This window comes from Phalangium opilio, unplaced genomic scaffold, assembly GCF_054372755.1.
Source record: "Phalangium opilio isolate 3A_F unplaced genomic scaffold, DU_Popi_V2 ptg000082l_1, whole genome shotgun sequence".
NCBI lineage: Eukaryota > Metazoa > Arthropoda > Arachnida > Opiliones > Phalangiidae > Phalangium > Phalangium opilio.
In genome coordinates this window covers 14,398,453-14,470,541 of record NW_028324189.1, presented here as the reverse complement: position 1 = coordinate 14,470,541, position 72,089 = coordinate 14,398,453, and the positions used below count along the sequence as shown (strand labels likewise).

Genomic DNA, 72,089 nt, shown 5'->3' with positions numbered 1-72,089 from the left:
AATTTGAACAGTTTTTTGAATGAATATCGTTACATTTGCTTGAATTAAAGCAAAAAATTCAAAAATAATGGTTTCAGTGGTTATATTTGAAAATAGTGAAAAAATTCTCAAAATGTGCTTCTCTGGCCGAGAAACGTCGATTTTGAAAATGTTATTAAAAATCGAGGTACATTTTTATTTATTGATCAATCGAGATGAAATCACTTTTAATGAGTATTTTATAGGTGATTAAGCTGAATTCGGTCAAAAATTTGTCCAGAAAAAAATGCATTCAAAAGTGTACCGAAAAAATCGCATGTTTTTTTCTTCAAGATACAAAATCCGTGACAACGATTTCTTATTGAAAATTGAATTTGAACAGTTTTTTGAATGAATATCGTTACATTTGCTTGAATTAAAGCAAAAAATACAAAAATAATGGTTTCAGTGGTTATATTTGAAAATAGTGAAAAAAAAAATCCAAATGTGCTTCTCTGGCCGAGAAACGTCGATTTTAAAAATGTTATTAAAAATCGAAGTACATTTTTATTTATTGATGAATCGAGATGAAATCACTATTAATGAGTATTTTATAGGTAATAAAGCTGAATTCGGTCAAAAATTTGTCCAAAAAAAAAATGCATTCAAAAGTGTACCGAAAAAATCGCATGTTTTTTTTCTTCAAGATACAAAATCCGTGACAACGATTTTTTATTGAAAATTGAATTTGAACAGTTTTTTGAATGAATATCGTTACATTTGCTTGAATTAAAGCAAAAAATTCAAAAATAATGGTTTCAGTGGTTATATTTGAAAATAGTGAAAAAATTCTCAAAATGTGCTTCTCTGGCCGAGAAACGTCGATTTTGAAAATGTTATTAAAAATCGAGGTACATTTTTATTTATTGATCAATCGAGATGAAATCACTTTTAATGAGTATTTTATAGGTAATTAAGCTGAATTCGGTCAAAAATTTGTCCAGAAAAAATGCATTCAAAAGTGTACCGAAAAAATCGCAAGTTTTTTCTTCAAGATACAAAATCCGTGACAACGATTTCTTATTGAAAATTGAATTTGAACAGTTTTTTGAATGAATATCGTTACATTTGCTTGAATTAAAGCAAAAAATACAAAAATAATGGTTTCAGTGGTTATATTTGAAAATAGTGAAGAAATACTCAAAATATGCTTCTCTGGCCGTGAAACATCGATTTTGAAAATGTTATTAAAAATCGAGGTACATTTTTATTTATTGATCAATCGAGATGAAATCACTATTAATGAGTATTTTATATATAATAAAGCTGAATTCGGTCAAAAATTTGTCCAAAAAAAAAATGCATTCAAAAGTGTACCGAAAAAATCGCATGTTTTTTTTCTTCAAGATACAAAATCCGTGACAACGATTTCTTATTGAAAATTGAATTTGAACAGTTTTTTGAATGAATATCGTTACATTTGCTTGAATTAAAGCAAAAAATACAAAAATAATGGTTTCAGTGGCTATATTTGAAAATAGTGAAAAAAAAATCAAAATGTGCTTCTCTGGCCGAGAAACGTCGATTTTAAAAATGTTATTAAAAATCGAAGTACATTTTTATTTATTGATGAATCGAGATGAAATCACTATTAATGAGTATTTTATAGGTAATAAAGCTGAATTCGGTCAAAAATTTGTCCAAAAAAAAATGCATTCAAAAGTGTACCGAAAAAATCGCATGTTTTTTTCTTCAAGATACAAAATCCGTGACAACGATTTCTTATTGAAAATTGAATTTGAACAGTTTTTTGAATGAATATCGTTACATTTGCTTGAATTAAAGCAAAAAATTCAAAAATTATGGTTTCAGTGGTTATATTTGAAAATAGTGAAAAAATTCTCAAAATGTGCTTCTCTGGCCGAGAAACGTCGATTTTGAAAATGTTATTAAAAATCGAGGTACATTTTTATTTATTGATCAATCGAGATGAAATCACTTTTAATGAGTATTTTATAGGTAATTAAGCTGAATTCGGTCAAAAATTTGTCCAGAAAAAATGCATTCAAAAGTGTACCGAAAAAATCGCAAGTTTTTTCTTCAAGATACAAAATCCGTGACAACGATTTCTTATTGAAAATTGAATTTGAACAGTTTTTTGAATGAATATCGTTACATTTGCTTGAATTAAAGCAAAAAATACAAAAATAATGGTTTCAGTGGTTATATTTGAAAATAGTGAAGAAATACTCAAAATATGCTTCTCTGGCCGTGAAACATCGATTTTGAAAATGTTATTAAAAATCGAGGTACATTTTTATTTATTGATCAATCGAGATGAAATCACTATTAATGAGTATTTTATATATAATAAAGCTGAATTCGGTCAAAAATTTGTCCAAAAAAAAAATGCATTCAAAAGTGTACCGAAAAAATCGCATGTTTTTTTTCTTCAAGATACAAAATCCGTGACAACGATTTCTTATTGAAAATTGAATTTGAACAGTTTTTTGAATGAATATCGTTACATTTGCTTGAATTAAAGCAAAAAATACAAAAATAATGGTTTCAGTGGTTATATTTGAAAATAGTGAAAAAAAAATCAAAATGTGCTTCTCTGGCCGAGAAACGTCGATTTTAAAAATGTTATTAAAAATCGAAGTACATTTTTATTTATTGATGAATCGAGATGAAATCACTATTAATGAGTATTTTATAGGTAATAAAGCTGAATTCGGTCAAAAATTTGTCCAAAAAAAAATGCATTCAAAAGTGTACCGAAAAAATCGCATGTTTTTTTTCTTCAAGATACAAAATCCGTGACAACGATTTCTTATTGAAAATTGAATTTGAACAGTTTTTTGAATGAATATCGTTACATTTGCTTGAATTAAAGCAAAAAATTCAAAAATTATGGTTTCAGTGGTTATATTTGAAAATAGTGAAAAAATTCTCAAAATGTGCTTCTCTGGCCGAGAAACGTCGATTTTGAAAATGTTATTAAAAATCGAGGTACATTTTTATTTATTGATCAATCGAGATGAAATCACTTTTAATGAGTATTTTATAGGTAATTAAGCTGAATTCGGTCAAAAATTTGTCCAGAAAAAATGCATTCAAAAGTGTACCGAAAAAATCGCAAGTTTTTTCTTCAAGATACAAAATCCGTGACAACGATTTCTTATTGAAAATTGAATTTGAACAGTTTTTTGAATGAATATCGTTACATTTGCTTGAATTAAAGCAAAAAATACAAAAATAATGGTTTCAGTGGTTATATTTGAAAATAGTGAAGAAATACTCAAAATATGCTTCTCTGGCCGTGAAACATCGATTTTGAAAATGTTATTAAAAATCGAGGTACATTTTTATTTATTGATCAATCGAGATGAAATCACTATTAATGAGTATTTTATAGGTAATAAAGCTGAATTCGGTCAAAAATTTGTCCAAAAAAAAATGCATTCAAAAGTGTACCGAAAAAATCGCATGTTTTTTTTCTTCAAGATACAAAATCCGTGACAACGATTTCTTATTGAAAATTGAATTTGAACAGTTTTTTGAATGAATATCGTTACATTTGCTTGAATTAAAGCAAAAAATTCAAAAATTATGGTTTCAGTGGTTATATTTGAAAATAGTGAAAAAATTCTCAAAATGTGCTTCTCTGGCCGAGAAACGTCGATTTTGAAAATGTTATTAAAAATCGAGGTACATTTTTATTTATTGATCAATCGAGATGAAATCACTTTTAATGATTATTTTATAGGTAATTAAGCTGAATTCGGTCAAAAATTTGTCCAGAAAAAAATGCATTCAAAAGTGTACCGAAAAAATTGCATGTTTTTTTCTTCAAGATACAAAATCCGTGACAACGATTTCTTATTGAAAATTGAATTTGAACAGTTTTTTGAATGAATATCGTTACATTTGCTTGAATTAAAGCAAAAAATACAAAAATAATGGTTTCAGTGGTTATATTTGAAAATAGTGAAAAAATTCTCAAAATGTGCTTCTCTGGCCGAGAAACGTCGATTTTGAAAATGTTATTAAAAATCGAGGTACATTTTTATTTATTGATCAATCGAGATGAAATCACTTTTAATGATTATTTTATAGGTAATTAAGCTGAATTCGGTCAAAAATTTGTCCAGAAAAAAATGCATTCAAAAGTGTACCGAAAAAATTGCATGTTTTTTTCTTCAAGATACAAAATCCGTGACAACGATTTCTTATTGAAAATTGAATTTGAACAGTTTTTTGAATGAATATCGTTACATTTGCTTGAATTAAAGCAAAAAATACAAAAATAATGGTTTCAGTGGTTATATTTGAAAATAGTGAAAAAAAAAATCCAAATGTGCTTCTCTGGCCGAGAAACGTCGATTTTAAAAATGTTATTAAAAATCGAAGTACATTTTTATTTATTGATGAATCGAGATGAAATCACTATTAATGAGTATTTTATAGGTAATAAAGCTGAATTCGGTCAAAAATTTGTCCAAAAAAAAATGCATTCAAAAGTGTACCGAAAAAATCGCATGTTTTTTTTCTTCAAGATACAAAATCCGTGACAACGATTTCTTATTGAAAATTGAATTTGAACCGTTTTTTGAATGAATATCGTTACATTTGCTTGAATTAAAGCAAAAAATTCAAAAATAATGGTTTCAGTGGTTATATTTGAAAATAGTGAAAAAATTCTCAAAATGTGCTTCTCTGGCCGAGAAACGTCGATTTTGAAAATGTTATTAAAAATCGAGGTACATTTTTATTTATTGATCAATCGAGATGAAATCACTTTTAATGAGTATTTTATAGGTAATTAAGCTGAATTCGGACAAAAATTTGTCCAGAAAAAAATGCATTCAAAAGTGTACCGAAAAAATCGCAAGTTTTTTTCTTCAAGATACAAAATCCGTGACAACGATTTCTTATTGAAAATTGAATTTGAACAGTTTTTTGAATAAATATCGTTACATTTGCTTGAATTAAAGCAAAAAATACAAAAATAATGGTTTCAGTGGTTATATTTGAAAATAGTGAAGAAATACTCAAAATATGCTTCTCTGGCCGTGAAACATCGATTTTGAAAATGTTATTAAAAATCGAAGTACATTTTTATTTATTGATGAATCGAGATGAGATCACTTTCAATGAGTATTTTATAGGTAATTAAGCTGAATTCGGTCAAAAATTTGTCCAGAAAAAAATGCATTCAAAAGTGTACCGAAAAAATCGCATGTTTTTTTTTCTTCAAGATACAAAATCCGTGACAACGATTTCTTATTGAAAATTGAATTTGACCAGTTTTTTGAACGAATATTGTTACATTTGCTTGAATTAAAGCAAAAAGTACAAAAATAATGGTTTCAGTGGTTATATTTGAAAATAGTGAAAAAAAAAATCCAAATGTGCTTCTCTGGCCGAGAAACGTCGATTTTAAAAATGTTATTAAAAATCGAAGTACATTTTTATTTATTGATGAATCAAGATGAAATCACTATTAATGAGTATTTTATAGGTAATAAAGCTGAATTCGGTCAAAAATTTGTCCAAAAAAAATGCATTCAAAAGTGTACCGAAAAAATCGCATGTTTTTATTCTTCAAGATACAAAATCCGTGACAACGATTTCTTATTGAAAATTGAATTTGAACAGTTTTTTGAATGAATATCGTTACATTTGCTCTAATTAAAGCAAAAAATTCAAAAATAATGGTTTCAGTGGTTATATTTGAAAATAGTGAAAAAATTCTCAAAATGTGCTTCTCTGGCCGAGAAACGTCGATTTTGAAAATGTTATTAAAAATCGAGGTACATTTTTATTTATTGATCAATCGAGATGAAATCACTTTTAATGAGTATTTTATAGGTAATTAAGCTGAATTCGGTCAAAAATTTGTTCAGAAAAAAATGCATTCAAAAGTGTACCGAAAAAATCGCAAGTTTTTTTCTTCAAGATACAAAATCCGTGACAACGATTTCTTATTGAAAATTGAATTTGAACAGTTTTTTGAATAAATATCGTTACATTTGCTTGAATTAAAGCAAAAAATACAAAAATAATGGTTTCAGTGGTTATATTTGAAAATAGTGAAGAAATACTCAAAATATGCTTCTCTGGCCGTGAAACATCGATTTTGAAAATGTTATTAAAAATCGAAGTACATTTTTATTTATTGATGAATCGAGATGAGATCACTTTCAATGAGTATTTTATAGGTAATTAAGCTGAATTCGGTCAAAAATTTGTCCAGAAAAAAATGCATTCAAAAGTGTACCGAAAAAATCGCATGTTTTTTTTCTTCAAGATACAAAATCCGTGACAACAATTTCTTATTGAAAATTGAATTTGACCAGTTTTTTGAACGAATATTGTTACATTTGCTTGAATTAAAGCAAAAAGTACAAAAATAATGGTTTCAGTGGTTATATTTGAAAATAGTGAAAAAATTCTCAGAATGTGCTTCTCTGGCCGAGAAACGTCGATTTTGGAAATGTTATTAAAAATCGAGGTACATTTTTATTTATTGATCAATCGAGATGAAATCACTATTAATGAGTATTTTATAGGTAATAAAGCTGAATTCGGTCAAAAATTTGTCCAAAAAAAAAATGCATTCAAAAGTGTACCGAAAAAATCGCATGTTTTTTTTCTTCAAGATACAAAATCCGTGACAACGATTTCTTATTGAAAATTGAATTTGAACAGTTTTTTGAATGAATATCGTTACATTTGCTTGAATTAAAGCAAAAAATACAAAAATAATGGTTTCAGTGGTTATATTTGAAAACAGTGAAAAAAAAAATCCAAATGTGCTTCTCTGGCCGAGAAACGTCGATTTTAAAAATGTTATTAAAAATCGAAGTACATTTTTATTTATTGATGAATCGAGATGAAATCACTATTAATGAGTATTTTATAGGTAATAAAGCTGAATTCGGTCAAAAATTTGTCCAAAAAAAAATGCATTCAAAAGTGTACCGAAAAAATCGCATGTTTTTTTTCTTCAAGATACAAAATCCGTGACAACGATTTCTTATTGAAAATTGAATTTGAACAGCTTTTTGAATGAATATCGTTACATTTGCTTGAATTAAAGCAAAAAATTCAAAAATTATGGTTTCAGTGGTTATATTTGAAAATAGTGAAAAAATTCTCAAAATGTGCTTCTCTGGCCGAGAAACGTCGATTTTGAAAATGTTATTAAAAATCGAGGTACATTTTTATTTATTGATCAATCGAGATGAAATCACTTTTAATGAGTATTTTATAGGTAATTAAGCTGAATTCGGTCAAAAATTTGTCCAGAAAAAAATGCATTCAAAAGTGTACCGAAAAAATCGCATGTTTTTTTTCTTCAAGATACAAAATCCGTGACAACAATTTCTTATTGAAAATTGAATTTGACCAGTTTTTTGAACGAATATTGTTACATTTGCTTGAATTAAAGCAAAAAGTACAAAAATAATGGTTTCAGTGGTTATATTTGAAAATAGTGAAAAAATTCTCAGAATGTGCTTCTCTGGCCGAGAAACGTCGATTTTGGAAATGTTATTAAAAATCGAGGTACATTTTTATTTATTGATCAATCGAGATGAAATCACTATTAATGAGTATTTTATAGGTAATAAAGCTGAATTCGGTCAAAAATTTGTCCAAAAAAAAAATGCATTCAAAAGTGTACCGAAAAAATCGCATGTTTTTTTTCTTCAAGATACAAAATCCGTGACAACGATTTCTTATTGAAAATTGAATTTGAACAGTTTTTTGAATGAATATCGTTACATTTGCTTGAATTAAAGCAAAAAATACAAAAATAATGGTTTCAGTGGTTATATTTGAAAACAGTGAAAAAAAAAATCCAAATGTGCTTCTCTGGCCGAGAAACGTCGATTTTAAAAATGTTATTAAAAATCGAAGTACATTTTTATTTATTGATGAATCGAGATGAAATCACTATTAATGAGTATTTTATAGGTAATAAAGCTGAATTCGGTCAAAAATTTGTCCAAAAAAAAATGCATTCAAAAGTGTACCGAAAAAATCGCATGTTTTTTTTCTTCAAGATACAAAATCCGTGACAACGATTTCTTATTGAAAATTGAATTTGAACAGTTTTTTGAATGAATATCGTTACATTTGCTTGAATTAAAGCAAAAAATTCAAAAATTATGGTTTCAGTGGTTATATTTGAAAATAGTGAAAAAATTCTCAAAATGTGCTTCTCTGGCCGAGAAACGTCGATTTTGAAAATGTTATTAAAAATCGAGGTACATTTTTATTTATTGATCAATCGAGATGAAATCACTTTTAATGATTATTTTATAGGTAATTAAGCTGAATTCGGTCAAAAATTTGTCCAGAAAAAAATGCATTCAAAAGTGTACCGAAAAAATTGCATGTTTTTTTCTTCAAGATACAAAATCCGTGACAACGATTTCTTATTGAAAATTGAATTTGAACAGTTTTTTGAATGAATATCGTTACATTTGCTCTAATTAAAGCAAAAAATTCAAAAATAATGGTTTCAGTGGTTATATTTGAAAATAGTGAAAAAATTCTCAAAATGTGCTTCTCTGGCCGAGAAACGTCGATTTTGAAAATGTTATTAAAAATCGAGGTACATTTTTATTTATTGATCAATCGAGATGAAATCACTTTTAATGAGTATTTTATAGGTAATTAAGCTGAATTCGGTCAAAAATTTGTCCAGAAAAAAATGCATTCAAAAGTGTACCGAAAAAATCGCAAGTTTTTTTCTTCAAGATACAAAATCCGTGACAACGATTTCTTATTGAAAATTGAATTTGAACAGTTTTTTGAATAAATATCGTTACATTTGCTTGAATTAAAGCAAAAAATACAAAAATAATGGTTTCAGTGGTTATATTTGAAAATAGTGAAGAAATACTCAAAATATGCTTCTCTGGCCGTGAAACATCGATTTTGAAAATGTTATTAAAAATCGAAGTACATTTTTATTTATTGATGAATCGAGATGAGATCACTTTCAATGAGTATTTTATAGGTAATTAAGCTGAATTCGGTCAAAAATTTGTCCAGAAAAAAATGCATTCAAAAGTGTACCGAAAAAATCGCATGTTTTTTTTCTTCAAGATACAAAATCCGTGACAACAATTTCTTATTGAAAATTGAATTTGACCAGTTTTTTGAACGAATATTGTTACATTTGCTTGAATTAAAGCAAAAAGTACAAAAATAATGGTTTCAGTGGTTATATTTGAAAATAGTGAAAAAATTCTCAGAATGTGCTTCTCTGGCCGAGAAACGTCGATTTTGGAAATGTTATTAAAAATCGAGGTACATTTTTATTTATTGATCAATCGAGATGAAATCACTATTAATGAGTATTTTATAGGTAATAAAGCTGAATTCGGTCAAAAATTTGTCCAAAAAAAAAATGCATTCAAAAGTGTACCGAAAAAATCGCATGTTTTTTTTCTTCAAGATACAAAATCCGTGACAACGATTTCTTATTGAAAATTGAATTTGAACAGTTTTTTGAATGAATATCGTTACATTTGCTTGAATTAAAGCAAAAAATACAAAAATAATGGTTTCAGTGGTTATATTTGAAAACAGTGAAAAAAAAAATCCAAATGTGCTTCTCTGGCCGAGAAACGTCGATTTTAAAAATGTTATTAAAAATCGAAGTACATTTTTATTTATTGATGAATCGAGATGAAATCACTATTAATGAGTATTTTATAGGTAATAAAGCTGAATTCGGTCAAAAATTTGTCCAAAAAAAAATGCATTCAAAAGTGTACCGAAAAAATCGCATGTTTTTTTTCTTCAAGATACAAAATCCGTGACAACGATTTCTTATTGAAAATTGAATTTGAACAGTTTTTTGAATGAATATCGTTACATTTGCTTGAATTAAAGCAAAAAATTCAAAAATTATGGTTTCAGTGGTTATATTTGAAAATAGTGAAAAAATTCTCAAAATGTGCTTCTCTGGCCGAGAAACGTCGATTTTGAAAATGTTATTAAAAATCGAGGTACATTTTTATTTATTGATCAATCGAGATGAAATCACTTTTAATGATTATTTTATAGGTAATTAAGCTGAATTCGGTCAAAAATTTGTCCAGAAAAAAATGCATTCAAAAGTGTACCGAAAAAATTGCATGTTTTTTTCTTCAAGATACAAAATCCGTGACAACGATTTCTTATTGAAAATTGAATTTGAACAGTTTTTTGAATGAATATCGTTACATTTGCTTGAATTAAAGCAAAAAATACAAAAATAATGGTTTCAGTGGTTATATTTGAAAATAGTGAAAAAAAAAAATCCAAATGTGCTTCTCTGGCCGAGAAACGTCGATTTTAAAAATGTTATTAAAAATCGAAGTACATTTTTATTTATTGATGAATCGAGATGAAATCACTATTAATGAGTATTTTATAGGTAATAAAGCTGAATTCGGTCAAAAATTTGTCCAAAAAAAAAAAATGCATTCAAAAGTTTACCGAAAAAATCGCATGTTTTTTTTCTTCAAGATACAAAATCCGTGACAACGATTTCTTATTGAAAATTGAATTTGAACCGTTTTTTGAATGAATATCGTTACATTTGCTTGAATTAAAGCAAAAAATTCAAAAATAATGGTTTCAGTGGTTATATTTGAAAATAGTGAAAAAATTCTCAAAATGTGCTTCTCTGGCCGAGAAACGTCGATTTTGAAAATGTTATTAAAAATCGAGGTACATTTTTATTTATTGATCAATCGAGATGAAATCACTTTTAATGAGTATTTTATAGGTAATTAAGCTGAATTCGGTCAAAAATTTGTCCAGAAAAAAATGCATTCAAAAGTGTACCGAAAAAATCGCAAGTTTTTTTCTTCAAGATACAAAATCCGTGACAACGATTTCTTATTGAAAATTGAATTTGAACAGTTTTTTGAATAAATATCGTTACATTTGCTTGAATTAAAGCAAAAAATACAAAAATAATGGTTTCAGTGGTTATATTTGAAAATAGTGAAGAAATACTCAAAATATGCTTCTCTGGCCGTGAAACATCGATTTTGAAAATGTTATTAAAAATCGAAGTACATTTTTATTTATTGATGAATCGAGATGAGATCACTTTCAATGAGTATTTTATAGGTAATTAAGCTGAATTCGGTCAAAAATTTGTCCAGAAAAAAATGCATTCAAAAGTGTACCGAAAAAATCGCATGTTTTTTTTCTTCAAGATACAAAATCCGTGACAACAATTTCTTATTGAAAATTGAATTTGACCAGTTTTTTGAACGAATATTGTTACATTTGCTTGAATTAAAGCAAAAAGTACAAAAATAATGGTTTCAGTGGTTATATTTGAAAATAGTGAAAAAATTCTCAGAATGTGCTTCTCTGGCCGAGAAACGTCGATTTTGGAAATGTTATTAAAAATCGAGGTACATTTTTATTTATTGATCAATCGAGATGAAATCACTATTAATGAGTATTTTATAGGTAATAAAGCTGAATTCGGTCAAAAATTTGTCCAAAAAAAAATGCATTCAAAAGTGTACCGAAAAAATCGCATGTTTTTTTTCTTCAAGATATAAAATCCGTGACAACGATTTCTTATTGAAAATTGAATTTGAACAGTTTTTTGAATGAATATCGTTACATTTGCTTGAATTAAAGCAAAAAATTCAAAAATTATGGTTTCAGTGGTTATATTTGAAAATAGTGAAAAAATTCTCAAAATGTGCTTCTCTGGCCGAGAAACGTCGATTTTGAAAATGTTATTAAAAATCGAGGTACATTTTTATTTATTGATCAATCGAGATGAAATCACTTTTAATGATTATTTTATAGGTAATTAAGCTGAATTCGGTCAAAAATTTGTCCAGAAAAAAATGCATTCAAAAGTGTACCGAAAAAATCGCATGTTTTTTTTCTTCAAGATACAAAATCCGTGACAACGATTTCTTATTGAAAATTGAATTTGAACAGTTTTTTGAATGAATATCGTTACATTTGCTTGAATTAAAGCAAAAAATACAAAAATAATGGTTTCAGTGGTTATATTTGAAAACAGTGAAAAAAAAAATCCAAATGTGCTTCTCTGGCCGAGAAACGTCGATTTTAAAAATGTTATTAAAAATCGAAGTACATTTTTATTTATTGATGAATCGAGATGAAATCACTATTAATGAGTATTTTATAGGTAATAAAGCTGAATTCGGTCAAAAATTTGTCCAAAAAAAAATGCATTCAAAAGTGTACCGAAAAAATCGCATGTTTTTTTTCTTCAAGATACAAAATCCGTGACAACGATTTCTTATTGAAAATTGAATTTGAACAGTTTTTTAAATGAATATCGTTACATTTGCTTGAATTAAAGCAAAAAATTCAAAAATTATGGTTTCAGTGGTTATATTTGAAAATAGTGAAAAAATTCTCAAAATGTGCTTCTCTGGCCGAGAAACGTCGATTTTGAAAATGTTATTAAAAATCGAGGTACATTTTTATTTATTGATCAATCGAGATGAAATCACTTTTAATGATTATTTTATAGGTAATTAAGCTGAATTCGGTCAAAAATTTGTCCAGAAAAAAATGCATTCAAAAGTGTACCGAAAAAATTGCATGTTTTTTTCTTCAAGATACAAAATCCGTGACAACGATTTCTTATTGAAAATTGAATTTGAACAGTTTTTTGAATGAATATCGTTACATTTGCTCTAATTAAAGCAAAAAATTCAAAAATAATGGTTTCAGTGGTTATATTTGAAAATAGTGAAAAAATTCTCAAAATGTGCTTCTCTGGCCGAGAAACGTCGATTTTGAAAATGTTATTAAAAATCGAGGTACATTTTTATTTATTGATCAATCGAGATGAAATCACTTTTAATGAGTATTTTATAGGTAATTAAGCTGAATTCGGTCAAAAATTTGTCCAGAAAAAAATGCATTCAAAAGTGTACCGAAAAAATCGCAAGTTTTTTTCTTCAAGATACAAAATCCGTGACAACGATTTCTTATTGAAAATTGAATTTGAACAGTTTTTTGAATAAATATCGTTACATTTGCTTGAATTAAAGCAAAAAATACAAAAATAATGGTTTCAGTGGTTATATTTGAAAATAGTGAAGAAATACTCAAAATATGCTTCTCTGGCCGTGAAACATCGATTTTGAAAATGTTATTAAAAATCGAAGTACATTTTTATTTATTGATGAATCGAGATGAGATCACTTTCAATGAGTATTTTATAGGTAATTAAGCTGAATTCGGTCAAAAATTTGTCCAGAAAAAAATGCATTCAAAAGTGTACCGAAAAAATCGCATGTTTTTTTTCTTCAAGATACAAAATCCGTGACAACAATTTCTTATTGAAAATTGAATTTGACCAGTTTTTTGAACGAATATTGTTACATTTGCTTGAATTAAAGCAAAAAGTACAAAAATAATGGTTTCAGTGGTTATATTTGAAAATAGTGAAAAAATTCTCAGAATGTGCTTCTCTGGCCGAGAAACGTCGATTTTGGAAATGTTATTAAAAATCGAGGTACATTTTTATTTATTGATCAATCGAGATGAAATCACTATTAATGAGTATTTTATAGGTAATAAAGCTGAATTCGGTCAAAAATTTGTCCAAAAAAAAAATGCATTCAAAAGTGTACCGAAAAAATCGCATGTTTTTTTTCTTCAAGATACAAAATCCGTGACAACGATTTCTTATTGAAAATTGAATTTGAACAGTTTTTTGAATGAATATCGTTACATTTGCTTGAATTAAAGCAAAAAATACAAAAATAATGGTTTCAGTGGTTATATTTGAAAACAGTGAAAAAAAAAATCCAAATGTGCTTCTCTGGCCGAGAAACGTCGATTTTAAAAATGTTATTAAAAATCGAAGTACATTTTTATTTATTGATGAATCGAGATGAAATCACTATTAATGAGTATTTTATAGGTAATAAAGCTGAATTCGGTCAAAAATTTGTCCAAAAAAAAATGCATTCAAAAGTGTACCGAAAAAATCGCATGTTTTTTTTCTTCAAGATACAAAATCCGTGACAACGATTTCTTATTGAAAATTGAATTTGAACAGTTTTTTGAATGAATATCGTTACATTTGCTTGAATTAAAGCAAAAAATTCAAAAATTATGGTTTCAGTGGTTATATTTGAAAATAGTGAAAAAATTCTCAAAATGTGCTTCTCTGGCCGAGAAACGTCGATTTTGAAAATGTTATTAAAAATCGAGGTACATTTTTATTTATTGATCAATCGAGATGAAATCACTTTTAATGATTATTTTATAGGTAATTAAGCTGAATTCGGTCAAAAATTTGTCCAGAAAAAAATGCATTCAAAAGTGTACCGAAAAAATTGCATGTTTTTTTCTTCAAGATACAAAATCCGTGACAACGATTTCTTATTGAAAATTGAATTTGAACAGTTTTTTGAATGAATATCGTTACATTTGCTTGAATTAAAGCAAAAAATACAAAAATAATGGTTTCAGTGGTTATATTTGAAAATAGTGAAAAAAAAAAATCCAAATGTGCTTCTCTGGCCGAGAAACGTCGATTTTAAAAATGTTATTAAAAATCGAAGTACATTTTTATTTATTGATGAATCGAGATGAAATCACTATTAATGAGTATTTTATAGGTAATAAAGCTGAATTCGGTCAAAAATTTGTCCAAAAAAAAAAAATGCATTCAAAAGTTTACCGAAAAAATCGCATGTTTTTTTTCTTCAAGATACAAAATCCGTGACAACGATTTCTTATTGAAAATTGAATTTGAACCGTTTTTTGAATGAATATCGTTACATTTGCTTGAATTAAAGCAAAAAATTCAAAAATAATGGTTTCAGTGGTTATATTTGAAAATAGTGAAAAAATTCTCAAAATGTGCTTCTCTGGCCGAGAAACGTCGATTTTGAAAATGTTATTAAAAATCGAGGTACATTTTTATTTATTGATCAATCGAGATGAAATCACTTTTAATGAGTATTTTATAGGTAATTAAGCTGAATTCGGTCAAAAATTTGTCCAGAAAAAAATGCATTCAAAAGTGTACCGAAAAAATCGCAAGTTTTTTTCTTCAAGATACAAAATCCGTGACAACGATTTCTTATTGAAAATTGAATTTGAACAGTTTTTTGAATAAATATCGTTACATTTGCTTGAATTAAAGCAAAAAATACAAAAATAATGGTTTCAGTGGTTATATTTGAAAATAGTGAAGAAATACTCAAAATATGCTTCTCTGGCCGTGAAACATCGATTTTGAAAATGTTATTAAAAATCGAAGTACATTTTTATTTATTGATGAATCGAGATGAGATCACTTTCAATGAGTATTTTATAGGTAATTAAGCTGAATTCGGTCAAAAATTTGTCCAGAAAAAAATGCATTCAAAAGTGTACCGAAAAAATCGCATGTTTTTTTTCTTCAAGATACAAAATCCGTGACAACGATTTCCTATTGAAAATTGAATTTGACCAGTTTTTTGAACGAATATTGTTACATTTGCTTGAATTAAAGCAAAAAGTACAAAAATAATGGTTTCAGTGGTTATATTTGAAAATAGTGAAAAAAAAATCCAAATGTGCTTCTCTGGCCGAGAAACGTCGATTTTAAAAATGTTATTAAAAATCGAAGTACATTTTTATTTATTGATGAATCAAGATGAAATCACTATTAATGAGTATTTTATAGGTAATAAAGCTGAATTCGGTCAAAAATTTGTCCAAAAAAAAAATGCATTCAAAAGTGTACCGAAAAAATCGCATGTTTTTATTCTTCAAGATACAAAATCCGTGACAACGATTTCTTATTGAAAATTGAATTTGAACAGTTTTTTGAATGAATATCGTTACATTTGCTTGAATTAAAGCAAAAAATTCAAAAATAATGGTTTCAGTGGTTATATTTGAAAATAGTGAAAAAATTCTCAAAATGTGCTTCTCTGGCCGAGAAACGTCGATTTTGAAAATGTTATTAAAAATCGAGGTACATTTTTATTTATTGATCAATCGAGATGAAATCACTTTTATTGAGTATTTTATAGGTAATTAAGCTGAATTCGGTCAAAACTTTTTCCAGAAAAAAATGCATTCAAAAGTGTACCGAAAAAATCGCATGTTTTTTTCTTCAAGATACAAAATCCGTGACAACGATTTCTTATTGAAAATTGAATTTGAACAGTTTTTTGAATGAATATCGTTACATTTGCTTGAATTAAAGCAAAAAATTCAAAAATAATGGTTTCAGTGGTTATATTTGAAAATAGTGAAAAAATTCTCAAAATGTGCTTCTCTGGCCGAGAAACGTCGATTTTGAAAATGTTATTAAAAATCGAGGTACATTTTTATTTATTGATCAATCGAGATGAAATCACTTTTAATGAGTATTTTATAGGTAATTAAGCTGAATTCGGTCAAAAATTTGTCCAGAAAAAAATGCATTCAAAAGTGTACCGAAAAAATCGCAAGTTTTTTTCTTCAAGATACAAAATCCGTGACAACGATTTCTTATTGAAAATTGAATTTGAACAGTTTTTTGAATAAATATCGTTACATTTGCTTGAGTTAAAGCAAAAAATACAAAAATAATGGTTTCAGTGGTTATATTTGAAAATAGTGAAGAAATACTCAAAATATGCTTCTCTGGCCGTGAAACATCGATTTTGAAAATGTTATTAAAAATCGAAGTACATTTTTATTTATTGATGAATCGAGATGAGATCACTTTCAATGAGTATTTTATAAGTAATTAAGCTGAATTCGGTCAAAAATTTGTCCAGAAAAAAATGCATTCAAAAGTGTACCGAAAAAATCGCATGTTTTTTTTCTTCAAGATACAAAATCCGTGACAACAATTTCTTATTGAAAATTGAATTTGACCAGTTTTTTGAACGAATATTGTTACATTTGCTTGAATTAAAGCAAAAAGTACAAAAATAATGGTTTCAGTGGTTATATTTGAAAATAGTGAAAAAATTCTCAGAATGTGCTTCTCTGGCCGAGAAACGTCGATTTTGGAAATGTTATTAAAAATCGATGTACATTTTTATTTATTGATCAATCGAGATGAAATCACTATTAATGAGTATTTTATAGGTAATAAAGCTGAATTCGGTCAAAAATTTGTCCAAAAAAAAATGCATTCAAAAGTGTACCGAAAAAATCGCATGTTTTTTTTCTTCAAGATACAAAATCCGTGACAACGATTTCTTATTGAAAATTGAATTTGAACAGTTTTTTGAATGAATATCGTTACATTTGCTTGAATTAAAGCAAAAAATACAAAAATAATGGTTTCAGTGGTTATATTTGAAAATAGTGAAAAAAAAAATCCAAATGTGCTTCTCTGGCCGAGAAACGTCGATTTTAAAAATGTTATTAAAAATCGAAGTACATTTTTATTTATTGATGAATCGAGATGAAATCACTATTAATGAGTATTTTATAGGTAATAAAGCTGAATTCGGTCAAAAATTTGTCCAAAAAAAATGCATTCAAAAGTGTACCGAAAAAATCGCATGTTTTTTTCTTCAAGATACAAAATCCGTGACAACGATTTCTTATTGAAAATTGAATTTGAACAGTTTTTTGAATGAATATCGTTACATTTGCTTGAATTAAAGCAAAAAATTCAAAAATAATGGTTTCAGTGGTTATATTTGAAAATAGTGAAAAAATTCTCAAAATGTGCTTACCTGGCCGAGAAACGTCGATTTTGAAAATGTTATTAAAAATCGAGGTACATTTTTATTTATTGATCAATCGAGATGAAATCACTTTTATTGAGTATTTTATAGGTAATTAAGCTGAATTCGGTCAAAAATTTTTCCAGAAAAAAATGCATTCAAAAGTGTACCGAAAAAATCGCATGTTTTTTTCTTCAAGATACAAAATCCGTGACAACGATTTCTTATTGAAAATTGAATTTGAACAGTTTTTTGAATAAATATCGTTACATTTGCTTGAGTTAAAGCAAAAAATACAAAAATAATGGTTTCAGTGGTTATATTTGAAAATAGTGAAGAAATACTCAAAATATGCTTCTCTGGCCGTGAAACATCGATTTTGAAAATGTTATTAAAAATCGAAGTACATTTTTATTTATTGATGAATCGAGATGAGATCACTTTCAATGAGTATTTTATAAGTAATTAAGCTGAATTCGGTCAAAAATTTGTCCAGAAAAAAATGCATTCAAAAGTGTACCGAAAAAATCGCATGTTTTTTTTCTTCAAGATACAAAATCCGTGACAACAATTTCTTATTGAAAATTGAATTTGACCAGTTTTTTGAACGAATATTGTTACATTTGCTTGAATTAAAGCAAAAAGTACAAAAATAATGGTTTCAGTGGTTATATTTGAAAATAGTGAAAAAATTCTCAGAATGTGCTTCTCTGGCCGAGAAACGTCGATTTTGGAAATGTTATTAAAAATCGAGGTACATTTTTATTTATTGATCAATCGAGATGAAATCACTATTAATGAGTATTTTATAGGTAATAAAGCTGAATTCGGTCAAAAATTTGTCCAAAAAAAAATGCATTCAAAAGTGTACCGAAAAAATCGCATGTTTTTTTTCTTCAAGATACAAAATCCGTGACAACGATTTCTTATTGAAAATTGAATTTGAACAGTTTTTTGAATGAATATCGTTACATTTGCTTGAATTAAAGCAAAAAATACAAAAATAATGGTTTCAGTGGTTATATTTGAAAATAGTGAAAAAAAAAATCCAAATGTGCTTCTCTGGCCGAGAAACGTCGATTTTAAAAATGTTATTAAAAATCGAAGTACATTTTTATTTATTGATGAATCGAGATGAAATCACTATTAATGAGTATTTTATAGGTAATAAAGCTGAATTCGGTCAAAAATTTGTCCAAAAAAAATGCATTCAAAAGTGTACCGAAAAAATCGCATGTTTTTTTTCTTCAAGATACAAAATCCGTGACAACGATTTCTTATTGAAAATTGAATTTGAACAGTTTTTTGAATGAATATCGTTACATTTGCTTGAATTAAAGCAAAAAATTCAAAAATAATGGTTTCAGTGGTTATATTTGAAAATAGTGAAAAAATTCTCAAAATGTGCTTCTCTGGCCGAGAAACGTCGATTTTGAAAATGTTATTAAAAATCGAGGTACATTTTTATTTATTGATCAATCGAGATGAAATCACTTTTATTGAGTATTTTATAGGTAATTAAGCTGAATTCGGTCAAAAATTTTTCCAGAAAAAAATGCATTCAAAAGTGTACCGAAAAAATCGCATGTTTTTTTCTTCAAGATACAAAATCCGTGACAACGATTTCTTATTGAAAATTGAATTTGAACAGTTTTTTGAATGAATATCGTTACATTTGCTTGAATTAAAGCAAAAAATACAAAAATAATGGTTTCAGTGGTTATATTTGAAAATAGTGAAGAAATACTCAAAATATGCTTCTCTGGCCGTGAAACATCGATTTTGAAAATGTTATTAAAAATCGAAGTACATTTTTATTTATTGATGAATCGAGATGAGATCACTTTCAATGAGTATTTTATAGGTAATTAAGCTGAATTCGGTCAAAAATTTGTCCAGAAAAAAATGCATTCAAAAGTGTACCGAAAAAATCGCATGTTTTTTTTCTTCAAGATACAAAATCCGTGACAACGATTTCTTATTGAAAATTGAATTTGACCAGTTTTTTGAACGAATATTGTTACATTTGCTTGAATTAAAGCAAAAAGTACAAAAATAATGGTTTCAGTGGTTATATTTGAAAATAGTGAAAAAAAAAATCCAAATATGCTTCTCTGGCCGAGAAACGTCGATTTTAAAAATGTTATTAAAAATCGAGGTACATTTTTATTTATTGATCAATCGAGATGAAATCACTTTTAATGAGTATTTTATAGGTAATTAAGCTGAATTCGGTCAAAAATTTGTCCAGAAAAAAATGCATTCAAAAGTGTACCGAAAAAATCGCAAGTTTTTTTCTTCAAGATACAAAATCCGTGACAACGATTTCTTATTGAAAATTGAATTTGAACAGTTTTTTGAATAAATATCGTTACATTTGCTTGAATTAAAGCAAAAAATACAAAAATAATGGTTTCAGTGGTTATATTTGAAAATAGTGAAAAAAAAAATCCAAATGTGCTTCTCTGGCCGAGAAACGTCGATTTTAAAAATGTTATTAAAAATCGAAGTACATTTTTATTTATTGATGAATCGAGATGAAATCACTTTCAATGAGTATTTTATAGGTAATTAAGCTGAATTCGGTCAAAAATTTGTCCAGAAAAAAATGCATTCAAAAGTGTACCGAAAAAATCGCATGTTTTTTTTCTTCAAGATACAAAATCCGTGACAACGATTTCTTATTGAAAATTGAATTTGACCAGTTTTTTGAACGAATATTGTTACATTTGCTTGAATTAAAGCAAAAAATACAAAAATAATGGTTTCGGTGGTTATATTTGAAAATAGTGAAGAAATACTCAAAATATGCTTCTCTGGCCGTGAAACATCGATTTTGAAAATGTTATTAAAAATCGAAGTACATTTTTATTTATTGATGAATCGAGATGAGATCACTTTCAATGAGTATTTTATAGGTAATTAAGCTGAATTCGGTCAAAAATTTGTCCAGAAAAAAATGCATTCAAAAGTGTACCGAAAAAATCGCATGTTTTTTTTCTTCAAGATACAAAATCCGTGACAACAATTTCTTATTGAAAATTGAATTTGACCAGTTTTTTGAACGAATATTGTTACATTTGCTTGAATTAAAGCAAAAAGTACAAAAATAATGGTTTCAGTGGTTATATTTGAAAATAGTGAAAAAATTCTCAAAATGTGCTTCTCTGGCCGAGAAACGTCGATTTTGGAAATGTTATTAAAAATCGAGGTACATTTTTATTTATTGATCAATCGAGATGAAATCACTATTAATGAGTATTTTATAGGTAATAAAGCTGAATTCGGTCAAAAATTTGTCCAAAAAAAAAATGCATTCAAAAGTGTACCGAAAAAATCGCATGTTTTTTTTCTTCAAGATACAAAATCCGTGACAACGATTTCTTATTGAAAATTGAATTTGAACAGTTTTTTGAATGAATATCGTTACATTTGCTTGAATTAAAGCAAAAAATACAAAAATAATGGTTTCAGTGGTTATATTTGAAAATAGTGAAAAAAAAAATCCAAATGTGCTTCTCTGGCCGAGAAACGTCGATTTTAAAAATGTTATTAAAAATCGAAGTACATTTTTATTTATTGATGAATCGAGATGAAATCACTATTAATGAGTATTTTATAGGTAATAAAGCTGAATTCGGTCAAAAATTTGTCCAAAAAAAATGCATTCAAAAGTGTACCGAAAAAATCGCATGTTTTTTTTCTTCAAGATACAAAATCCGTGACAACGATTTCTTATTGAAAATTGAATTTGAACAGTTTTTTGAATGAATATCGTTACATTTGCTTGAATTAAAGCAAAAAATTCAAAAATAATGGTTTCAGTGGTTATATTTGAAAATAGTGAAAAAATTCTCAAAATGTGCTTCTCTTTCCGAGAAACGTCGATTTTGAAAATGTTATTAAAAATCGAGGTACATTTTTATTTATTGATCAATCGAGATGAAATCACTTTTATTGAGTATTTTATAGGTAATTAAGCTGAATTCGGTCAAAAATGTTTCCAGAAAAAAATGCATTCAAAAGTGTACCGAAAAAATCGCATGTTTTTTTCTTCAAGATACAAAATCCGTGACAACGATTTCTTATTGAAAATTGAATTTGAACAGTTTTTTGAATGAATATCGTTACATTTGCTTGAATTAAAGCAAAAAATACAAAAATAATGGTTTCAGTGGTTATATTTGAAAATAGTGAAGAAATACTCAAAATATGCTTCTCTGGCCGTGAAACATCGATTTTGAAAATGTTATTAAAAATCGAAGTACATTTTTATTTATTGATGAATCGAGATGAGATCACTTTCAATGAGTATTTTATAGGTAATTAAGCTGAATTCGGTCAAAAATTTGTCCAGAAAAAAATGCATTCAAAAGTGTACCGAAAAAATCGCATGTTTTTTTTCTTCAAGATACGAAATCCGTGACAACGATTTCTTATTGAAAATTGAATTTGAACAGTTTTTTGAATGAATATCGTTACATTTGCTTGAATTAAAGCAAAAAATACAAAAATAATGGTTTCAGTGGTTATATTTGAAAATAGTGAAAAAAAAAAATCCAAATGTGCTTCTCTGGCCGAGAAACGTCGATTTTAAAAATGTTATTAAAAATCGAAGTACATTTTTATTTATTGATGAATCGAGATGAAATCACTATTAATGAGTATTTTATAGGTAATAAAGCTGAATTCGGTCAAAAATTTGTCCAAAAAAAATGCATTCAAAAGTGTACCGAAAAAATCGCATGTTTTTTTTCTTCAAGATACAAAATCCGTGACAACGATTTCTTATTGAAAATTGAATTTGAACAGTTTTTTGAATGAATATCGTTACATTTGGGTAGGATTGCACTTTACGTGACCCACCCAACTAACAATGGTTTCTAGTTAATTAGACCATGAGGAGTCCGAAAAAAATAGTTAAAAAATTATTTGACCGCCGCAAGTTGGTCAAAAAATTTTTTGAAAATTTTAAAATCCATGCACTTACCGCCATTGAAGCCGCTATACGCTTAACGCATTCTGCCCTCAATCTCGCAAAATAAGCCGAGGGGACTGTGAAAAAAAGACTTACTCGCGCCGGAGTTTTAGCTATGGAATTTTTTAAGCTTACGGAAACCGTTTATTTCTGATAAAAGGACGGAAATATAAATGCGAGAAAAACTGCTATGTTTAGGGAAAAATCGTTGAATTTTTTGGTAATTCGACAATTGATAAAGGCAAATTTTGGTAATTGCCTTATCCGGGAATTTGATAAATGTGAAGGACGATATTATGGAAAAGGTGTCAAATTATTCCTGAATTTGATAAATGTGAAAGACGATATTTTGGAAAAGGTGTCAAATTAGTGGGGAATTTGATAAATGTGAAGGACAATATTTTGGAAAAGGTGTAAATTATTCCTGAATTTGATAAATGTGAAGGACGATATTTTGGAAAAGGTGTCAAATTATTCGGGAACTTGATAAATGTGAAGGACGATATTTTGGAAAAGGTGTCAAATTATTCGGGAATTTGATAAATGTGAAGGACGATATTTTGGAAAAGGTGTCAAATTATTCGGGAATTTGATAAATGTGAGGGACGGTATTTTGGAAAAGGCGTCAAATTATTCGGGAATTTGATAAATGTGAAGGACGATATGTTGGAAAAGGCGTCAAATTATTCGGGAATGAGATAAATGTGATGGATGATATTTTGGAAAAGGTGTCAAATTATTCGGGAATTAGATAATTGTGAAGGATGATATTTTGGAAAAGGTGTCAAATTATTCGGGAATTTGATAAATGTGAAGGACAATATTTTAGAAAAGGTGTAAATTATTCCTGAATTTGATAAATGTGAAGGACGATATTCTGGAAAAGGTGTCAAATTATTCGGGAATTTGATAAATGTGAAGGACAATATTTTGGAAAAGGTGTAAATTGTTCCTGAATTTGATAAATGTGAAGGACGATATTTTGGAAAAGGTGTCAAATTATTCTTGAATTTGATAAATGATTTTTTGGAAAGTGGTTCACTACGGATGGACTCAATACAATTTGAAAGTAGTGCACTGAAATTTAAAAATGGTAAGTATTAATGTGTGGCTCTTAGCGTTACCCAAGAAACACCACTTGGAGGTAATTACCCAATAATTTGTCGCCTTTTCCAAAATATTGCTGAAATAACTAGACGCCTTTTCTAAAATTTTGATGTTGACATTTGCTAATTACCCAATAATTTGTCGCCTTTTCCAAAATACGGCTGAAATAACTAGACGACTTTTCTAAAATTTTGATGTTGACATTTGCTAATTACCCAATGATTTGTCGCCTTTTCCAAAATATGGCTGAAATAACTAGACGACTTTTCTAAAATATTGATGTTGACAATTGCTAATTTCCCAATAATTTGACACCTTTTCCAAAATATTGCTGAAATAACTAGACTCCTCTTCTAAAATATATTTGCAACAGCTAGAATCCATTTCTAAAAGATTAATGTTGACGTTTGGTACCTTCCCAATAATTTGTCGCTTTTCCCAAAATATAGTCGCAAAAACTAGACTCCTTTTCTGAAATATTGTTGTTGGCATTTGCTATTTTCCCAATAATTTGACACCTTTTCCAAAATATTGCTGAAATAACTAGACGCCTCTTCTAAAATATAGTTGCAACGGCTAGAATCCTTTTCAAAAAGATTAATGTTGACGTTTGGTACCTTCCCAATAATTTGTCGCTTTTCCCAAAATATAGTTGCAAAAACTGGACTCCTTCTCTGAAATATTGACGTTGACATTTGCTAATTTCCCAATAATTTGACACCTTTTCCAAAACATAGTTGCAATAACTTGACTCCTTTTCTGAAATATTGATGTTGACATTTGCTAATTTCCCAATAATTTGACACCTTTTCCAAAACATAGTTGCAATAACTTGACTCCTTCTATTTCAAAATTTTGTTCCAAAAAATCTAATTCCCCAAGGATTTGACACACTTTCCAAAATAAATTCAAAAATAATTTGACGGCAATTACCAAAATTTGCCTTTATCAATTGTCGAATTACCAAAAAATTCAACGATTTTTCCCTAAACATAGCAGTTTTTCTCGCATTTATATTTCCGTTCTTTTATCAGAAATAAACGGTTTCCGTAAGCTTAAAAAATTCCATAGCTAAAACTCCGGCGCGAGTAAGTCTTTTTTTCACAGTCCCCTCGGCTTATTTTGCGAGATTGAGGGCAGAATGCGTTAAGCGTATAGCGGCTTCAATGGCGGTAAGTGCATGGATTTTAAAATTTTCAAAACTTTTTTTGACCAACTTGCGGCGGTCAAATAATTTTTTAACTATTTTTTTCGGACTCCTCATGGTCCAATTAACTAGAATCCATTGTTAGTTGGGTGGGTCACGTAAAGTGCAATCCTACCTACATTTGCTTGAATTAAAGCAAAAAGTACAAAAATAATGGTTTCAGTGGTTATATTTGAAAATAGTGAAAAAATTCTCAAAATGTGCTTCTCTGGCCGAGAAACGTCGATTTTGAAAATGTTTTTAAAAATCGAGGTACATTTTTATTTATTGATCAATCGAGATGAAATCACTTTTAATGAGTATTTTATAGGTAATTAAGCTGAATTCGGTCAAAAATTTGTCCAGAAAAAAATGCATTCGAAAGTGTACCGAAAAAATCGAATGTTTTTTCTCTTCAAGATACAAAATCCGTGACAACAATTTCTTATTGAAAATTGAATTTGAACAGTTTTTTGAATGAATATCGTTACATTTGCTTGAATTAAAGCAAAAAGTACAAAAATAATGGTTTCAGTGGTTATATTTGAAAATAGTGAAAAAAAAACTCCAAATGTGCTTCTTTTTCCGAGAAACGTCGATTTTAAAAATGTTATTAAAAATCGAAGTACATTTTTATTTATTGATGAATCGAGATGAAATCACTTTTAATGAGTATTTTATAGGTAATTTAGCTGAATTCGGTTAAAAATTTGTCCAGAAAAAAATGCATTCAAAAGTGTACCGAAAAAATCGCATGTTTTTTTTCTTCAAGATACAAAATCCGTGACAACGATTTCTTATTGAAAATTGAATTTGAACAGTTTTTTGAATGAATATCGTTACATTTGCTTGAATTAAAGCAAAAAGTACAAAAATAATGGTTTCAGTGGTTATATTTGAAAATAGTGAAAAAATTCTCAAAATGTGCTTCTTTGGCCGAGAAACGTCGATTTTGAAAATGTTTTTAAAAATCGAGGTACATTTTTATTTATTGATCAATCGAGATGAAATCACTTTTAATGAGTATTTTATAGGTAATTAAGCTGAATTCGGTCAAAAATTTGTCCAGAAAAAAATGCATTCAAAAGTGTACCGAAAAAATCGCATTCAAAAGTGTACCGAAAAAATCGCATGTTTTTTTCTTAAAGATACAAAATCCGTGACAACGATTTCTTATTGAAAATTGAATTTGACCAGTTTTTTGAACGAATATTGTTATATTTGCTTGAATTAAAGCAAAAAGTACAAAAATAATGGTTTCAGTGGTTATATTTGAAAATAGTGAAAAAATTCTCAAAATGTGCTTCTCTGGCCGAGAAACGTCGATTTTGAAAATGTTATTAGAAATCGAGGTACATTTTTATTTATTGATCAATCGAGATGAAATCACTTTCAATGAGTATTTTATAGATAATTAAGCTGAATTCGGTCAAAAATTTGTCCAGAAAAAAATGCATTCAAAAGTGTACCGAAAAAATCGCATGTTTTTTTTCTTCAAGATACAAAATCCGTGACAACGATTTCTTATTGAAAATTGAATTTGAACAGTTTTTTGAATGAACATCGTTACATTTGCTTGAAATAAAGAAAAAAGTATAAAAATAATGGTTTCAGTGGTTATATTTGAAAATAGTGGTGTTGTGAGATCTCAAATGTAACGTAAAAATCCAAAGTATTTCCACAGTACCTGACGAACAGTTAACTTTTGGGCTTCCATTGCGCAATGGTTAGCGCGTTCGGCTGTTAACCGAAAGGTTGGTGGTTCGAGCCCACCCGGGAGCGGTGTTGTGAGATCTAAGATGTAACGTAAAAATCCAAAGTTTTTCCACAATACCTGACGAACATTTAATTTTTCGGCTTCTGTTGCGCAATGGTTAGCGCGTTCGGCTGTTAACCCAAAGGTTGGTGGTTCCTGCCCACCCGGGAGCGGTGTTGTGAGATCTCATATGTAACGTAAAAATTCAAAGTTTTTCCACAATACCTGACGAACATTTAATTTTTCGGCTTCCGTTGCGCAATGGTTAGCGCGTACTGCTGTTAATAGAAAGGTTGGTGGTTCGAGCCCACTCGGGAGCGTTGTTGTTAGATTTCAAATGTAACGTAAAAATGCAAAGTTTTTCCACAATACCTGACGAACATTTAATTTTTGGGCTTCCATTGCGCAATGGTTAGCGCCTTTGGTTGTTAACCGAAAGGTTGGTGGTTCGTGCCCACCCGGGAGCGGTGTTGTGAGATCTAAGATGTAACGTAAAAATCCAAAATTTTTCCACAATACCTGACGAACATTTAATTTTTGGGCTTCCGTGGCGCAGTGGTTAGCGCGTTTTGCTGTTATTCAAAAAACTGGTGGTTTGAGCCCTCCCGGGAGCGGTGATGTGAGATCTCAAGTGTAACGTAAAATTTCAAAGTTTTTCCACAATACCTGACGAACACTTAATTTTTGGGCTTCCGTTGCGCAATGGTTAGCGCGTTCAGCTGTTAATCGAAAGGTTGGTGGTTCGAGCCCACCCGGGAGCGGTGTTGTGAGGTCTCAGATGTGACGTAAAAAGTCAAAAATTTTCCACAATACCTGACGACCATTTATTTTCTGAGCTTCCATGGCTCAATGGTTAGCGCGTTCGGCTGTTAACCGAAAGGTTGGTGGTTCGTGCCCACCCGGGAGCGGTGTTGTGAGATCTAAGATGTAACGTAAAAATCCAAAATTTTTCCACAATACCTGAAGAACATTTAATTTTTGGGCTTCCATTGCGCAATGGTTAGCGCGTTCGGCTGTTAACCGAAAGGTTGGTGGTTCGAGCCCATCCGGGAGCGGTGTTGTGAGGTCTCAGATGTGACGTAAAAAGTCAAAGTTTTTCAACAATACCTGACGACCATTTATTTTCTGAGCTTCCATGGCTCAATGGTTAGCGCGTTCGGATGTTAACCGAACGGTTGGTGGTTCGTGCCCACCCGGGAGCGGTGTTGTGAGATCTCAAATGTAACGTAAAAATTCAAAGTTTTTCCACAATACCTGACGACAATTTAATTTTTGGGCTTCCGTGGCGCAGTGGTTAGCGCGTTTAGCTGTTATTCAAAAAACTGGTGGTTTGAGCCCTCCCGGGAGCGGTGATGTGAGATCTCAAGTGTAACGTAAAAATTCAAAGTTTTTCCACAATACCTGACGAACAGTTAAGTTTTGGGCTTCCATTGCACAATGGTTAGCGCGTTCGGCTGTTAACCGAAAGGTTGGTGGTTCGAGCCCATCCGGGAGCGGTGTTGTGAGGTCTCAGATGTAACGTAAAATGTCAGAGTTTTTCCACAATACCTGACGACCATTTATTTTCTGAACTTCCATGGCTCAATGGTTAGCGCGTTCGGCTGTTAACCGAAAGGTTGTTGGTTCGAGCCCACCCAGGAGCGGTGTTGTGAGATCTAAGATGTAACGTAAAAATCCAAAATTTTTCCACAATACCTGACGAACATTTAATTTTTGGGCTTCCATTGCGCAATGGTAAGCGCGTTCTGCTGTTAACCGAAAGGTTGGTGGTTCGAGCCCATCCGGGAGCGGTGTTGTGAGGTCTCAGATGTGACGTAAAAAGTCAAAGTTTTTCAACAATACCTGACGACCATTTATTTTCTGAGCTTCCATGGCTCAATGGTTAGCGCGTTCGGCTGTTAACCGAAAGGTTGGTGGTTCGTGCCCACCCGGGAGCGGTGTTGTGAGATCTAAGATGTAACGTAAAAATTCAAAGTTTTTCCACAATACCTGACGAACATTTAATTTTTGAGCTTCCGTGGCGCAGTGGTTAGCTCGTTTAGCTGTTATTCAAAAAACTGGTGGTTTGAGCCCTCCCGGGAGCGGTGATGTGAGATCTCAAGTGTAACGTAAAAATTCAAAGTTTTTCCACAATACTGACGAACAGTTAATTTTTGGGCTTCCATTGCGCAATGGTTAGCGCGTTCGGCTGTTAACCGAAAGGTTGGTGGTTCGAGCCCATCCGGGAGCGGTGTTGTGAGGTCTCAGATGTAACGTAAAATGTCAGAGTTTTTCCACAATACCCAACGACCATTTATTTTCTGAACTTCCATGGCTCAATGGTTAGCGCGTTCGGCTGTTAACCGAAAGGTTGTTGGTTCGAGCCCACCCAAGAGCGGTGTTGTGAGATCTAAGATGTAACGTAAAAATCCAAAGTTTTTCCACAATACCTGACGAACATTTAATTTTTCGGCTTCCGTTGCGCAATGGTTAGCGCGTTCGGCTGTTAACCGAAAGGTTGGTGGTTCGAGCCCACCCGGGAGCGGTGTTGTGAGATCTCAAATGTAACGTAAAAATCCAAATTTTTTCCACAATACCTGACGATTATTTAATCTTTGGGCTTCCGTTGCGCAATGGTTAGCGCGTTCAGCTGTTAATAGAAAGGTTGGTGGTTCGAGCCCACTCGGGAGCGTTGTTGTGAGATCTCAAATGTAACGTAAAAATCCAAAGTTTTTCAACAATACCTGACGAACATTTAATTTTTGGGCTTCCATTGCGCAATGGTTAGTGCGTTTGGCTGTTAACCGAAAGGTTGGTGGTTCGTGCCCACCCGGGAGCGGTGTTGTGAGATCTCAAATGTAACGTAAAAGTTCAAAGTTTTTCCACAATACCTGACGAACATTTAATTTTTGGGCTTCCGTTGCGCAATGGTTAGCGCGTTCAGCTGTTAATAGAAAGGTTGGTGGTTCGATCCCACTCGGGAGCGGTGTTGTGAGATCTCAAATGTAACGTAAAAAACAAAAGTTTTTCCACAATGCCTGACGAACAGTTAATTTTTGGGCTTCCATTGCGCAATGGTTAGCGCGTTCGGCTGTTAACCGAAAGGTTGGTGGTTCGAGCCCATCCGGGAGCGTTGTTGTGAGGTCTCATATGTAACGTAAAATGTCAGAGTTTTTCCACAATACCTGACGACCATTTATTTTCTGAGCTTCCATGGCTCAATGGTTAGCACGTTCGGCTGTTAACCGAAAGGTTGTTGGTTCGAGCCCACCCGGGAGCGGTGTTGTGAGATCTAAGATGTAACGTAAAAATCCAAAATTTTTCCTCAAAACCTGACGAACATTTAATTTTTGGGCTTCCATGGCTCAATGGTTAGCGCGTTTGGCTTTTAACCGAAAGGTTGTTGGTTCGAGCCCACCCGGGAGTGGTGTTGTGAGATCTCAAATGTAACGTAAAAATCCAAACTTTTTCCACAATACCTGACGAACATTTAATTTTTGGGCTTCCGTGGCGCAGTGGTTAGCGCGTTCAGCTGTTATTCACAAAAATGGTGGTTTGAGCCCTCCCGGGAGCGGTGTTGTGAGATCTCAAGTGTAACGTAAAAATTCAAAGTTTTTCCACAATACCTGACGAACATTTAATTTTTGGGCTTCCGTTGCGCAATGGTTAGCGCGTTCAGCTGTTAATCGAAAGGTTGGTGGTTCGAGCCCACCCGGGAGCGGTGTTGTGAGGTCTCAGATGTGACGTAAAAAGTCAAAAATTTTCCACAATACCTGACGACCATTTATTTTCTGAGCTTCCATGGCTCAATGGTTAGCGCCTTCGGCTGTTAACCGAAAGGTTGGTGGTTCGAGCCCACCCGGGAGCGGTGTTGTGAGGTCTCGGATGTGACGTAAAAAGTCAAGTTTTTCCACAATACCTGACGGACATTTAATTTTTGGGATTCCGTTGCGCAATGGTTAGCGCGTTCGGCTGTTAACCGAAAGGTTGGTGGTTCGTGCCCACCCGGGAGCGGTGTTGTGAGATCTCAAATGTAACGTAAAAATTCAAAGTTTTTCCACAATACCTGACGAACATTTAATTTTTTGGCTTCCGTGGCGCAGTGGTTAGCGCGTTCAGCTGTTATTCAAAAAACTGGTGGTTTGAGCCCTCCCGGGAGCGGTGTAGTGAGATCTCAAGTGTAACGTAAAAATTCAAAGTTTTTCCACAATACCTGACGAACATTTAATTTTTGGGCTTCCGTTGCGCAATGGTTAGCGCGTTCAGCTGTTAATCGAAAGGTTGGTGGTTCGAGCCCACCCGGGAGCGGTGTTGTGAGGTCTCAGATGTGACGTAAAAAGTAAAAAATTTTCCACAATACCTGACGACCATTTATTTTCTGAGCTTCCATGGCTCAATGGTTAGCGCCTTCGGCTGTTAACCGAAAGGTTGGTGGTTCGAGCCCACCCGGAAGCGGTGTTGTGAGATCTCAAATGTAACGTAAACATTCAAAGTTTTTCCACAATACCTGACGAACATTTAATTTTTGGGCTTCCGTGGCGCAGTGGTTAGCGCGTTCGGCTTTTATCCGAAAGGTTGGTGGTTCGAGCCCATCCGGGAGCGGTGTTGTGAGGTCTCAGATGTGACGTAAAAAGTCAAAGTTTTTCAACAATACCTGACGACCATTTATTTTCTGAGCTTCCATGGCTCAATGGTTAGCGCCTTCGGCTGTTAACCGAAAGGTTGGTGGTTCGAGCCCACCCGGAAGCGGTGTTGTGAGGTCTCAGATGTGACGTAAAAAGTCAAGTTTTTCCACAATACCTGACGGACATTTAATTTTTGGGCTTCCGTTGCGCAATGGTTAGCGCGTTCGGCTGTTAACCGAAAGGTTGGTGGTTCGTGGCCACCCGGGAGCGGTGTTGTGAGATCTCAAATGAAGCGTAAAAATTCAAAGTTTTTCCACAATACCTGACGAACATTTAATTTTTGGGCTTCCGTGGCGCAGTGGTTAGCGCGTTCAGCTGTTATTCAAAAAACTGGTGGTTTGAGCCCTCACGGGAGCGGTGTAGTGAGATCTCAAGTGTAACGTAAAAATTCAAAGTTTTTCCACAATATCTGACGAACAGTTAATTTTTGGGCTTCCATTGCGCAATGGTTAGCGCGTTCGGCTGTTAACCGAAAGGTTGGTGGTTCGAGCCCATCCGGGAGCGGTGTTGTGAGGTCTAAGATGTAACGTAAAAATCCAAAATTTTTCCACAATACCTGACGAACATTTAATTTTTGGGCTTCCATTGCGCAATGGTTAGCGCGTTCGGCTGTTATCCGAAAGGTTGGTGGTTCGAGCCCATCCGGGAGCGGTGTTGTGAGGTCTCAGATGTGACGTAAAAAGTCAAAGTTTTTCAACAATACCTGACGACCATTTATTTTCTGAGCTTCCATGGCTCAATGGTTAGCGCGTTCGGCTGTTAACCGAAAGGTTGGTGGTTCGTCCCCACCCGGGAGCGGTGTTGTGAGATCTCAAATGTAACGTAAAAATTCAAAGTTTTTCCACAATACCTGACGAACATTTAATTTTTGGGCTTCCGTGGCGCAGTGGTTAGCGCGTTTAGCTGTTATTCAAAAAACTGGTGGTTTGAGCCCTCCCGGGAGCGGTGATGTGAGATCTCAAGTGTAACGTAAAAATTCAAAGTTTTTCCACAATACCTGACGAACATTTAATTTTTGGGCTTCCGTTGCGCAATGGTTAGCGCGTTCAGCTGTTAATCGAAAGGTTGGTGGTTCGAGCCCACCCGGGAGCGGTGTTGTGAGGTCTCAGATGTGACGTAAAAAGTCAAAAATTTTCCACAATACCTGACGACCATTTATTTTCTGAGCTTCCATGGCTCAATGGTTAGCGCCTTCGGCTGTTAACCGAAAGGTTGGTGGTTCGAGCCCACCCGGGAGCGGTGTTGTGAGGTCTCGGATGTGACGTAAAAAGTCAAGTTTTTCCACAATACCTGACGGACATTTAATTTTTGGGATTCCGTTGCGCAATGGTTAGCGCGTTCGGCTGTTAACCGAAAGGTTGGTGGTTCGTGCCCACCCGGGAGCGGTGTTGTGAGATCTCAAATGTAACGTAAAAATTCAAAGTTTTTCCACAATACCTGACGAACATTTAATTTTTTGGCTTCCGTGGCGCAGTGGTTAGCGCGTTCAGCTGTTATTCAAAAAACTGGTGGTTTGAGCCCTCCCGGGAGCGGTGTAGTGAGATCTCAAGTGTAACGTAAAAATTCAAAGTTTTTCCACAATACCTGACGAACATTTAATTTTTGGGCTTCCGTTGCGCAATGGTTAGCGCGTTCAGCTGTTAATCGAAAGGTTGGTGGTTCGAGCCCACCCGGGAGCGGTGTTGTGAGGTCTCAGATGTGACGTAAAAAGTAAAAAATTTTCCACAATACCTGACGACCATTTATTTTCTGAGCTTCCATGGCTCAATGGTTAGCGCCTTCGGCTGTTAACCGAAAGGTTGGTGGTTCGAGCCCACCCGGAAGCGGTGTTGTGAGATCTCAAATGTAACGTAAACATTCAAAGTTTTTCCACAATACCTGACGAACATTTAATTTTTGGGCTTCCGTGGCGCAGTGGTTAGCGCGTTCGGCTTTTATCCGAAAGGTTGGTGGTTCGAGCCCATCCGGGAGCGGTGTTGTGAGGTCTCAGATGTGACGTAAAAAGTCAAAGTTTTTCAACAATACCTGACGACCATTTATTTTCTGAGCTTCCATGGCTCAATGGTTAGCGCCTTCGGCTGTTAACCGAAAGGTTGGTGGTTCGAGCCCACCCGGAAGCGGTGTTGTGAGGTCTCAGATGTGACGTAAAAAGTCAAGTTTTTCCACAATACCTGACGGACATTTAATTTTTGGGCTTCCGTTGCGCAATGGTTAGCGCGTTCGGCTGTTAACCGAAAGGTTGGTGGTTCGTGGCCACCCGGGAGCGGTGTTGTGAGATCTCAAATGAAGCGTAAAAATTCAAAGTTTTTCCACAATACCTGACGAACATTTAATTTTTGGGCTTCCGTGGCGCAGTGGTTAGCGCGTTCAGCTGTTATTCAAAAAACTGGTGGTTTGAGCCCTCACGGGAGCGGTGTAGTGAGATCTCAAGTGTAACGTAAAAATTCAAAGTTTTTCCACAATATCTGACGAACAGTTAATTTTTGGGCTTCCATTGCGCAATGGTTAGCGCGTTCGGCTGTTAACCGAAAGGTTGGTGGTTCGAGCCCATCCGGGAGCGGTGTTGTGAGGTCTAAGATGTAACGTAAAAATCCAAAATTTTTCCACAATACCTGACGAACATTTAATTTTTGGGCTTCCATTGCGCAATGGTTAGCGCGTTCGGCTGTTATCCGAAAGGTTGGTGGTTCGAGCCCATCCGGGAGCGGTGTTGTGAGGTCTCAGATGTGACGTAAAAAGTCAAAGTTTTTCAACAATACCTGACGACCATTTATTTTCTGAGCTTCCATGGCTCAATGGTTAGCGCGTTCGGCTGTTAACCGAAAGGTTGGTGGTTCGTCCCCACCCGGGAGCGGTGTTGTGAGATCTCAAATGTAACGTAAAAATTCAAAGTTTTTCCACAATACCTGACGAACATTTAATTTTTGGGCTTCCGTGGCGCAGTGGTTAGCGCGTTTAGCTGTTATTCAAAAAACTGGTGGTTTGAGCCCTCCCGGGAGCGGTGATGTGAGATCTCAAGTGTAACGTAAAAATTCAAAGTTTTTCCACAATACCTGACGAACATTTAATTTTTGGGCTTCCGTGGCGCAGTGGTTAGCGCGTTTAGCTGTTATTCAAAAAACTGGTGGTTTGAGCCCTCCCGGGAGCGGTGATGTGAGATCTCAAGTGTAACGTAAAAATTCAAAGTTTTTACGCAATACCTGACGAACAGTTAATTTTTGGGCTTCCATTGCGCAATGGTTAGCGCGTTCGGCTGTTAACCGAAAGGTTGGTGGTTCGAGCCCATCCGGGAGCGGTGTTGTGAGGTCTCAGATGTAACGTAAAATGTCAGAGTTTTTCCACAATACCTGACGACCATTTATTTTCTGAACTTCCATGGCTCAATGGTTAGCGCGTTCGGCTGTTAACCGAAAGGTTGGTGGTTCGAGCCCACCCAGGAGCGGTGTTGTGAGATCTAAGATGTAACGTAAAAATTCAAAGTTTTTCCACAATACCTGACGAACATTTAATTTTTGGGCTTCCGTTGCGCAATGGTTAGCGCGATCAGCTGTTAATAGAAAGGTTGGTGGTTCGATCCCACTCGGGAGCGGTGTTGTGAGATCTCAAATGTAACGTAAAAAACAAAAGTTTTTCCACAATGCCTGACGAACAGTTAATTTTTGGGCTTCCATTGCGCAATGGTTAGCGCGTTCAGCTGTTAACCGAAAGGTTGGTGGTTCGAGCCTACCCGGGAGAGGTGTTGTGGGGTCTCAGATGTAGCTTAAAAATTCAGAACTTTTCCACAATACGTGATAACCATTTAATTTCTGAGCTTCCGTGGTTTAATGGTTAGCGCGTTCGGCTGTTAACCAAAAGGTTGGTGGTTCGAGCCCACTCGGGAGCGGTGTTGTGAGATCTCAAATGTAACGTAAAAATCCAATGTTTTTCCACAATACCTGACGAACATTTAATTTTCGGGCTTCCATTGCGCAATGGTTAGCGCGTTCGGCTGTTAACCGAAAGGTTGGTGGTTCGAGCCCACCCGGGAGCGGTGTTGTGAGGTCTCAGATGTGACGTAAAAAGTCAAGGTTTTTCCACAATACCTGAAGACCATTTAATTTTTGGGCTTCCGTGGCGCAATGGTTAGCGCGTTCAGCTGTTAACCGAAAGGTTGGTGGTTCGAGCCCACCCGGGAAAGGTGTTGTGGTTCTCAGACGTAGCGTAAAAAGTCAAAACTTTTCCACAATACGTGACAACCATTTAATTTCTGAGCTTCCGTGGCTCAATGGTTAGCGCGTTCGGCTGTTAACCAATAGGTTGGTGGTTCGAGCCCACCCGGGAGCGGTGTTGTGAGATCTCAAATGTAACGTAAAAATCCAAAATTTTTCCACAATACCTGACGAACATTTAATTTTTGGGCTTCTGTTGCGCAATGGTCAGCGCGTTCGGCTGTTAACCAATAGGTTGGTGGTTCGAGCCCACCCGGGAGCAGTGTTGTGAGATCTCAAATGTAACGTAAAAATCCAAAATTTTTCCACAATACCTGACGACAATTGAATTTTTGGGCTTCCATTGCTCAATGGTTAGCGCGTTCGGCTGTTAATCGAAAGGTTGGTGGTTCGAGCCCAACCAGGAGCGGTGTTGTGAGATCTCAAGTGTAACGTAAAAAGTCAGAGTTTTTCCACAATACCTGACGAACATTTAATTTTTGTTCTTCCGTGGCGCAATGGTTAGCGCGTTCAGCTGTTAACTGAAATTTTGGTGGTTCGAGCCCACCCGGGAGAGGTGTTGTGGGGTCTCAGATGTAGCGTAAAAATTCAAAACTTTTCCACAATACGTGATAACCATTTAATTTCTGAGCTTCCGTGGCTCAATGGTTAGAGCGTTCGGCTGTTAATCAAGAGGTTGGTGGTTCGAGACCACCCGGTACCGGTGTTGTGGGATCTCAAATGTATCGTAAAAAGCCAAAGTTTTTCCACAATACCTGACGACCATTTAATTTTTGGGCTTCCGTGGCGCAATGGTTAGCGCGTTCGGCTCTTAACCGAAAGGTTGGTGGTTCGAGCCCATCCGGGAGCGGTGTTGTGAGGTCTCAGATTTGACGTAATTGGTCAAGGTTTTACCACAATACCAACGACCATTTAATTTTTGGGCTTCCGTGGCGCAATGGTTATCGCGATCAGCTGTTATTCAAAAACTGGTGGTTTGAACCCTCCCGGGAGCGGTGTTGTGAGCTCTCAGATGTAACGTAAAATGTCAGAGTTTTTCCACAATACCTGACGAAAATTTAATTTTTGAGCTTCCGTGGCTCAATGGTTAGCGCGTTCGGCTGTTAACCAATAGGTTGGTGGTTCGAGTAAGCAAGGTACACTTTTGAATGCATTTTTTTCTGGACAAATATTTGACCGAATTCAGCTAAATTCCTTATAAAATACTCATTAAAAGGGATTTAATCTCGATTGAACAATAAATAAAAATGTACCTCGATTTTGAATAACATTATCAAAATCGACGTTTCACGGCCAGAGAAACATATTTTGAGTATTTCTTCACTATTTTCAAATATAACCACTGAAACCATTATTTTTGAACTTTTTGCTTTAATTCAAGCAAATGTAACGATATTCATTCAAAAAACTGTTAAAATTCAATTTTCAATAAGAAATCGTTGTAACGGATTTTGTATCTTTAAGAAAAAAAACATGCAATTTTTTCGGTACACTTTTGAAAGCATTCTTTTCTGGACAAATTTTTGGCCGAATTCAGCTTAATTCCTTCTAAAATACTCGTTAAAAGTGATTTCATCTCGATTGAACCATAAATAAAAATGTACCTCGATTTTTAATAACATTTTCAAAATCGACGTTTCACGGCCAAAGAAGCGTATTTTGAGTATTTCTCACTATTTTCAAATATAACCACTGAAACCATAATTTTTGTACTTTTTGCTTTAATTCAAGCAAATGTAACGATATTCATTCAAAAAACTGTTAAAATTCAATTTTCAATAAGAAATCGTTGTCACACATTATGTATCTTTAAGAGAAAAAACATGCAAGTTTTTCGGTACACTTTTGAATGCATTTTTTTCTGGACAAATTTTTGGCCGAATTCAGCTTAATTCTTTATAAAATACTCGTTAAAAGTGATTTCATCTCGATTGAACCATAAATAAAAATGTACCTCGATTTTTAATAATATTTTCAAAATCGACGTTTCACGGCCAAAGAAGCGTATTTTGAGTATTTCTCACTATTTTAAAATATAACCACTGAAACCATAATTTTTGTACTTTTTGCTTTAATTCAAGCAAATGTAACGATATTCATTCAAAAAACTGTTAAAATACAATTTTCAATAAGAAATCGTTGTCACACATTTTGTATCTTTAAGAGAAAAAACATGCAAGTTTTTCGGTACACTTTTGAATGCATTTTTTTCTGGACAAATTTTTGGCCGAATTCAGCTTAATTCCTTATAAAATACTCGTTAAAAGTGATTTCATCTCGATTGAACAATAATTTAAAATGTACCTCGATTTTTAATAACATTTTCAAAATCGACGTTTCACGGCCAAAGAAGCGTATTTTGAGTATTTCTCACTATTTTCAAATATAACCACTGAAACTATAATTTTTGTACTTTTTGCTTTAATTCAAGCAAATTTAACGATGGTTCGAGCCCACCCGGGAGCGGTGTTGTGAGGTCTCAGATGTGACGTAAAAAGTCAAGGTTTTTCCACAATACCTGACGACCATTTAATTTTTGGGCTTCCGTGGCGCAATGGTTAGCGCGTTCAGCTGTTAACCGAAAGGTTGGTGGTTCGAGCCCACCCGGGAAAGGTGTTGTGGGGTCTCAGACGTAGCGTAAAAAGTCAAAACTGTTCCACAATACGTGACAACCATTTAATTTCTGAGCTTCCGTTTACGTTACATTTGAGATCTCACAACACCGCTCCCGGGTGGGCTCGAACCATCGTTACATTTGCTTGAATTAAAGCAAAAAGTACAAAAATTATGGTTTCAGTGGTTATATTTGAAAATAGTGAGAAATACTCAAAATACGCTTCTTTGGCCGTGAAACGTCGATTTTGAAAATGTTATTAAAAATCGAGGTACATTTTTATTTATGGTTCAATCGAGATGAAATCACTTTTAATGAGTATTTTATAGGGAATTAAGCTGAATTCGGCCAAAAATTTGTCCAGAAAAAAATTCATTCAAAAGTTTACCGAAAAAATCGCATGTTTTTTTTCTTCAAGATACAAAATCCGTTACAACGATTTCTTATTGAAAATTGAATTTTAACAGTTTTTTGAATGAATATCGTTACATTTGCTTGAAATAAAGCAAAAAGTACAAAAATTATGGTTTCAGTGGTTATATTTAAAAATAGTGAGAAATACTCAAAATACGCTTCTTTGGCCGTGAAACGTCGATTTTGAAAATGTTATTAAAAATCGAGGTACGTTTTTATTTATGGTTCAATCGAGATGAAATCACTTTTAACGAGTATTTTAGAAGGAATTAAGCTGAATTCGGCCAAAAATTTGTCCAGAAAAGAATGCATTCAAAAGTGTACCGAAAAAATTGCATGTTTTTTTCTTAAAATACAAAATCCGTTACAACGATTTCTTATTGAAAATTAAATTTTAACAGTTTTGTGAATGAATATCGTTACATTTGCTTGAATTAAAGCAAAAATTTCAAAAATAATGGTTTCAGTGGTTATATTTGAAAATAGTGAAGAAATACTCAAAATATGTTTCTCTGGCCGTGAAACGTCGATTTTGATAATGTTATTAAAAATCGAGGTACATTTTTATTTATTGTTCAATCGAGGTTAAATCCCTTTTAATGAGTATTTTATAAGGAATTTAGCTGAATTCGGTCAAAAAATTTTCCAGAAAAAAATGCATTCAAAAGTGACCCTTGCGTACTCGAACCACTAACCTTTCAGTTAACAGCTGAACGCGCTAACCATTGCGCCACGGATGAACAAAAATTAAATGTTCGTCAGGTATTGTGGAAAAACTCTGACTTTTTACGTTACATCTGAGACCTCACAACACCGCTCCCGGGTGGGCTCGAACCACCAACCTATTGGTTAACAGCCGAACGCGCTAACCATTGAGCCACGGAAGCTCAGAAATTAAATGGTTGTCACGTATTGTGGAAATGTTTTGACTTTTTACGCTACGTCTGAGACCCCACAACACCCCCCCCCGGGTGGGCTCGAACCACGAACCTTTTGGTTAACATCCGAACACGCTAACCATTGAGCCATGGAAGCTCAGAAATTAAACGGTTATCACGTATTGTGGAAAAGTTTTGAATTTTTACGCTACATCTGAGACCCCACAACACCTTTCCCGGGTGGGCTCGAACCACCAACCTTTCAGTTAACAGCTGAACGCGCTAACCATTGCGCCACTGAAGAACAAAAATTAAGTGTTTTTCAGGTATTGTGGAAAAACTCTGACTTTTTACGTTACATCTGAGACCTCACAACACCGCTCCCGGGTGGGCTCGAACCACCAAAATTTCGGTTAACAGCCGAACGCGCTAACTATTGCGCCACGGAAGCCCAAAAAATAAATGGTCGTCAGGTATTGTGGAAAAACTTTGGCTTGTTACGTTTCATTTGAGATCCCACAACACCGCTCCCGGGTGGGCTCGAACCACCAACCTATTGGTTAACAGCCGAACGCGCTAACCATTGAGCCACGGAAGCTCAGAAATTAAATGGCTATCACGTATTGTGGAAACGTTTTGAATTTTTACGCTACATCTGAGACCCCACAACACCTCTCCCGGGTGGGCTCGAACCACCATCCTTTCGGTTAACAGCTGAACCGCTAACTATTGCGCCACGGAAGCCCAAAAATTAAATTTTCGTCAGGTATTGTGGAAAAACTCTGACATTTTACGTTACATCTGAGACCTCACAACACCGCTCCCGGGAGGGTTCAAATTACCAGTCTTTTGAATAACAGCAGATCGCGATAACCATTGCGCCACGGAAGCCAAAAAATTAAATGGTCGTTGGTATTGTGGTAAAACCTTGACTTTTTACGTCAAATCTGAGACCTCAGAACACCGCTCCCGGATGGGCTCGAACCACCAACCATTCAGTTAACAGCTGAACGCGCTAACCATTGCGCCACGGAAGAACAAAAATTAAATGGTCGTCAGGTATTGTGGAAAAACTTTGGCTTGTTACGTTTCATTTGAGATCCCACAACACCGCTCCCGGGTGGGCTCGAACCACCAACCTATTGGTTAACAGCCGAACGCGCTAACCATTGAGCCACGGAAGCTCAGAAATTAAATGGTTGTCACGTATTGTGGAAATGTTTTGACTTTTTACGCTACGTCTGAGACCCCACAACACCCCCCCCCCGGGTGGGCTCGAACCACGAACCTTTTGGTTAACATCCGAACACGCTAACCATTGAGCCATGGAAGCTCAGAAATTAAACGGTTATCACGTATTGTGGAAAAGTTTTGAATTTTTACGCTACATCTGAGACCCCACAACACCTTTCCCGGGTGGGCTCGAACCACCAACCTTTCAGTTAACAGCTGAACGCGCTAACCATTGCGCCACTGAAGAACAAAAATTAAGTGTTTTTCAGGTATTGTGGAAAAACTCTGACTTTTTACGTTACATCTGAGACCTCACAACACCGCTCCCGGGTGGGCTCGAACCACCAAAATTTCGGTTAACAGCCGAACGCGCTAACTATTGCGCCACGGAAGCCCAAAAAATAAATGGTCGTCAGGTATTGTGGAAAAACTTTGGCTTGTTACGTTTCATTTGAGATCCCACAACACCGCTCCCGGGTGGGCTCGAACCACCAACCTATTGGTTAACAGCCGAACGCGCTAACCATTGAGCCACGGAAGCTCAGAAATTAAATGGCTATCACGTATTGTGGAAACGTTTTGAATTTTTACGCTACATCTGAGACCCCACAACACCTCTCCCGGGTGGGCTCGAACCACCATCCTTTCGGTTAACAGCTGAACCGCTAACTATTGCGCCACGGAAGCCCAAAAATTAAATTTTCGTCAGGTATTTTGGAAAAACTCTGACATTTTACGTTACATCTGAGACCTCACAACACCGCTCCCGGGAGGGTTCAAATTACCAGTCTTTTGAATAACAGCAGATCGCGATAACCATTGCGCCACGGAAGCCAAAAAATTAAATGGTCGTTGGTATTGTGGTAAAACCTTGACTTTTTACGTCAAATCTGAGACCTCAGAACACCGCTCCCGGATGGGTTCGAACCACCAACCATTCAGTTAACAGCTGAACGCGCTAACCATTGCGCCACGGAAGAACAAAAATTAAATGGTCGTCAGGTATTGTGGAAAAACTTTGGCTTTTTACGTTACATTTGAGATCCCACAACACCGGTACCGGGTTGGCTCGGACCACCAACCTATTGGTTAACAGTCGAACACGCTAACCATTGAGCCATGGAAGCTCAGAAATTAAACGGTTATCACGTATTGTGGAAAAGTTTTGAATTTTTACGCTACATCTGAGACCCCACAACACCTTTCCTGGGTGGGCTCGAACCACCAACGTTTCGGTTAACAGCTGAACGCGCTAACCATTGCGCCACGGAAGCCCAAAAATTAAATTTTCGTCAGGTATTGTGGAAAAACTCTGACTTTTTACGTTACATCTGAGACCTCACAACACCGCTCCCGGGTGGGCTCGAACCACCAAAATTTCGGTTAACAGCCGAACGCGCTAACTATTGCGCCACGGAAGCCCAAAAAATAAATGGTCGTCAGGTATTGTGGAAAAACTTTGGCTTTTTACGTTTCATTTGAGATCCCACAACACCGCTCCCGGGTGGGCTCGAACCACCAACCTATTGGTTAACAGCCGAACGCGCTAACCATTGAGCCACGGAAGCTCAGAAATCAAATGGTTGTCACGTATTTTGGAAAAGTTTTGACTTTTTACGCTACATCTGAGACCTCACAACACCGGTACCGGGTGGGCTCGAACCACCAACCTCTTGGTTAACAGCCGAACGCGCTAACCGTTGAGCCACGGAAGCTCAGAAATCAAATGGTTGTCACGTATTTTGGAAAAGTTTTGACTTTTTACGCTACATCTGAGACCCCACAACACCTCTCCCGGGTGGGCTCGAACCACCAAAATTTCAGTTAACAGCTGAAGGCGCTAACCATTGCGCCAAAGAAGAACAAAAATTAAATGTTCGTCAGGTATTGTGGAAAAACTCTGACTTTTTACGCTACACTTGAAATCTCACAACACCGCTCCTGGTTGGGCTCGAACCACCAACCTTTTCATTAAAGCCGAACGCGCTAACCATTGAGCCATGGAAGCTCAGAAAATAAATGGTCGTCAGGTATTGTGGAAAAACTTTGGCTTTTTACGTTTCATTTGAGATCCCACAACACCGCTCACGGATGGGCTCGAACCACCAACCTATTGATTAATAGCCGAACGCGCTAACCATTGAGCCACGGAAGCTCAGAAATTAAATGGTTGTCACGTATTGTGGAAAAGTTTTGGCTTTTTACGTTACATTTGAAACTTCACAACACCGCACCCGGGTGGGCTCGAACCACCAACATTTTTTTTAACATCCGAACGCGCTAACCATGGAGCCAAAGAAGCTCAAAAATGGAAATATGCTTCTCTGGCCGTGAAACGTCGATTTTCAAAATGTTATTAAAAATCGAGGTACATTTTTATTTATTGTTCAATCGAGATGAAATCACTTTTAATGAGTATTTTATAAGGAATTAAGCTGAATTCGGTCAAAAATTTGTCCAGAAAAAAATGCATTCAAAAGTGTACCGAAAAAATCGCATGTTTTTCTCCTTCAAGATACAAAATCCGTGACAACTATTTCTTATTGAAAATTGAATTTTAACAGTTTTTTGAATGAATATCGTTACATTTGCTTGAAATAAAGCAAAAAGTACAAAAATTATGGTTTCAGTGGTTATATTTAAAAATAGTGAGAAATACTCAAAATACGCTTCTTTGGCCGTGAAACGTCGATTTTGAAAATGTTATTAAAAATCGAGGCACATTTTTATTTATGGTTCAATCGAGATGAAATCACTTTTAACGAGTATTTTAGAAGGAATTAAGCTGAATTCGGCCAAAAATTTGTCCAGAAAAGAATGCATTCAAAAGTGTACCGAAAAAATTGCATGTTTTTTTCTTAAGATACAAAATCCGTTACAACGATTTCTTATTGAAAATTAAATTTTAACAGTTTTGTGAATGAATATCGTTACATTTGCTTGAATTAAAGCAAAAATTTCAAAAATAATGGTTTCAGTGGTTATATTTGAAAATAGTGAAGAAATACTCAAAATATGTTTCTCTGGCCGTGAAACGTCGATTTTGATAATGTTATTAAAAATCGAGGTACATTTTTATTTATTGTTCAATCGAGGTTAAATCCCTTTTAATGAGTATTTTATAAGGAATTTAGCTGAATTCGGTCAAAAAATTTTCCAGAAAAAAATGCATTCAAAAGTGACCCTTGCGTACTCGAACCACCAACCTTTCAGTTAACAGCTGAACGCGCTAACCATTGCGCCACGGATGAACAAAAATTAAATGTTCGTCAGGTATTGTGGAAAAACTCTCACTTTTTACGTTACATCTGAGACCTCACAACACCGCTCCCGGGTGGGCTCGAACCACCAACCTATTGGTTAACAGCCGAACGCGCTAACCATTGAGCCACGGAAGCTCAGAAATTAAATGGTTGTCACGTATTGTGGAAATGTTTTGACTTTTTACGCTACGTCTGAGACCCCACAACACCCCCCCCGGGTGGGCTCGAACCACGAACCTTTTGGTTAACATCCGAACACGCTAACCATTGAGCCATGGAAGCTCAGAAATTAAACGGTTATCACGTATTGTGGAAAATTTTTGAATTTTTACGCTACATCTGAGACCCCACAACACCTTTCCCGGGTGGGCTCGAACCACCAACCTTTCAGTTAACAGCTGAACGCGCTAACCATTGCGCCACTGAAGAACAAAAATTAAATGTTTTTCAGGTATTGTGGAAAAACTCTGACTTTTTACGCTACATCTGAGACCCCACAACACCTTTCCCGGGTGGGCTCGAACCACCAACCTTTCAGTTAACAGCTGAACGCGCTAACCATTGCGCCACTGAAGAACAAAAATTAAATGTTTTTCAGGTATTGTGGAAAAACTCTGACTTTTTACGTTACATCTGAGACCTCACAACACCGCTCCCGGGTGGGCTCGAACCACCAAAATTTCGGTTAACAGCCGAACGCGCTAACCATTGAGCCACGGAAGCTCAGAAATCAAATGGTTGTCACGTATTTTGGAAAAGTTTTGACTTTTTACGCTACATCTGAGACCTCACAACACCGGTACCGGGTGGGCTCGAACCACCAACCTCTTGGTTAACAGCCGAACGCGCTAACCGTTGAGCCACGGAAGCTCAGAAATCAAATGGTTGTCACGTATTTTGGAAAAGTTTTGACTTTTTACGCTACATCTGAGACCCCACAACACCTCTCCCGGGTGGGCTCGAACCACCAAAATTTCAGTTAACAGCTGAAGGCGCTAACCATTGCGCCAAAGAAGAACAAAAATTAAATGTTCGTCAGGTATTGTGGAAAAACTCTGACTTTTTACGCTACACTTGAAATCTCACAACACCGCTCCTGGTTGGGCTCGAACCACCAACCTTTTCATTAAAGCCGAACGCGCTAACCATTGAGCCATGGAAGCTCAGAAAATAAATGGTCGTCAGGTATTGTGGAAAAACTTTGGCTTTTTACGTTTCATTTGAGATCCCACAACACCGCTCACGGATGGGCTCGAACCACCAACCTATTGATTAATAGCCGAACGCGCTAACCATTGAGCCACGGAAGCTCAGAAATTAAATGGTTGTCACGTATTGTGGAAAAGTTTTGGCTTTTTACGTTACATTTGAAACTTCACAACACCGCACCCGGGTGGGCTCGAACCACCAACATTTTTTTTAACATCCGAACGCGCTAACCATGGAGCCAAAGAAGCTCAAAAATGAAAATATGCTTCTCTGGCCGTGAAACGTCGATTTTCAAAATGTTATTAAAAATCGAGGTACATTTTTATTTATTGTTCAATCGAGATGAAATCACTTTTAATGAGTATTTTATAAGGAATTAAGCTGAATTCGGTCAAAAATTTGTCCAGAAAAAAATGCATTCAAAAGTGTACCGAAAAAATCGCATGTTTTTCTCCTTCAAGATACAAAATCCGTGACAACTATTTCTTATTGACAATTGAATTTAGACATTTTTTTAAGTGAATATCGTGACATTTGCTTTTGCCAAAAGTACAAAAATTATGGTTTCAGTGGTTATATTTGAAAATAGTGAAGAAATACTCAAAATATGCTTCTCTGGCCGTGAAACGTCGATTTTGAAAATGTTATTAAAAATCGAGGTACATTTTTATTTATTGTTCAATCGAGATGAAATCACTTTTAATGAGTATTTTATAGGGAATTAAGCTGAATTCGGCCAAAAATTTGTCCAGAAAAAAATTCATTCAAAAGTTTACCGAAAAAATCGCATGTTTTTTTTCTTCAAGATACAAAATCCGTTACAACGATTTCTTATTGAAAATTGAATTTTAACAGTTTTTTGAATGAATATCGTTACATTTGCTTGAAATAAAGCAAAAAGTACAAAAATTATGGTTTCAGTGGTTATATTTAAAAATAGTGAGAAATACTCAAAATACGCTTCTTTGGCCGTGAAACGTCGATTTTGAAAATGTTATTAAAAATCGAGGCACATTTTTATTTATGGTTCAATCGAGATGAAATCACTTTTAACGAGTATTTTAGAAGGAATTAAGCTGAATTCGGCCAAAAATTTGTCCAGAAAAGAATGCATTCAAAAGTGTACCGAAAAAATTGCATGTTTTTTTCTTAAGATACAAAATCCGTTACAACGATTTCTTATTGAAAATTAAATTTTAACAGTTTTGTGAATGAATATCGTTACATTTGCTTGAATTAAAGCAAAAATTTCAAAAATAATGGTTTCAGTGGTTATATTTGAAAATAGTGAAGAAATACTCAAAATATGTTTCTCTGGCCGTGAAACGTCGATTTTGATAATGTTATTAAAAATCGAGGTACATTTTTATTTATTGTTCAATCGAGGTTAAATCCCTTTTAATGAGTATTTTATAAGGAATTTAGCTGAATTCGGTCAAAAAATTTTCCAGAAAAAAATGCATTCAAAAGTGACCCTTGCGTACTCGAACCACCAACCTATTGGTTAACAGCCGAACGCGCTAACCATTGAGCCACGGAAGCTCAGAAATTAAATGGTTGTCACGTATTTCGGAAAAGTTTTGACTTTTTACGCTACGTCTGAGACCCCACAACACCCCCCCCCCCGGGTGGGCTCGAACCACCAACCTTTTGGTTAACATCCGAACACGCTAACCATTGAGCCATGGAAGCAAAGAAATTAAACGGTTATCACGCATTGTGGAAAAGTTTTGAATTTTTACGCTACATCTGAGACCTCACAACACCGCTCCCGGGTGGGCTCGAACCACCAACCTATTGGTTAACAGCCGAACGCGCTAACCATTGAGCCACGGAAGCTCAGGAATTAAATGGTTGTCACGTATTGTGGAAATGTTTTGACTTTTTACGCTAGGTCTGAGACCCCACAACACCGCCCCCCGGATGGGCTCGAACCACGAACCTTTTGGTTAACATCCGAACACGCTAACCATTGAGCCATGGAAGCTCAGAAATTAAACGGTTATCACGTATTGTGGAAAAGTTTTGAATTTTTACGCTACATCTGAGACCCCACAATACCTTTCCCGGGTGGGCTCGAACCACCAACCTTTCAGTTAACAGCTGAACGCGCTAACCATTGCGCCACTGAAGCCCAAAAATTAAATTTTCGTCAGGTATTGTGGAAAAACTCTGACATTTTACGTTACATCTGAGACCTCACAACACCGCTCCCGGGTGGGCTCGAACCACCAAAATTTCGGTTAACAGCCGAACGCGCTAACTATTGCGCCACGGAAGCCCAAAAAATAAATGGTCGTCAGGTATTGTGGAAAAACTTCGGCTTATTAGTTTCATTTGAGATCCCACAACACCGCTCCCGGGTGGGCTCGAACCACCAACCTATTGGTTAACAGCCGAACGCGCTAACCATTGAGCCACGGAAGCTCAGAAATTAAATGGTTATCACGTATTGTGGAAACGTTTTGAATTTTTACGCTACATCTGAGACCCCACAACACCTCTCCCGGGTGGGCTCGAACCACCATCCTTTCGGTTAACAGCTGAACCGCTAACCATTGCGCCACGGAAGCCCAAAAATTAAATTTTCGTCAGGTATTGTGGAAAAACTCTGACTTTTTACGCTACACTTGAAATCTCACAACACCGCTCCTGGTTGGGCTCGAACCACCAACCTATTGGTTAACAGCCGAACGCGCTAACCATTGAGCCACGGAAGCTCAGAAATCAAATGGTTGTCACGTATTTTGGAAAAGTTTTGACTTTTTACGCTACATCTGAGACCTCACAACACCGGTACCGGGTGGGCTCGAACCACCATCCTCTTGGTTAACAGCCGAACGCGCTAACCATTGAGCCACGGAAGCTCAGAAATCAAATGGTTGTCACGTATTTTGGAAAAGTTTTGACTTTTTACGCTACATCTGAGACCCCACAACACCTCTCCCGGGTGGGCTCGAACCACCAAAATTTCAGTTAACAGCTGAAGGCGCTAACCATTGCGCCAAGGAAGAACAAAAATTAAATGTTCGTCAGGTATTGTGGAAAAACTCTGACTTTTTACGCTACACTTGAAATCTCACAACACCGCTCCTGGTTGGGCTCGAACCACCAACCTTTTCATTAAAGCCGAACGCGCTAACCATTGAGCCATGGAAGCTCAGAAAATAAATGGTCGTCAGGTATTGTGGAAAAACTTTGGCTTTTTACGTTTCATTTGAGATCCCACAACACCGCTCACGGATGGGCTCGAACCACCAACCTATTGATTAACAGCCGAACGCGCTAACCATTGAGCCACGGAAGCTCAGAAATTAAATGGTTGTCACGTATTGTGGAAAAGTTTTGAATTTTTACGCTACATCTGAGACCCCACAATACCTTTCCCGGGTGGGCTCGAACCACCAACCTTTCAGTTAACAGCTGAACGCGCTAACCATTGCGCCACTGAAGCCCAAAAATTAAATTTTCGTCAGGTATTGTGGAAAAACTCTGACATTTTACGTTACATCTGAGACCTCACAACACCGCTCCCGGGTGGGCTCGAACCACCAAAATTTCGGTTAACAGCCGAACGCGCTAACTATTGCGCCACGGAAGCCCAAAAAATAAATGGTCGTCAGGTATTGTGGAAAAACTTCGGCTTATTAGTTTCATTTGAGATCCCACAACACCGCTCCCGGGTGGGCTCGAACCACCAACCTATTGGTTAACAGCCGAACGCGCTAACCATTGAGCCACGGAAGCTCAGAAATTAAATGGTTATCACGTATTGTGGAAACGTTTTGAATTTTTACGCTACATCTGAGACCCCACAACACCTCTCCCGGGTGGGCTCGAACCACCATCCTTTCGGTTAACAGCTGAACCGCTAACCATTGCGCCACGGAAGCCCAAAAATTAAATTTTCGTCAGGTATTGTGGAAAAACTCTGACTTTTTACGCTACACTTGAAATCTCACAACACCGCTCCTGGTTGGGCTCGAACCACCAACCTATTGGTTAACAGCCGAACGCGCTAACCATTGAGCCACGGAAGCTCAGAAATCAAATGGTTGTCACGTATTTTGGAAAAGTTTTGACTTTTTACGCTACATCTGAGACCTCACAACACCGGTACCGGGTGGGCTCGAACCACCATCCTCTTGGTTAACAGCCGAACGCGCTAACCATTGAGCCACGGAAGCTCAGAAATCAAATGGTTGTCACGTATTTTGGAAAAGTTTTGACTTTTTACGCTACATCTGAGACCCCACAACACCTCTCCCGGGTGGGCTCGAACCACCAAAATTTCAGTTAACAGCTGAAGGCGCTAACCATTGCGCCAAGGAAGAACAAAAATTAAATGTTCGTCAGGTATTGTGGAAAAACTCTGACTTTTTACGCTACACTTGAAATCTCACAACACCGCTCCTGGTTGGGCTCGAACCACCAACCTTTTCATTAAAGCCGAACGCGCTAACCATTGAGCCATGGAAGCTCAGAAAATAAATGGTCGTCAGGTATTGTGGAAAAACTTTGGCTTTTTACGTTTCATTTGAGATCCCACAACACCGCTCACGGATGGGCTCGAACCACCAACCTATTGATTAACAGCCGAACGCGCTAACCATTGAGCCACGGAAGCTCAGAAATTAAATGGTTGTCACGTATTGTGGAAAAGTTTTGGATTTTTACGTTACATTTGAAACTTCACAACACCGCACCCGGGTGGGCTCGAACCACCAACATTTTTTTTAACATCCGAACGCGCTAACCATGGAGCCAAAGAAGCTCAAAAATGAAAATATACTTCTCTGGCCGTGAAACGTCGATTTTCAAAATGTTATTAAAAATCGAGGTACATTTTTATTTATTGTTCAATCGAGATGAAATCACTTTTAATGAGTATTTTATAAGGAATTAAGCTGAATTCGGTCAAAAATTTGTCCAGAAAAAAATGCATTCAAAAGTGTACCGAAAAAATCGCATGTTTTTCTCCTTCAAGATACAAAATCCGTGACAACTATTTCTTATTGACAATTGAATTTAGACATTTTTTTAAGTGAATATCGTGACATTTGCTTTTGCCAAAAGTACAAAAATTATGGTTTCAGTGGTTATATTTGAAAATAGTGAAGAAATACTCAAAATATGCTTCTCTGGCCGTGAAACGTCGATTTTGAAAATGTTATTAAAAATCGAGGTACATTTTTATTTATTGTTCAATCGAGATGAAATCACTTTTAATGAGTATTTTATAGGGAATTAAGCTGAATTCGGCCAAAAATTTGTCCAGAAAAAAATTCATTCAAAAGTTTACCGAAAAAATCGCATGTTTTTTTTCTTCAAGATACAAAATCCGTTACAACGATTTCTTATTGAAAATTGAATTTTAACAGTTTTTTGAATGAATATCGTTACATTTGCTTGAAATAAAGCAAAAAGTACAAAAATTATGGTTTCAGTGGTTATATTTAAAAATAGTGAGAAATACTCAAAATACGCTTCTTTGGCCGTGAAACGTCGATTTTGAAAATGTTATTAAAAATCGAGGTACATTTTTATTTATGGTTCAATCGAGATGAAATCACTTTTAACGAGTATTTTAGAAGGAATTAAGCTGAATTCGGCCAAAAATTTGTCCAGAAAAGAATGCATTCAAAAGTGTACCGAAAAAATTGCATGTTTTTTTCTTAAGATACAAAATCCGTTACAACGATTTCTTATTGAAAATTAAACTTTAACAGTTTTGTGAATGAATATCGTTACATTTGCTTGAATTAAAGCAAAAAGTTCAAAAATAATGGTTTCAGTGGTTATATTTGAAAATAGTGAAGAAATACTCAAAATATGTTTCTCTGGCCGTGAAACGTCGATTTTGATAATGTTATTAAAAATCGAGGTACATTTTTATTTATTGTTCAATCGAGGTTAAATCCCTTTTAATGAGTATTTTATAAGGAATTTAGCTGAATTCGGTCAAAAAATTTTCCAGAAAAAAATGCATTCAAAAGTGACCCTTGCGTACTCGAACCACCAACCTATTGGTTAACAGCCGAACGCGCTAACCATTGAGCCACGGAAGCTCAGAAATTAAATGGTTGTCACGTATTTCGGAAAAGTTTTGACTTTTTACGCTACGTCTGAGACCCCACAACACCCCCCCCCGTGTGGGCTCGAACCACCAACCTATTGGTTAACAGCCGAACGCGCTAACCATTGAGCCACGGAAGCTCAGGAATTAAATGGTTGTCACGTATTGTGGAAATGTTTTGACTTTTTACGCTACGTCTGAGACCCCACAACACCCCCCCCCGGATGGGCTCGAACCACGAACCTTTTGGTTAACATCCGAACACGCTAACCATTGAGCCATGGAAGCTCAGAAATTAAACGGTTATCACGTATTGTGGAAAAGTTTTGAATTTTTACGCTACATCTGAGACCCCACAACACCTTTCCCGGGTGGGCTCGAACCACCAACCTTTCAGTTAACAGCTGAACGCGCTAACCATTGCGCCACTGAAGCCCAAAAATTAAATTTTCGTCAGGTATTGTGGAAAAACTCTGACATTTTACGTTACATCTGAGACCTCACAACACCGCTCCCGGGTGGGCTCGAACCACCAAAATTTCGGTTAACAGCCGAACGCGCTAACTATTGCGCCACGGAAGCCCAAAAAATAAATGGTCGTCAGGTATTGTGGAAAAACTTCGGCTTGTTACGTTTCATTTGAGATCCCACAACACCGCTCCCGGGTGGGCTCGAACCACCAACCTATTGGTTAACAGCCGAACGCGCTAACCATTGAGCCACGGAAGCTCAGAAATTAAATGGTTATTACGTATTGTGGAAACGTTTTGAATTTTTACGCTACATCTGAGACCCCACAACACCTCTCCCGGGTGGGCTCGAACCACCATCCTTTCGGTTAACAGCTGAACCGCTAACCAGTGCGCCACGGAAGCCCAAAAATTAAATTTTCGTCAGGTATTGTGGAAAAACTCTGACATTTTACGTTACATCTGAGACCTCACAACACCGCTCCCGGGAGGGTTCAAACCACCAGTCTTTTGAATAACAGCTGACCGCGCTAACCATTGCGTCACGGAAGCCCAAAAATTATATGTTCGTCAGGTATTGTGGAAAAACATTGAATTTTTACGTTTCATTTGAGATCTCACAACACCGCTCACGGGTGGGCTCGAACCACCAACCTTTCGGTTAACAGCCGAACGCGCTAACCATTGAGCCATTTAAGCTCAGAAAATAAATGGTCGTCAGGTATTGTGGAAAAACTTTGACTTTTTACGTCACATCTGAGACCTCACAACACCGCTCCCGGGAGGGTTCAAATTACCAGTCTTTTGAATAACAGCAGATCGCGATAACCATTGCGCCACGGAAGCCAAAAAATTAAATGGTCGTTGGTATTGTGGTAAAACCTTGACTTTTTACGTCAAATCTGAGACCTCAGAACACCGCTCCCGGATGGGCTCGAACCACCAACCATTCAGTTAACAGCTGAACGCGCTAACCATTGCGCCACGGAAGAACAAAAATTAAATGGTCGTCAGGTATAGTGGAAAAAACTTGACTTTTTACGTCAAATCTGAGACCTCACAACACCGCTCCCGGATGGGCTCGAACCACCAACCTTTCGGTTAACAGCCAACCGCGCTAGCCATTGCGCCATGGAAGCCCAAAAATTATATGGTCGTCAGGTATTGTGGAAAAACTTTGGCTTTTTACGTTACATTTGAGATCCCACAACACCGGTAAGGGTGGGCTCGATCCACCAACCTCTTGGTTAACAGCCGAGCGCTCTAACCATTGAGCCACGGAAGCTCAGAAATTAAATGGTTATCACGTATTGTGGAAAAGTTTTGAATTTTTACGCTACATCTGAGACCCCACAACACCTCTCCCGGGTGGGCTCGAACCACCATCCTTTCGGTTAACAGCTGAACCGCTAACTATTGCGCCACGGAAGCCCAAAAATTAAATTTTCGTCAGGTATTGTGGAAAAACTCTGACATTTTACGTTACATCTGAGACCTCACAACACCGCTCCCGGGAGGGTTCAAATTACCAGTCTTTTGAATAACAGCAGATCGCGATAACCATTGCGCCACGGAAGCCCAAAAATTAAATGGTCGTTGGTATTGTGGTAAAACCTTGACTTTTTACGTCAAATCTGAGACCTCAGAACACCGCTCCCGGATGGGCTCGAACCACCAACCATTCAGTTAACAGCTGAACGCGCTAACCATTGCGCCACGGAAGAACAAAAATTAAATGGTCGTCAGGTATTGTGGAAAAACTTTGGCTTTTTACGTTACATTTGAGATCCCACAACACCGGTACCGGGTTGGCTCGGACCACCAACCTATTGGTTAACGGTCGAACACGCTAACCATTGAGCCATGGAAGCTCAGAAATTAAACGGTTATCACGTATTGTGGAAAAGTTTTGAATTTTTACGCTACATCTGAGACCCCACAACACCTTTCCTGGGTGGGCTCGAACCACCAACGTTTCGGTTAACAGCTGAACGCGCTAACCATTGCGCCACGGAAGCCCAAAAATTAAATTTTCGTCAGGTATTGTGGAAAAACTCTGACTTTTAACGTTACATCTGAGACCTCACAACACCGCTCCCGGGTGGGCTCGAACCACCAAAATTTCGGTTAACAGCCGAACGCGCTAACTATTGCGCCACGGAAGCCCAAAAAATAAATGGTCGTCAGGTATTGTGGAAAAACTTTGGCTTTTTACGTTTCATTTGAGATCCCACAACACCGCTCCCGGGTGGGCTCGAACCACCAACCTATTGGTTAACAGCCGAACGCGCTAACCATTGAGCCACGGAAGCTCAGAAATTAAATGGTTATCACGTATTGTGGAAACGTTTTGAATTTTTACGCTACATCTGAGACCCCACAACACCTCTCCCGGGTGGGCTCGAACCACCATCCTTTCGGTTAACAGCTGAACCGCTAACTATTGCGCCACGGAAGCCCAAAAATTAAATTTTCGTCAGGTATTGTGGAAAAACTCTGACATTTTACGTTACATCTGAGACCTCACAACACCGCTCCCGGGAGGGTTCAAACCACCAGTCTTTTGAATAACAGCTGATCGCGATAACCATTGCGCCACGGAAGCCCAAAAATTAAATGGTCGTCAGGTATAGTGGAAAAAACTTGACTTTTTACGTCAAATCTGAGACCTCACAACACCGCTCCCGGATGGGCTCGAACCACCAACCTTTCGGTTAACAGCCAACCGCGCTAACCATTGCGCCACGGAAGCCCAAAAATTATATGGTCGTCAGGTATTGTGGAAAAACTTTGGCTTTTTACGTTACATTTGAGATCCCACAACACCGGTACCGGGTGGGCTCGAGCCACCAACCTCTTGGTTAACAGCCGAGCGCTCTAACCATTGAGCCACGGAAGCTCAGAAATTAAATGGTTATCACGTATTGTGGAAAAGTTTTGAATTTTTTCGCTACATCTGAGACCCCACAACACCGCTCCCGGATGGGCTCGAACCACCAACCTTTCGGTTAACAGCTGAACGCGCTAACCATTGCGCCACGGAAGAACAAAAATTAAATGTTCGTCAGATATTGTGGAAAAACTCTGACTTTTTACGTTACATCTGAGACCTCACAACACCGCTCCCGGGTGGGCTCGAACCACCAAAATTTCGGTTAACAGCCGAACGCGCTAACTATTGCGCCACGGAAGCCCAAAAAATAAATGGTCGTCAGGTATTGTGGAAAAACTTTGGCTTTTTACGTTTCATTTGAGATCCCACAACACCGCTCCCGGGTGGGCTTGAACCACCAAAATTTCAGTTAACAGCTGAACGCGCTAACCATTGCGCCACGGAAGAACAAAAATTAAATGTTCGTCAGGTATTGTGGTTAGCGCGTTCGGATGTTAACCAAAAGGTTGGTGGTTCGAGCCCACCCGGGAGCGGTGTTGTGAAGTCTCAAATGTAACGTTAAAAGCCAAAGTTTTTCCACAATACCTGACGACCGTTTAATTTTTGGGCTTCCGTGGCGCAATGGTTAGCGCGTTCAGCTGTTATTCAAAAGACTGGTGGTTCGAGCCCACCCGGGAGCGGTGTTTTAATATCTCAAATGTAACGTAAAAAGCCAAAGTTTTTCCACAATATTTGACGACCATTTAATTCCTGAGCTTCCGTGGCTCAATGGTTAACGCGTTCGGCTGTTAACTGAAAGGTTGGTGGTTCGAGCCCACCCGGGAGCAGTGTTGTGAGGTCTCAGATGTGACGTAAAAAGTCAAAGTTTTTCCACAATACCTGACGACCATTTCATTCCTGAGCTTCCTTGGCTCCATGGTTAGCGCGTTCGGATGTTAACCAAAAGGTTGGTGGTTCGAGCCCACCCGGGAGCGGTGTTGTGGAATCTCAAATGTAACGTAAAAAGCCTAAGTTTTCCACAATACCTGACGACCATTTAATTTCTGGGCTTTCGTGGCGCGATTTTTAGCGTGTTCGGCTGTTAACCGAAAGGTTGGTGGTTCGAGCCCATCCGGGAGCGGTGTTGTGAGATCTCAGATGTAACGTAAAAAGTCAAAGTTTTTCCACAATACCTGACGACCATTTAATTTTTGGGCTTCTTTGGCTCCATGGTTAGCGCGTTCGGATGTTAAACAAAAGGTTGGTGGTTCGGGCCCACCCGGGTGCAGTGTTGTGAAGTTTCAAATGTAACGTAAAAAGCCAAAGTTTTTCCACAATACCTGACGAACATTTAATTTTTGGGCTTCCGTGTTGCAATGGTTAGCGCGTTCAGCTGTTAATCGAAAGGTTGGTGGTTCGAGCCCACCCGTGAGCGGTGTTGTGAGATCTCAAATGTAACGTAAAAATCCAATGTTTTTCCACAATACCTGACGAACATATAATTTTTGGGCTTCCGTTGCGCAATGGTTAGCGCGTTCAGCTGTTAAGAGAAACGTTGGTGGTTCGAGCCCACTCGGGAGCGGTGTTGTGAGATCTCAAATGTAACGTAAAAATCCAAAGTTTTTCCACAATACCTGACGAACATTTAATTTTTGGTCTTCCGTTGCGCAATGGTTAGCGCGTTCAGCTGTTAAAAGAAAGGTTGGTGGTTCGAGCCCACTCGGGAGCGGTGTTGTGAGATCTCAAATGTAACGTAAAAAGCCAAAGTTTTTCCACAATACTTGACGACCATTTAATTCCTGATCTTCCGTGGCTCAATGGTTAGCGCGTTCGGCTGTTAACTGAAAGGTTGGTGGTTCGAGCCCACCCGGGAGCAGTGTTGTGAGGTCTCAGATGTGACGTAAAAAGTCAAAGTTTTTCCACAATACCTGACGACCATTTCATTCCTGAGCTTCCTTGGCTCCATGGTTAGCGCGGTCGGATGTTAACCAAAAGGTTGGTGGTTCGAGCCCACCCGGGAGCGGTGTTGTGGAATCTCAAATGTAACGTAAAAAGCCAAAGTTTTTCCACAATACCTGACGACCATTTAATTTTTGGGCTTTGGTGGCGCGATTGTTAGCGCGTTCGGCTGTTAACCGAAAGGTTGGTGGTTCGAGCCCATCCGGGAGCAGTGTTGTGAGGTCTCAGATGTGACGTAAAAAGTCAAAGTTTTTCCACAATACCTGACGACCATTTCATTCCTGAGCTTCCTTGGCTCCATGGTTAGCGCGTTCGGATGTTAACCAAAAGGGTGGTGGTTCGAGCCCACCCGGGAGCGGTGTTGTGAAGTCTCAAATGTAACGTAAAAAGCCAAAGTTTTTCCACAATACCTGACGACCATTTAATTTTTGGGCTTCCGTTGCGCAATGGTTAGCGCGTTCAGCTGTTAAAAGAAAGGTTGGTGGTTCGAGCCCACTCGGGAGCGGTGTTGTGAGATCTCAAATGTAACGTAAAAACCCAAAGTTTTTCCACAATACTGGACGACCATTTAATTTTTGGGCTTCCGTGGCGCAATGGTTAGCGCATTCGGCTGTTAACCGAAAGGTTGGTGGTTCGAGCCCACCCGGGAGCGGTGTTGTGAGGTCTCAGATGTGACGAAAAAAGTCAAGGTTTTTCCACAATGCCTGACGTCCATTTAATTTTTGGGCTTCCGTGGCACAATGGTTAGCGCGTTCAGCTGTTAACCGGAAGGTTGGTGGTTCGAGCCCTTCCGGGAGAGGTGTTGTGGGGTCTCAGATGTAACGTAAAACATCAAAGTTTTTCCACAATACCTGACGACCATTTAATTTTTGGGCTTCTTTGGCTCCATGGTTAGCGCGTTCGGATGTTAAAGAAAAGGGTGGTGGTTCAGGCCCACCCGGGTGCGGTGTTGTGAAGTTTCAAATGTAACGTAAAAAGCCAAAGTTTTTCCACAATACCTGACGAACATTTAATTTTTGGGCTTCCGTGTTAAAATGGTTAGCGCGTTCAGCTGTTAATCGAAAGGTTGGTGGTTCGAGCCCACCCGGGAGCGGTGTTGCGAGATCACAGATGTAACGTAAAAATCCAAAGTTTTTCCACAATACCTGACGAACATTTAATTTTTGGGCTTCCGTGTTGCAATGGTTAGCGCGTTCAGCTGTTAATCGAAAGGTTGGTGGTTCGAGCCCACCCGGGAGCGGTGTTGTTAGGTCTCAGATGTGACGTAAAAAGTCAAAGTTTTTCCACAATACCTGACGACCATTTATTTTCTGAGCTTCCATGGCTCAATGGTTAGCGCGTTCGGCTGTTAACCGAAAGGTTGGTGGTTCGAGCCCATCCGGGAGCGGTGTTGTGAGGTCTTAGATGTATTGTAAAATCCAAAGTTTTTCCACAATACCTGACGACCATTTAATTTTTGGGCTTCCGTTGCGCAATGGTTAGCGCGTTCAGCTGTTAAAAGAAAGGTTGGTGGTTCGAGCCCACTCGGGAGCGGTGTTGTGAGATCTCAAATGTAACGTAAAAAGCCAAAGTTTTTCCACAATACTGGACGACTATTTAATTTTTGGGCTTCCGTGGCGCAATGGTTAGCGCATTCGGCTGTTAACCGAAAGGTTGGTGGTTCGAGCCCATCCGGGAGCGGTGTTGTGAGGTCTCAGATGTGACGAAAAAAGTCAAGGTTTTTCCACAATGCCTGACGTCCATTTAATTTTTGGGCTTCCGTGGCACAATGGTTAGCGCGTTCAGCTGTTAACCGGAAGGTTGGTGGTTCGAGCCCTTCCGGGAGAGGTGTTGTGGGGTCTCAGATGTAGCGTAAAAATTCTAAACTTTTCCACAATACATGATAACCATTTAATTTCTGAGCTTCCGTGGCTCAATGGTTAGCGCGTTCGGCTGTTAACCAATAGGTCGGTGGTTCGAGCCCATCCGGGAGCGGTGTTGTGAGATCTCAAATGTAACGTAAAACATCAAAGTTTTTCCACAATACCTGACGACCATTTAATTTTTGGGCTTCTTTGGCTTCATGGTTAGCGCGTTCGGATGTTAAAGAAAAGGGTGGTGGTTCAGGCCCACCCGGGTGCGGTGTTGTGAAGTTTCAAATGTAACGTAAAAAGCCAAAGTTTTTCCACAATACCTGACGAACATTTAATTTTTGGGCTTCCGTGTTGCAATGGTTAGCGCGTTCAGCTGTTAATCGAAAGGTTGGTGGTTCGAGCCCACCCGGGAGCGGTGTTTCGAGATCACAGATGTAACGTAAAAATCCAAAGTTTTTCCACAATACCTGACGAACATTTAATTTTTGGGCTTCCGTGTTGCAATGGTTAGCGCGTTCAGCTGTTAATCGAAAGGTTGGTGGTTCGAGCCCACCCGGGAGCGGTGTTGTTAGGTCTCAGATGTGACGTAAAAAGTCAAAGTTTTTCCACAATACCTGACGACCATTTATTTTCTGAGCTTCCATGGCTCAATGGTTAGCGCGTTCGGCTGTTAACCGAAAGGTTGGTGGTTCGAGCCCATCCGGGAGCGGTGTTGTGAGGTCTTAGATGTATTGTAAAATCCAAAGTTTTTCCACAATACCTGACGACCATATCATTTTCGGGCTTCCGTAGCGCAATGGTTAGCGCGTTCGGCTGTTAACCGAAAGGTTGGTGGTTCGAGCCCACCCGTGTGCGGTGTTGTGAGGTCCCAGATGTGACGTAAAAACTCAAAGTTTTTCCACAATACCTGACGAACATTTAATTTTTGGGGTTCCGTTGCGCAATGGTTAGCGCGTTCAGCTGTTAATAGAAAGGTTGGTGGTTCGAGCCCACCCGGGAGTGGTGTTGTGAGATCACAAATGTAACGTAAAAAGCTAAAGTTTTTCCACAATACCTGACGACCATTTAATTTTTGGGCTTCCGTGGCGCAATGGTTAGCTTGTTCGGCTGGTAACCGAAAGGTTGGTGGTTCGAGCCCATCCGGGAGCGGTGTTGTGAGGTCTCAGATGTGACGTAAAAACTCAAAGTTTTTCCACAATACCTGACGACCATTTCACTCCTGAGCTTCCTTGGCACCATGGTTAGCGCGTTCGGCTGTTAACCGAAAGGTTGGTGGTTCGAGCCCACCCGGGAGCGGTGTTGTGGAATCTCAAATGTGACGTAAAAAGCCAAAGTTTTTGCACAATACCTGACGACCATTTCATTCCTGAGCTTCCTTGGCTCCATGGTTAGCGCGTTCGGATGTTAAGCAAAAGGTCGGTGGTTCGAGCCCACCCGGGAGCGATGTTGTGAAGTCTCAAATGTAACGTAAAAAGCCATAGTTTTTCTACAATTACTGACGACCATTTAATTTTTGGGCTTCCGTAGCGCAATGGTTAGCTCGTTCAGCTGTTATTCAAAAGACTGGTGGTTCGAGCCCACCCGGGAGCGGTGATTTAAGATCTCAAATGTTACGTAAATAGCCAAAGTTTTTCCACAATACCTGACGACCATTTATTTTCTGAGCTTCCATGGCTCAATGGTTAGCGCGTTCGGCTGTTAACCGAAAGGTTGGTGGTTCGAGTCCACCCGGGAGCGGTGTTGAGAGATCTCAAATGTAACGTAAAAATCCAAAATTTTTCCACAATACCTGACGAACATTTAATTTTTGGGCTTCTGTTGCGCAATGGTTAGCGCGTTCGGCTTTTAACCGAAAGGTTGGTGGTTCGAGCCCATCCGGGAGCGGTGATGTGAGGTCTCAGATGTGACGTAAAAAGTCAAAATTTTTCCACAATACCTGATGACCATTAATTTCCTGAGCTTCCATGGCTCAATGGTTAGCGCGTTCGGCTGTTAACCGAAAGGTTGGTGGTTTGAGCCCACTCGGGAGCGGTGTTGTGAGATCTCAAAAGTAACGTAAAAATCCAAAATTTTTCTACAATACCTGACGAACATTTAATTTTTGGGCTTCCGTTGCGCAATGGTTAGCACGTTCGGCTGTTAACCGAAAGGTTGGTGGTTCGAGCCCACTCGGGAGCGGTGTTGTGAGATCTCAAAAGTAACGTAAAAATCCAAAATTTTTCCACAATACCTGACGAACATTTAATTTTTGGGCTTCCGTTGCGCAATGGTTAGCGCGTTCAGCTGTTAATAGAAAGGTTGGTGGTTCGAGCCCACTCGGGAGCGGTGTTGTGAGATCTCAAATGTAGGGAATTAAGCTGAATTCGGCCAAAAATTTGTCCAGAAAAAAATGCATTCAAAAGTGTACCGAAAAAATCGCATGTTTTTTTTCTTCAAGATACAAAATCCGTTACAACGATTTCTTATTGAAAATTGATTTTAACAGTTTTTTGAATGAATATCGTTACATTTGCTTGAATTGAAGCATAAAGTACAAAAATAAGGGTTTCAGTGGTTATATTTGAAAATAGTGAAGAAATACTCAAAATATGCTTCTCTGGTCGTGAAACATCGATTTTGAAAATGTTATTAAAAATCGAGGTACATTTTTATTTATTGTTCAATCGAGATGAAATCACTTTTAATGAGTATTTTATAAGGAATTAAGCTGAATTCGGTCAAAAATTTGTCCAGAAAAAAATGCATTCAAAAGTTTACCGAAAAAATCGCATGTTTTTTTTCTTCAAGATACAAAATCCGTGACAACGATTTCTTATTGAAAATTGAATTTGAACAGTTTTTTGAATGAATATCGTTACATTTGCTTGAATTAAAGCAAAAAATACAAAAATAATGGTTTCAGTGGTTATATTTGAAAATAGTGAAGAAATACTCAAAATATGCTTCTCTGGCCGTGAAACATCGATTTTGAAAATGTTATTAAAAATCGAAGTACATTTTTATTTATTGATGAATCGAGATGAGATCACTTTCAATGAGTATTTTATAGGTAATTAAGCTGAATTCGGTCAAAAATTTGTCCAGAAAAAAATGCATTCAAAAGTTTACCGAAAAAATCGCATGTTTTTTTTCTTCAAGATACAAAATCCGTTACAACGATTTCTTATTGAAAATTGAATTTTAACAGTTTTTTGAATGAGGCTTCCGTGGCGCAATGGTTAGCGCGTTCAGCTGTTAACCGAAAGGTTGATGGTTCGAGCCCACCCGGGAAAGGTGTTGTGGGGTCTCAGATGTAGCGTAAAAATCCAAAGTTTTTCCACAATACCTGACGAACATTTAATTTTTGGGCTTCCGTGGCGCAATGGTTAGCTTGTTCGGCTGGTAACCGAAAGGTTGGTGGTTCGAGCCCATCCGGGAGCGGTGTTGTGAGGTCTCAGATGTGACGTAAAAACTCAAAGTTTTTCCACAATACCTGACGACCATTTCACTCCTGAGCTTCCTTGGCACCATGGTTAGCGCGTTCGGCTGTTAACCGAAAGGTTGGTGGTTCGAGCCCACCCGGGAGCGGTGTTGTGGAATCTCAAATGTGACGTAAAAAGCCAAATTTTTTGCACAATACCTGACGACCATTTCATTCCTGAGCTTCCTTGGCTCCATGGTTAGCGCGTTCGGATGTTAAGCAAAAGGTCGGTGGTTCGAGCCCACCCGGGAGCGATGTTGTGAAGTCTCAAATGTAACGTAAAAAGCCATAGTTTTTCTACAATTACTGACGACCATTTAATTTTTGGGCTTCCGTAGCGCAATGGTTAGCTCGTTCAGCTGTTATTCAAAAGACTGGTGGTTCGAGCCCACCCGGGAGCGGTGATTTAAGATCTCAAATGTTACGTAAATAGCCAAAGTTTTTCCACAATACCTGACGACCATTTATTTTCTGAGCTTCCATGGCTCAATGGTTAGCGCGTTCGGCTGTTAATCGAAAGGTTGGTGGTTCGAGCCCAACCGGGAGCGGTGTTGTGAGATCTCAAGTGTAACGTAAAAATTCAAAGTTTTTCCACAATACCTGACGAACATTGAATTTTTCGGCTTCCGTTGCGCAATGGTTAGCGCGTTCGGCTGTTAACCGAAAGGTTGGTGGTTCGAGTCCACCCGGGAGCGGTGTTGAGAGATCTCAAATGTAACGTAAAAATCCAAAATTTTTCCACAATACCTGACGAACATTTAATTTTTGGGCTTCTGTTGCGCAATGGTTAGCGCGTTCGGCTTTTAACCGAAAGGTTGGTGGTTCGAGCCCATCCGGGAGCGGTGATGTGAGGTCTCAGATGTGACGTAAAAAGTCAAAATTTTTCCACAATACCTGATGACCATTAATTTCCTGAGCTTCCATGGCTCAATGGTTAGCGCGTTCGGCTGTTAACCGAAAGGTTGGTGGTTTGAGCCCACTCGGGAGCGGTGTTGTGAGATCTCAAAAGTAACGTAAAAATCCAAAATTTTTCTACAATACCTGACGAACATTTAATTTTTGGGCTTCCGTTGCGCAATGGTTAGCACGTTCGGCTGTTAACCGAAAGGTTGGTGGTTCGAGCCCACTCGGGAGCGGTGTTGTGAGATCTCAAAAGTAACGTAAAAATCCAAAATTTTTCCACAATACCTGACGAACATTTAATTTTTGGGCTTCCGTTGCGCAATGGTTAGCGCGTTCAGCTGTTAATAGAAAGGTTGGTGGTTCGAGCCCACTCGGGAGCGGTGTTGTGAGATCTCAAATGTAGGGAATTAAGCTGAATTCGGCCAAAAATTTGTCCAGAAAAAAATGCATTCAAAAGTGTACCGAAAAAATCGCATGTTTTTTTTCTTCAAGATACAAAATCCGTTACAACGATTTCTTATTGAAAATTGATTTTAACAGTTTTTTGAATGAATATCGTTACATTTGCTTGAATTGAAGCATAAAGTACAAAAATAAGGGTTTCAGTGGTTATATTTGAAAATAGTGAAGAAATACTCAAAATATGCTTCTCTGGCCGTGAAACATCGATTTTGAAAATGTTATTAAAAATCGAAGTACATTTTTATTTATTGATGAATCGAGATGAGATCACTTTCAATGAGTATTTTATAGGTAATTAAGCTGAATTCGGTCAAAAATTTGTCCAGAAAAAAATGCATTCAAAAGTTTACCGAAAAAATCGCATGTTTTTTTTCTTCAAGATACAAAATCCGTGACAACGATTTCTTATTGAAAATTGAATTTGAACAGTTTTTTGAATGAATATCGTTACATTTGCTTGAATTAAAGCAAAAAATACAAAAATAATGGTTTCAGTGGTTATATTTGAAAATAGTGAAGAAATACTCAAAATATGCTTCTCTGGCCGTGAAACATCGATTTTGAAAATGTTATTAAAAATCGAAGTACATTTTTATTTATTGATGAATCGAGATGAGATCACTTTCAATGAGTATTTTATAGGTAATTAAGCTGAATTCGGTCAAAAATTTGTCCAGAAAAAAATGCATTCAAAAGTTTACCGAAAAAATCGCATGTTTTTTTTCTTCAAGATACAAAATCCGTTACAACGATTTCTTATTGAAAATTGAATTTTAACAGTTTTTTGAATGAGGCTTCCGTGGCGCAATGGTTAGCGCGTTCAGCTGTTAACCGAAAGGTTGATGGTTCGAGCCCACCCGGGAAAGGTGTTGTGGGGTCTCAGATGTAGCGTAAAAATTCAAAACTTTTCCACAATACGTGATAACCGTTCAATTTCTGAGCTTCCATGGCTCAATGGTTAGCGTGTTCGGATGTTAACCAAAAGGTTGGTGGTTCGAGCCCACCCGGGGGGGGGGTGTTGTGGGGTCTCAGACGTAGCGTAAAAAGTCAAAACTTTTCCACAATACGTGACAACCATTTTATTTCTGAGCTTCCGTGGCTCAATGGTTAGCGCGTTCGGCTGTTAACCAATAAGTTGGTGGTTCGAGCCCACCCGGGAGCGGTGTAGTGAGGTCTCAGATGTAACGTAAAAAGTCAGAGTTTTTCCACAATACCTGTCGAAAATTTAATTTTTGTTCTTCCGTGGCGCAATGGTTAGCGCGTTAAGCTGTTAACTGAAAGGTTGGTGGTTCGAGCCCACCCGGGAAAGGTGTTGTGGGGTCTCAGATGTAGCGTAAAAATTCAAAACTTTTCCACAATACGTGATAACCGTTCAATTTCTGAGCTTCCATGGCTCAATGGTTAGCGCGTTCGGATGTTAACCAAAAGGTTGGTGGTTCGAGCCCACCCGGGAGCGGTGTTGTGGAATCTCAAATGTAACGTAAAAAGCCAAAGTTTTTCCACAATACCTGACGACCATTTAATTTTTGGGCTTTCGTGGCGCGATTGTTAGCGCGTTCGGCTGTTAACCGAAAGGTTGGTGGTTCGAGCCCATCCGGGAGCGGTGTTGTGAGATCTCAGATGTAACATAAAAAGTCAAAGTTTTTCCACAATACCTGACGATTATTTTATTTTTGGGCTTCTTTGGCTCCCTGGTTAGCGCGTTCAGCTGTTAAAAGAAAGGTTGGTGGTTCGGGCCAACCCGGGTGCGGTGTTGTGAAGTTTCAAATGTAACGTAAAAAGCCAAAGTTTTTCCACAATACCTGACGGCCATTTATTTTCTGAGCTTCCATGGCTCAATGGTTAGCGCGTTCGGCTGTCAATCGAAAGGTTGGTGGTTCGAGCCCATCCGGGAGCGGTGTTGTGAGATCTCAGATGTAACGTAAAACGTCAAAGTTTTTCCACAATACCTGTCGACCATTTAATTTTTGGGCTTCTTTGGCTCCATGGTTAGCGCGTTCGGATGTTAAAGAAAAGGTTGGTGGTTCAGGCCCACCCGGGTGCGGTGTTGTGAAGTTTCAAATGTAACGTAAAAAGCCAAAGTTTTTCTACAATACCAACGACCATTTAATTTTTGGGCTACCGTGGCGCAATGGTTATCGCGATCGCTGTTATTCAAAAACTGGTGGTTTGAACCCTCCCGGGAGCTGTGTTGTGAGCTCTCAGATGTAACGTAAAATGTCAGAGTTTTTCCACAATACCCGACGAAAATTTAATTTTTGGGCTTCCGTGGCGCAATGGTTAGCGGTTCAGCTGTTATTCGAAAGGTTGGTGGTTCGAGCCCACCCGGGAGAGGTGTTGTGGGGTCTCAGATGTAGCGTAAAAATTCAAAACGTTTCCACAATACGTGACAACCATTTAATTTCTGAGCTTCCGTGGCTCAATGGTTAGCGCGTTCGGCTGTTAACCAATAGGTTGGTGGTTCGAGCCCACCCGGGAGAGGTGTTGTGGAGTCTCAGATGTAGCGTAAAAATTAAAAACTTTTCCACTATACGTGATAACCATTTATTTTCTGAGCTTCCATGGCTCAATGTTTAGCGCGTTCGGCTGTTAACCGAAAGGCTGGTGGTTCGAGCCCACCCGAGAGGGGTGTTGTGGGGTCTCAGATGTGACGTAAAAAGTCAAAGTTTTTCCACAATACCTGACGACCATTTCATTTTTAGGCTTCCGTGGCGCAATGGTTAGCGCGTTCAGCTGTTAACCGAAAGGTTGATGGTTCGAGCCCACCCGGGAGCGGTGTTGTGAGATCTCAGATGTAACGTAAAAATCCAAAGTTTTTCCACAATACCTGACGAACATTTAATTTTTGGGCTTCCGTGTTGCAATGGTTAGCGCGTTCAGCTGTTAATCGAAAGGTTGGTGGTTCGAGCCCACCCGGGAGCGGTGTTGTTATGTCTCAGATGTGACGTAAAAAGTCAAAGTTTTTCCACAATACCTGACGACCATTTATTTTCTGAGCTTCCATGGCTCAATGGTTAGCACGTTCGGCTGTTAACCGAAAGGTTGGTGGTTCGAGCCCATCCGGGAGCGGCGTTGTGAGGTCTCAGATGTAACGTAAAATGTCAGAGTATTTCCACAATACCTGACGAACATTTAATTTTTTGGCTTCCATTGCGCAATGGTTAGCGCGTTCGGCTGTTAACCGAAAGGTTGGTGGTTCGAGCCCATCCGGGAGCGGTGTAGTGTGGTCTCAGATGTAACGTAAAATGTCAGAGTATTTCCACAATATCGGACGACCATTTATTTTCTGAGCTTCCATGGCTCAATGGTTAGCGCGTTCGGCTGTTAACCGAAAGTTTGTTGGTTCGAATACCCGGGAGCGGTGTTGTGAGATCTAAGAAGTAACGTAAAAATCCAAAGTTTTTCCACAATACCTGACGAACATTTAATTTTTGGGCTTCTGTTGCGCAATGGTTAGCGCGTTCGGCTGTTAACCGAAAGGTTGGTGGTTCGAGCCCATCCGGGAGCGGTGTTGTGAGATCTCAGATGTAACATAAAAAGTCAAAGTTTTTCCACAATACCTGACGACCATTTAATTTTTGGGCTTCTTTGGCTCCCTGGTTAGCGCGTTCAGCTGTTAAAAGAAAGGTTGGTGGTTCGGGCCAACCCGGGTGCGGTGTTGTGAAGTTTCAAATGTAACGTAAAAAGCCAAAGTTTTTCAACAATACCTGACGGCCATTTATTTTCTGAGCTTCCATGGCTCAATGGTTAGCGCGTTCGGCTGTCAATCGAAAGGTTGGTGGTTCGAGCCCATCCGGGAGCGGTGTTGTGAGATCTCAGATGTAACGTAAAACGTCAAAGTTTTTCCACAATACCTGACGACCATTTAATTTTTGGGCTTCTTTGGCTCCATGGTTAGTGCGTTCGGATGTTAAAGAAAAGGTTGGTGGTTCAGGCCCACCCGGGTGCGGTGTAGTGAAGTTTCAAATGTAACGTAAAAAGCCAAAGTTTTTCTACAATACCAACGACCATTTAATTTTTGGGCTACCGTGGCGCAATGGTTATCGCGATCGCTGTTATTCAAAAACTGGTGGTTTGAACCCTCCCGGGAGCGGTGTTGTGAGCTCTCAGATGTAACGTAAAATGTCAGAGTTTTTCCACAATACCCGACGAAAATTTAATTTTTGGGCTTCCGTGGCGCAATGGTTAGCGGTTCAGCTGTTAACCGAAAGGTTGGTGGTTCGAGCCCACCCGGGAGAGGTGTTGTGGGGTCTCAGATGTAGCGTAAAAATTCAAAACGTTTCCACAATACGTGACAACCATTTAATTTCTGAGCTTCCGTGGCTCAATGGTTAGCGCGTTCGGCTGTTAACCAATAGGTTGGTGGTTCGAGCCCACCCGGGAGAGGTGTTGTGGAGTCTCAGATGTAGCGTAAAAATTAAAAACTTTTCCACTATACGTGATAACCATTTATTTTCTGAGCTTCCATGGCTCAATGGTTAGCGCGTTCGGCTGTTAACCGAAAGGCTGGTGGTTCGAGCCCACCCGAGAGGGGTGTTGTGGGGTCTCAGATGTGACGTAAAAAGTCAAAGTTTTTCCACAATACCTGACGACCATTTCATTTTTAGGCTTCCGTGGCGCAATGGTTAGCGCGTTCAGCTGTTAACCGAAAGGTTGATGGTTCGAGCCCACCCGGGAGCGGTGTTGTGAGATCTCAGATGTAACGTAAAAATCCAAAGTTTTTCCACAATACCTGACGAACATTTAATTTTTGGGCTTCCGTGTTGCAATGGTTAGCGCGTTCAGCTGTTAATCGAAAGGTTGGTGGTTCGAGCCCACCCGGGAGCGGTGTTGTTAGGTCTCAGATGTGACGTAAAAAGTCAAAGTTTTTCCACAATACCTGACGACCATTTATTTTCTGAGCTTCCATGGCTCAATGGTTAGCGCGTTCGGCTGTTAACCGAAAGGTTGGTGGTTCGAGCCCATCCGGGAGCGGCGTTGTGAGGTCTCAGATGTAACGTAAAATGTCAGAGTATTTCCACAATACCTGACGAACATTTAATTTTTTGGCTTCCATTGCGCAATGGTTAGCGCGTTCGGCTGTTAACCGAAAGGTTGGTGGTTCGAGCCCATCCGGGAGCGGTGTAGTGTGGTCTCAGATGTAACGTAAAATGTCAGAGTATTTCCACAATATCGGACGACCATTTATTTTCTGAGCTTCCATGGCTCAATGGTTAGCGCGTTCGGCTGTTAACCGAAAGTTTGTTGGTTCGAATACCCGGGAGCGGTGTTGTGAGATCTAAGAAGTAACGTAAAAATCCAAAGTTTTTCCACAATACCTGACGAACATTTAATTTTCGTCTTCCGTTGCGCAATGGTTAGCGCGTTCGGCTGTTAACCGAAAGTTTGGTGGTTCGAGCGCACCCGGGAGCGGTGTTGTGAGATCTCAAATGTAACGTAAAAATCCAAAATTTTTCCACAATACCTGACGAACATTTGATTTTTGGGCTTCTGTTGCGCAATGGTTAGCGCGTTCGGCTGTTAACCGAAAGGTTGGTGGTTCGAGCCCACCCAGGAGCGGTGTTGTGAGGTCTCAGATGTGACGTAAAAAGTCAAGGTTTTACCACAATACCAACGACCATTTAATTTTTGGGCTACCGTGGCGCAATGGTTATCGCGATCGCTGTTATTCAAAAACTGGTGGTTTGAACCCTCCCGGGAGCGGTGTTGTGAGCTCTCAGATGTAACGTAAAATGTCAGAGTTTTTCCACAATACCCGACGAAAATTTAATTTTTGGGCTTCCGTGGCGCAATGGTTAGCGGTTCAGCTGTTAACCGAAAGGTTGGTGGTTCGAGCCCACCCGGGAGAGGTGTTGTGGGGTCTCAGATGTAGCGTAAAAGTTCAAAACGTTTCCACAATACGTGACAACCATTTAATTTCTGAGCTTCCGTGGCTCAATGGTTAGCGCGTTCGGCTGTTAACCAATAGGTTGGTGGTTCGAGCCCACCCGGGAGAGGTGTTGTGGAGTCTCAGATGTAGCGTAAAAATTAAAAACTTTTCCACTATACGTGATAACCATTTATTTTCTGAGCTTCCATGGCTCAATGGTTAGCGCGTTCGGCTGTTAACCGAAAGGCTGGTGGTTCGAGCCCACCCGAGAGGGGGGGTGTTGTGGGGTCTCAGACGTAGCGTAAAAAGTCAAAACTTTTCCACAATACGTGACAACCATTTTATTTCTGAGCTTCCGTGGCTCAATGGTTAGCGCGTTCGGCTGTTAACCAATAAGTTGGTGGTTCGAGCCCACCCGGGAGCGGTGTTGTGAGGTCTCAGATGTAACGTAAAAAGTCAGAGTTTTTCCACAATACCTGACGAAAATTTAATTTTTGTTCTTCCGTGGCGCAATGGTTAGCGCGTTAAGCTGTTAACTGAAAGGTTGGTGGTTCGAGCCCACCCGGGAAAGGTGTTGTGGGGTCTCAGATGTAGCGTAAAAATTCAAAACTTTTCCACAATACGTGATAACCGTTCAATTTCTGAGCTTCCATGGCTCAATGGTTAGCGCGTTCGGATGTTAACCAAAAGGTTGGTGGTTCGAGCCCATCCGGGAGCGGTGTTGTGAGATCTCAGATGTAACGTAAAAAGTCAAAGTTTTTCCACAATACCTGACGACCATTTAATTTTTGGGCTTCTTTGGCTCCATGGTTAGCGCGTTCAGCTGTTAAAAGAAAGGTTGGTGGTTCGGGCCAACCCGGGTGCGGTGTTGTGAAGTTTCAAATGTAACGTAAAAAGCCAAAGTTTTTCCACAATACCTGACGACCATTTAATTTTTGGGCTTTCGTGGCGCGATTGTTAGCGCGTTCGGCTGTTAACCGAAAGGTTGGTGGTTCGAGCCCATCCGGGAGCGGTGTTGTGAGATCTCAGATGTAACGTAAAAAGTCAAAGTTTTTCCACAATACCTGACGACCATTTAATTTTTGGGCTTCTTTGGCTCCATGGTTAGCGCGTTCAGCTGTTAAAAGAAAGGTTGGTGGTTCGGGCCAACCCGGGTGCGGTGTTGTGAAGTTTCAAATGTAACGTAAAAAGCCAAAGTTTTTCCACAATACCTGACGACCATTTCATTTTTAGGCTTCCGTGGCGCAATGGTTAGCGCGTTCAGCTGTTAACCGAAAGGTTGATGGTTCGAGCCCACCCGGGAAAGGTGTTGTGGGGTCTCAGATGTAGCGTAAAAACGTGATAACCGTTCAATTTCTGAGCTTCCATGGCTCAATGGTTAGCGTGTTCGGATGTTAACCAAAAGTTTGGTGGTTCGAGCCCACCCGGGGGGGGTGTTGTGGGGTCTCAGACGTAGCGTAAAAAGTCAAAACTTTTCCACAATACGTGACAACCATTTTATTTCTGAGCTTCCGTGGCTCAATGGTTAGCGCGTTCGGCTGTTAACCAATAAGTTGGTGGTTCGAGCCCACCCGGGAGCGGTGTTGTGAGGTCTCAGATGTAACGTAAAAAGTCAGAGTTTTTCCACAATACCTGACGAAAATTTAATTTTTGTTCTTCCGTGGCGCAATGGTTAGCGCGTTAAGCTGTTAACTGAAAGGTTGGTGGTTCGAGCCCACCCGGGAAAGGTGTTGTGGGGTCTCAGATGTAGCGTAAAAATTCAAAACTTTTCCACAATACGTGATAACCGTTCAATTTCTGAGCTTCCATGGCTCAATGGTTAGCGCGTTCGGATGTTAACCAAAAGGTTGGTGGTTCGAGCCCACCCGGGAGCGGTGTTGTGGAATCTCAAATGTAACGTAAAAAGCCAAAGTTTTTCCACAATACCTGACGACCATTTAATTTTTGGGCTTTCGTGGCGCGATTGTTAGCGCGTTCGGCTGTTAACCGAAAGGTTGGTGGTTCGAGCCCATCCGGGTGCGGTGTTGTGAAGTTTCAAATGTAACGTAAAAAGCCAAAGTTTTTCCACAATACCTGACGGCCATTTATTTTCTGAGCTTCCATGGCTCAATGGTTAGCGCGTTCGGCTGTCAATCGAAAGGTTGGTGGTTCGAGCCCATCCGGGAGCGGTGTTGTGAGATCTCAGATGTAACGTAAAACGTCAAAGTTTTTCCACAATACCTGACGACCATTTAATTTTTGGGCTTCTTTGGCTCCATGGTTAGCGCGTTCGGATGTTAAAGAAAAGTTTGGTGGTTCAGGCCCACCCGGGTGCGGTGTTGTGAAGTTTAAAATGTAACGTAAAAAGCCAAAGTTTTTCCACAATACCTGACGAACATTTAATTTTTGGGCTTCCGTGTTGCAATGGTTAGCGCGTTCAGCTGTTAATCGAAAGGTTGGTGGTTCGAGCACACCCGGGAGCGGTGTTGTGAGATCTCAGATGTAACGTAAAACGTCAAAGTTTTTCCACAATACCTGACGACCATTTAATTTTTGGGCTTCTTTGGCTCCATGGTTAGCGCGTTCGGATGTTAAGAAAAGGTTGGTGGTTCAGGCCCAACCGGGTGCGGTGTTGTGAAGTTTCAAATGTAACGTAAAAAGCCAAAGTTTTTCCACAATACCTGACGAACATTTAATTTTTGGGCTTCCGTGTTGCAATGGTTAGCGCGTTCAGCTGTTAATCGAAAGGTTGGTGGTTCGAGCACACCCGGGAGCGGTGTTGTGAGATCTCAGATGTAACGTAAAACGTCAAAGTTTTTCCACAATACCTGACGACCATTTAATTTTTGGGCTTCTTTGGCTCCATGGTTAGCGCGTTCGGATGTTAAAGAAAAGGTTGGTGGTTCAGGCCCACCCGGGTGCGGTGTTGTGAAGTTTCAAATGTAACGTAAAAAGCCAAAGTTTTTCCACAATACCTGACGAACATTTAATTTTTGGGCTTCCGTGTTGCAAT

The 72,089-nt window shown here is 37.7% G+C and overlaps 8 non-coding genes across 8 annotated transcripts; all 8 read left to right on the top strand.

Annotated features, from left to right (window-relative positions):
* Nucleotides 1-31,198: 31,198 nt before the first annotated feature.
* TRNAK-UUU (transfer RNA lysine (anticodon UUU)) lies at nucleotides 31,199-31,271 on the top strand. The gene has a single exon. It is a non-coding gene; the product is annotated as a tRNA-Lys (tRNA).
* Nucleotides 31,272-33,254: 1,983 nt separating this feature from the next.
* Nucleotides 33,255-33,327, top strand: TRNAK-UUU (transfer RNA lysine (anticodon UUU)). Its single transcript has one exon. It is a non-coding gene; the product is annotated as a tRNA-Lys (tRNA).
* Nucleotides 33,328-36,339: 3,012 nt separating this feature from the next.
* On the top strand, nucleotides 36,340-36,412 carry TRNAK-CUU (transfer RNA lysine (anticodon CUU)). The gene has a single exon. It is a non-coding gene; the product is annotated as a tRNA-Lys (tRNA).
* A 23,067-nt stretch (nucleotides 36,413-59,479) lies between these two features.
* Nucleotides 59,480-59,552, top strand: TRNAT-GGU (transfer RNA threonine (anticodon GGU)). The gene has a single exon. It is a non-coding gene; the product is annotated as a tRNA-Thr (tRNA).
* Nucleotides 59,553-61,750: 2,198 nt separating this feature from the next.
* On the top strand, nucleotides 61,751-61,823 carry TRNAT-GGU (transfer RNA threonine (anticodon GGU)). The gene has a single exon. It is a non-coding gene; the product is annotated as a tRNA-Thr (tRNA).
* A 3,229-nt stretch (nucleotides 61,824-65,052) lies between these two features.
* On the top strand, nucleotides 65,053-65,125 carry TRNAD-GUC (transfer RNA aspartic acid (anticodon GUC)). The gene has a single exon. It is a non-coding gene; the product is annotated as a tRNA-Asp (tRNA).
* Nucleotides 65,126-66,957: 1,832 nt separating this feature from the next.
* TRNAD-GUC (transfer RNA aspartic acid (anticodon GUC)) lies at nucleotides 66,958-67,030 on the top strand. Its single transcript has one exon. It is a non-coding gene; the product is annotated as a tRNA-Asp (tRNA).
* A 4,162-nt stretch (nucleotides 67,031-71,192) lies between these two features.
* On the top strand, nucleotides 71,193-71,265 carry TRNAD-GUC (transfer RNA aspartic acid (anticodon GUC)). The gene has a single exon. It is a non-coding gene; the product is annotated as a tRNA-Asp (tRNA).
* The last annotated feature ends 824 nt before the right edge of the window (nucleotides 71,266-72,089 follow it).